General features: G+C 37.0%; 4 protein-coding genes across 9 annotated transcripts; 2 read left to right on the forward strand and 2 right to left on the reverse strand.

Annotated features, from left to right (window-relative positions):
* Positions 1–913: 913 nt before the first annotated feature.
* On the forward strand, positions 914–6,577 carry LOC104242088 (uncharacterized). 2 transcript variants are annotated; one of them, XM_009797078.2, is made up of 3 exons: positions 914–1,108; positions 1,519–1,987; positions 5,875–6,577. In XM_009797078.2, the coding sequence occupies exons 2-3, from the start codon at positions 1,525–1,527 to the stop codon at positions 5,922–5,924; spliced, it is 513 nt and encodes a 170-aa protein (XP_009795380.1). In that variant the 5' UTR covers positions 914–1,108; positions 1,519–1,524; the 3' UTR covers positions 5,925–6,577. The 2 variants fall into 2 exon arrangements, with proteins under 2 accessions (XP_009795380.1, XP_070028362.1); XM_070172261.1 differs by lacking the exon at positions 914–1,108 and having other exon boundaries at positions 1,339–1,987.
* Positions 6,578–10,786: 4,209 nt separating this feature from the next.
* Positions 10,787–18,997, forward strand: LOC104242089 (uncharacterized). Of its 3 annotated transcripts, none has more exons than XM_009797079.2 (4): positions 10,787–11,254; positions 12,673–16,662; positions 16,770–17,627; positions 17,702–18,997. In XM_009797079.2, the coding sequence occupies exons 1-4, from the start codon at positions 11,161–11,163 to the stop codon at positions 18,856–18,858; spliced, it is 6,099 nt and encodes a 2,032-aa protein (XP_009795381.1). In that variant the 5' UTR covers positions 10,787–11,160; the 3' UTR covers positions 18,859–18,997. The 3 variants fall into 3 exon arrangements, with proteins under 3 accessions (XP_009795381.1, XP_009795382.1, XP_070028364.1); XM_009797080.2 differs by having other exon boundaries at positions 17,711–18,997; XM_070172263.1 differs by having other exon boundaries at positions 16,791–17,627.
* A 364-nt stretch (positions 18,998–19,361) lies between these two features.
* On the reverse strand, positions 19,362–27,195 carry LOC104242090 (uncharacterized). The gene is made up of 6 exons (XM_009797081.2): positions 26,996–27,195; positions 26,422–26,617; positions 24,007–24,093; positions 23,021–23,407; positions 21,087–21,228; positions 19,362–20,471 (listed from the first exon to the last, which is right to left on the reverse strand). Exons 1-6 carry the CDS (start codon positions 27,061–27,063, stop codon positions 19,567–19,569), a joined length of 1,785 nt encoding a protein of 594 aa, XP_009795383.1. The 5' UTR covers positions 27,064–27,195; the 3' UTR covers positions 19,362–19,566.
* A 3,108-nt stretch (positions 27,196–30,303) lies between these two features.
* Positions 30,304–35,072, reverse strand: LOC104242091 (pentatricopeptide repeat-containing protein At2g27800, mitochondrial-like). Of its 3 annotated transcripts, XM_009797085.2 has the most exons (4): positions 34,908–35,071; positions 33,531–34,703; positions 32,084–32,215; positions 30,304–30,635 (listed from the first exon to the last, which is right to left on the reverse strand). In XM_009797085.2, the coding sequence occupies exons 2-3, from the start codon at positions 34,556–34,558 to the stop codon at positions 32,095–32,097; spliced, it is 1,149 nt and encodes a 382-aa protein (XP_009795387.1). In that variant the 5' UTR covers positions 34,559–34,703; positions 34,908–35,071; the 3' UTR covers positions 30,304–30,635; positions 32,084–32,094. The 3 variants fall into 3 exon arrangements, 2 of the variants coding, with proteins under 2 accessions (XP_009795387.1, XP_009795384.1); XR_011406928.1 differs by having other exon boundaries at positions 32,084–32,181; positions 33,531–35,072; XM_009797082.2 differs by having other exon boundaries at positions 33,531–35,072.
* Between the last annotated feature and the right edge of the window lie 34,289 nt (positions 35,073–69,361).

Here is a 69,361-nt window from a genome sequence, read left to right on the forward strand (position 1 = left end):
AGTGATTGATATTCAATTAACATTGTCATTATCAAAAGGGTAATCACACTTTAATTATATCTATTTAAGCAACAAAAACTTTAAAACTCCACTATTTATTTCCATAATTAATGTTGATATCAATTATTAGTGAATTTGCACATGTTAGTACTGTGTAAATATCTTCTCCTACCAATAAAGGCTGTGGCAGAGTGATAAGTGCTATTTCATCTTTAACCGGAGGTCTCAGGTTCGAGTATTGAGTATGGAATCGCCTTTTTCAAGGAGTGCTTTATCCATCTACCTCCCCCAATATGGGTTTTTCAGTACGAATCCATATTTAATCGTGCACCAATGCAGATACCGAAAAACCAAAAGAAGTTAAGCTAGCTTTTGAACATAAATTTAATTGAAACTTGAAAAAATAATTTTTGAAATTGTGAAAAATAATTTTTCAAGTTTGAATTTCTGTGTGGAAAAAAAATTGCGCCCAAAAACTACCCTAAATTAGTTTTCGGACCTTAAAAATATTTGAAATTCCCCAAAATATGACCATATTTCATAAATAAATAATGTTCTTAATTGTTTTTTACCGGCTAAATATCTTCTCCCGGTAAAAACAGGTGGCCGAAATTACTTGGACTATACAAACACGAAATTGACTGGCCATAGCAGCAGCCACGTTATCTATTTTCCCTGGGTCCCACTGTCACTCTGGCACTATTATCTGACCTGGCAACTACATTTTTGTTATAATATTATTTTCCTAAACTATTAATCTCCAATCATATCCACACAACACACCCAAGATTCCAGTAAATTCCATATCTACCCTTTTGCCTTATTTAGAAGCCAATAATAAATCAAATCCACTATCTTCACGTAAACCTCAAAAGAGAGGATAAATCTCTGCTTAAACTCTTGTTATTTAGCTGTTTTTATAGTTATTTTTAATATCTATGTTTCTGGTTCGGTGGTTGAATTATTGAAGGGAAAATACATAATCTCCTGTCCCTAATTTTTGATGATTTTGAGATTAAGGAGCAAAAAGAAGAATTGGGGTTCTAAATTCTTGGTGTAAATTCTGGGTTTGCGCAAGTTCTGATATTATTTTTTTTGAGTTTACAAGGTATATACATTGGCTTAAGCCTTAACCTTTTATGGGGTTTTCTTGTTATCTGTGCTGAATCTTTTTTATCAATATTCCAAGTTTGATGGAGAAGGAAAGTTTTTAAGGTTCTTTTTGGAAATACCCAATATTGGCAATATTGTAGGCCAGATTCAATGGAACAAGATCCCTCTTTCTGTGGGGTTCTATGGCTTTATTTTAATTCAAAATTCAAGGTTTCTGTACTCTTGTATATTAAATAAAAGTTACCAATAACAATATTTTCCATCCTTTTTCTTGATATTTGCTTAAGGATCATGCATGTCCTAATGTTTGTTTGATATTGTTTTGATTTTGTTCATCTTCTTACCCTATCTCTCTTGCAACGGAAACAAATCAATCATTTAATTTTGATAAATTCCCGGATATAGGAAAATATGGCCTTGACATTTACCCCATTGTCATGGTTGCTTTGGAGTGGAAAGCATCAAGAACCTAAAATCTCAAATGGTTCATCTTTAAATTCATCACCTGATTCAGGATTGTGGGAATTGGATACTTTGAAGTTCCCTCTCGACCGAAGGAGGAACATGGCTTCCTCATCTAGAAAGGTTAAGCGGAAATGGCAGAGTCGTGAGGAGCGAAAGATTGATCGGGAATATGATATTGTTATTGTTCCATCGGATGGTGGATGTGTTTCAGGTTTCGAGTCTGATGATTCAGACTGGTCGGTTGGATGGTTGGAACCTCATGGCCCTGGATTCCATAGTGACGATGATTCAGATGATAGTTTTGCTGTGCTTGTTCCTTGCTATGGCTGTGGTTGTGCTAATGTGGAAGAAAATGGACAAGACAAGTTTCTGCAAGCCGTGGGAAACTTGAATGATATATATGCTACTGGTAAGAGTCTCTTTCTGTTATGTTCTTGTGGTTTGAATATGATTTCTGATATTGTTGTTTGTATATCTTGGAAGATGCGGAAAATTGGCCAATGAATTTCAAAGATTATTCAACACCTTTCTATTAAAGACCTCGTAAAAGGCTTCTCATGGGTTAATCGTTTATTGCTGGTAAATTAGGCATTAAGGTATACTAAGAGAAACATACGTATTGATATTCATATAAATTTGCTGCTTTTGCAAATTGAAAGGTTCAATCAAATATCTCCGTTATGCGCACTATAACTAAGTGGATTATGAGGATGTGTACCTTTAATCTTCTCTATATGAATGCAATTACTGGTTCCTCATGTTAAATATTTGTCCCTTTTTGCCTCCACATAGTTAACAAGAGATTAGGGTTGAGGTATTGTTGCTCCCAAACACACACGCAAGTATACGTGGTCGACAAGTAATATAATGATAAGTTGAGTGTCGAACCCACAAAGACTTGTGTAAACTACTCACTAAATCACTAAAATTGTTATTCGATCAAGCTAAAATCAAAGTCCAATAATATGATTATATTATACTACAATTCTAAATAATAACTAAATTATCAAGTAACGAGTTGATTGTTGTGTATTCAGTAGAGACAAATATTCCAGGGTTGTGATCGATTCACCATTTGTATTGTGTTCTAATTAACTCTCCCTTTCATATAATTCACTCATGGTTGCTAATTAATCGATAAATGCTCTCATAGCCTTCTCCCGAAGTACTACTCACCTATTCTCAATAGATTAACACTTATATTCCTATGAAATCAATCTTTTAAGAACGCATTAAGATCACGATATTTAATTAAGCACGGTGACTAGGTATATTCCTATTCTAACCACAAATCCGCTCCCCTAAGGGTTAAGATCATGCTCTCTTCAATTCTTCTCTAATCTAAACACGGCTTTCCCAAGCATAACATAGATAGTAAATAGAACCTAACTGTTGGCCAGACAATTAAGCAATTCAACACAGAATTGAAGAAACAACCATATATGGGTGAATTATAATCAAGGTCAAGCTAATATCAAACAACAATATTCATGGCTAAATCACAACCCCAGAACAATGGGTGTTTAGCCACTCATGATGTAATCAAACAATTGCATAAGTATTGAATCAATTGGAAATACTAGAAAAAGATGAAGAAAACTGAGAATTCTTCGCTTTCTCACGATCCCGTGTGTATCTCTACTCCAAAGTGGCGTCTCTCCTCTAAAAAATAGGTTTAGTCTTGCTTTTATATCAGTTGGGTAGGTCTAGGGCCGAAATAAACTTGTCCCGGGCAAAATAGGACACATTTCACGTCACCAGCGCCCAGCCCGGCACCAGGCGCCCTCCACGGCGCCCCATTATTTGTGCATACTGTTTTTGGCGCCACAGGTGGCGCCCAACTGGCCCTTTTTCTCGGTTTCGTTCATGTTGGCTCAAATCTCGCGCGTTTCGCCCTGTTCCGTTTAGAAATTGGAAAAACGTAAAACATGAAAGTTGTAGCCCTTTGAGTTAGGTTTCCAACCATATATTGTGGAGCCAAAATGGAGTTCTGAGCAAAAGGTTATGTGTATTTTACTAGACAGTGCGCAATATGCCCTCTCGAGTCTTCGTTTATTCTTAACTATCAAAGTTGACCCCTGACATGATCCCGACTTAATTCCTTGGGCTTTTACTCAGATTTCAAAGCTCCAAATCACTTGAATTCATTTCATAACATCTATATAGCTCGAAATCACTCCTACAAGGCATAAAACACATCGTTAGTGCAAAACATTAGCGATTAAAGCGCAAACTCAACTAAAGTGCAGTAAATTAGAGTGTAATAATCGACTAAAATACGTAATTATAGCCTATCATCAGGTATAGTAGTACTAGTAGTAGCTGTTGCAGTCAACAAGAGAGTATGAAAGCCCAAGTGAGTAGCAGATAGTCAAGAGGAATTCCAATTCATGAAACTTTGCCACTAGGTTGTTCCCTTGAAGACCTCACGATTTAAGTGTTGGGATCGAAATAACATGGTGCATGCAGAAGCTAACAAAGTAAACCTTAGAGACGATAAATCAATCTTTCAGAGAGTTTTGTCTAGCTGGAGAATTTAATCCTTTTAGGAGTATTTTTCCCTTTCTTCAAGAAAGAGAGTCCTAATAAATTAGAAATTCAGGGGTTGGGCTGGTGGCAATTGACTTGAGCCTTCGGGTTTGCTCCCTTTCAAGGTCTCAAGTTCGAAACCCACTGGGTACAAATAATTTCTGAGGGCCATCGGACTGGGTAAAACCTGAATTAACCATGGTGCACTTGCGGGAAACTCCTTGCCGAGGGCCTGTGCACCCCCGGGATTAGTCGGGGTTCGAAGAGACTCGGACACCCGGTGCAAATCAAAAAAAATAAATTAGAAATTCAGGATAAAATCCTAACACAAAGGAGTTAACAAATTCCAAAACCTGTATTCATACAGCATGAATGATGACACAATTGCTTCTCGAGACTTAGAGAGGAATGTGATGATGCTTTTAAGCAACTAATTTGATCAACGCCTTTTTTTCTTATGTGCTTACAAATCTGAGTATTCAGTTTAGCTGGAAAGGCTTTCAAAGTTGAAATAGTTTCACTCTTACTAGTTTTGTATAGAACATTTTTTCCAACTAGAAATTACTCTTAAAGGGAGACTTATCAGCTTAAAAGTTGTAATCTTGCCTCAAGCGCATAATCCTTTGGATTTAAGTCTTGCTGCTTTGCTTCCTTCTTAATGTGCTGAAAAATAGTACTCTCAATTCTCCTTCAAATCCACTGCCTTAATTGCCAAAAGCTTCCCTGCAGTAATTAAGTTGGTGACTTAATGAGGTTACTTTCATTGCGATTGTTTATTGAATGGTCATCTTGTTGCCTATAGGTTTCTGTAATCCAGAGAAACTAGGTTGTAGTTCTTTGGCCCTCTTCTTTTCTCTTTCAGAAAGGTGGCAGTGTTAACTAGTAATAGAAAAGACAAGAGTGCCATGGCCAACCAACATTAGAAATGGAACATTTTCCCTTGTTATATTCAAGGAGCATCTCCAACGCAATAAATTACTTGCCCCTTGAACTCTTCTCGCACTGTATACTCTATGTTCTATATAACTAGGATCTTGGTCTTGTCCTAAATCACTTCATCAGTTAAGAGGAATTTAGCACCTTGTCTTTTATTATTGATAGTTTGTGCATAGATTTGCATGATTCTGTTATTCCTTGTTGCGAAGGAATCTGTGATTCTTACTTTGCTAGACCTTTTATTATTGAGTAATGGGAGAATGGCAACTGGGCCCTGCAGTGGTAGAACCTCGTGAACCGGGCATACTATTGAAGAACCTTCTGTGAACTTTTCTTCTCTTATGAAATTTCTACTCAGCTTGAAAAGAAAAGAAGCCTCAAGCCGATAAGTCATCATGTTCGATAATTTCGAAAGAAGAGCTGAGGGCTGATCTACGACCACCCTCTCACTCACGGCACACATGCTATATGTGTGATGCCGATTTTAAATTTGCTGTTATTTGAAAGTCCTCATCTTTCTACAACATTGTTCTTTAGCTATTACACTCCACCCTCCCCAGACCCCACTTTGTGGGATATCACTAGGTTTGTTGTTGTTGTTGTTTGTTCTTTAGCTATTACACGTATTCTAATTTGAAAATTTCTCCTTAAACTTTTTAGTTTCTTTCTGATTGAGCATAAAAGTTAGCAGTAATGCATTGAATTAGATAAAGAAACAAAAAAACATCTGTAAAGAGTAAACTATTGGTAGCTTTCCCTTCCATCACACAGTTCTTTTAGCTTTGTACTTTGTATGATTTAGGCTTCTTGATTTTGGAATTTTACATGCAGAGAATAAGAAGTATATGGAGCATTGGGTCTCATCTCCGAGGAATCGCTGAAATCTAGAAATGCCAGTGGTGCTCTGCTGCTCCTGCGATTCTTTGTTGCAGTAGATCAAACTTCAGCTGTTTTGTTACTCATTACAATCTCAAGTATGGACTTCATAGAAATCTAAGATCGAAAACAAAGTAAGATCGTAAAAAGAAAAAAAAATATCTGGGAGAAATTGATTTGTAAAAAGAGTTCCGCTTGAAGGACATTAATGTTTAAGGAGAAGATACAGCAGAGGACAGAGGAATAATGCTGTTTCCTATCCACTTGAGATCTCAAAAAAAAAAACAAAAAAGTAAAAGGAACTATGGTTTCTTGTGTGACTGTTCTCCAGAATTGGCTTTGAAGATGTGACTTCTTCTTGCTTCTTGTACATTGGTGTAAATTTGCAGTGGAAGGAGAAGGAAGGAAACAGATGAGGGAAGACAAAGAATTCTTGAAAACAAGATTAGCAAAAGGGATGGTTGTGTTATGCCTTTTTTATATCATTTTTTTGATGTAAATATCTGTGAATATGTAAATATGTTTCATCCAGTTGTAAATATGTCCATCCAGTTGTAGATATGTGGATTGGCTGATAACCTTCATAAGTACTGTAAATAATTGGAAACTTATGATGTCATTAGTTGCAATAATATGGCACTGCTGTTTAATAGTGATATTTTCCCTCCCTCTCTATATCCCCATGTTGTTATCCTATACTTCCTAATCTTAATGGGCTATGTTGTTACTGAAAGGGAGTCTTGGCGTGCTGGTAAAGTTACTGCCATGTGACCAGGAGGTCATGGGTTTGAGCCGTGGAAATAGTCTCTTACAAAAATGCAGGGTAAGGCTATGTACAATAGACTCTTGTGATTCGGCTCTTCTCCGGACCCTGGAGCATTGCGGGAGCTTAGTGCACTGGGCTGGCCTTTATGTTTTTACCGTAAACCTTATACATTGAAGTTGTTGGGTGGAAAGAAATGAAAGGAAATGACAGGAAACTTTATTGACATGGAGAAACAAATATAATGCTTCATTTTATTTATGCTAGTATTAGTACCCGTACGATGTGCGGATAATATTATGATCCTGCTAAATTCTATAAATTAAAAAGAACAAATTATATGAATAACTATTGACATAAACTTAAATATTATAACCTCATGTATAGCCGGTGATACAAACAAATAAAAATATGAATATTTGGAAATAATTTAATTTTAAATTTTTTATTTTACCCATTTTACATATAATGAGAAGTTTTTACATCCATGCAAGCATCATGGCCCCACAAAACTATTAGGACCATAAATTTCAAAAGTTTTCTTTTTCGTTCTTAAATTTCGTGTCAAGTCAAATTATCTTATCTATATTGAAACTGAGTGAAGTCATACTATATAGAATAATAACAAATAATAATACATTTAGTAATATCTTAATTTAAATTATAAAAATATATTTTATTATTATCTCAACATAGTAAATTCTCACATCAACATCAACTTCTACCAACCTAAAATTACACAGTAATAAATTAATATATATGTACATGATAATTTATTAACAACCAATATATTCTAACTTTTGGGAGTTGCCAACTTATAAAATAGTTGGATCGTAATTTGCTCAATAATTTTGCTAGTTACCTCAATTTTAACCACACAATTAAAATCACATTGTTTTTAACAATTTAAGTGATACCTTTTGGGATATAGTTAAGATTAATATATTATAATTAAATAAATGTTAACCTACATTAAATATTTTTCTTTTACGATGCACGTGTACTAAAAGAAGATGAGTTCTTACATGTAATTCTTCATTAAATGAATCTTACCTTATGATTTTGTGATACACTTTATTTTGTGTAAGTAGCAATCCCAAATAGTGCAATTATATTCATCTATGTGTTTTCCCTATCCAAATCTATTTCATTCTAATTGACACACACACACAATTTGAGAGAACATAAATATCAACAACGCGCTAAAAAGTCATTGTCCATACCTGAGCCATTACAGAAGAATCTATCCTCCTTCTTATATATTTTAGCATAGCAACTGCTAGCACTAATAGAAAAATAAAAAAAAAACAAAAAAATGTATGTATTGCTTCCAAATAATTGAGATATAAAATAAATTATAAAATATTGGATAATTAATTTTACCGTAAGGCAACACAATCGACATTTGTTTAGCCAATGTCTGAGTCGATTCATAATTAAACATTATCCCTAAGGTAGTTAAGAAAGTTAAGTTTTGATCCAACAACTCGGTAATTATGATTATGGGTTCGAACCTAAATTTTTAGTCTTATTTCTAGTAACAAACATTTTTTTGTTTTTTCTATTGTTTTTGTTGTGAACTCAAATTTCAAAAACTCTTTCTCATTATTTAAAACAATTCGCCTCACTCGTTGAGCCTCCCGTTTGAATTGGAACATTTATGTGTTGATTAGCTTTCCTAATTAATTAATCAATCAATTCAAATTTAACTTTCTTTCCATTCAGATTCAAAAGAATCTTATTTACTCTTTCTATTTAAATTTAAATAAATATTCTGTCTTTCAATTTAAATTAAATACTATAACAAATATTCTCATAATTTGCCAAATGACTTTATATTAGCTTGCCACTTGGCTTAACCATAATGCATACTTGCTATATTGCCATGTGATTTTTTATTAGCTTGTCGTGTTATTTAATGCCCTTACTCATTGCTCTACTTTTAGTATAATACAATGAATATAGTTTTGTATTACCCTAAAATTTAATTTAACTTTGTTCTTTTGTTCCGTAGCTCCAATTGTTTTGTTTAAATATATCAATAATATTATTTTTCCTATTTAACTATTTTATTAAACAAATTTAAAGTGTAGACCCCTTCACATTACTTCTATTGTCCTCTATATACATTATTTTCTATCATATAATATTCTAATTATTTTTCACATTTCGTGTTGTATCTATAATATAAACATTATCGTATTATTTTTCTAATTCTTTTGAAAATATGCCAAAGTTTAAACGAAGAAATTCCTTTATTATTTTCCATAAATCTACACTTTTAATAATTATTATTTAGTATTATGTGCAATAAGCAATTAATTTTTTTCCTTTTGTTTTCGTATAGAGTTTTGACTTTAATTTTTTTTATAACTTAACTACATAATAATTTTAATTACATCTTTATATTGTTAATTTGTTGCTTGTCATTATTTCATTATAAATGTTTTAAATTTTAGGTTTATAAATTATGTTTTCAATTGCGTGATATTATCCATATAATATATTTTTTCTCGTAATAATTCAAAAAGTTTTCTTATATCAAATTTAAATGTCTAATCCTTCTATATATCTACAATTATATTATTTGTTTACAAAAAAAATTCTCTATTTTTTGTTCTTTGTCTATTGTTACTATGTTACCCGTACTTAATATTGGTTACATTATTACTTAACTTTTTATTAGCTTGTCACCTACTTTATATCCTTATCTGCTACTTCTATTATAATATACTATAATGAATATGGTTTTTCTTTCTCTTAAAATAATCTTTTTATTTATTTTTAATCTTTCGCTATATAATATTTGAATTTATCAATAATATTTTTGATTATTAATTATTTATTTGCTTTATTTTATCATTTTAATTAATTCAAAGTATAAATTCTCCCACGCTATCTTTATCCCCCTCTTTCTAAATTATTTCCCCTTGTAAGTATGATATTTTATTTAATTTTATCTTTTAGTATTTTATTCAATAATAGACAAAAATAAAAGTGCATATGATCAAACTATATAGTACTTCACCAAAATATTATGGTATTTTTATTATTAAACTTCTAGTAATTATTATTTTTGTTGAAGCTTTAGCCTTTAAAAAAATTATTTTTATTGTATACTTGTTTAAAATTCAGAAAACTTAGTCTAAACAGATACTTTGGATTATCCATTATGAAATAAATAAATTATTAAATATATCTACATTCTGAACTTTAGGTTAAAACCTTAAAATATATTCTTCAACTCATTAAAAAGTATTGAATTTTTAAAATAAATTAAAATTGCACATTAGATTACTGTAGGATATATTCTTCTCACTTGATATTAGAAAAGGAATCCAAATACTATTGATATCAAAATTCTTTACTTTCCAAATAAAAAATTTCTGTTCGAAAATATTAGTACAATGATTGAACTTTATTTTTAAAAAAGAATTCTTATTTCAATTTAATTTCAATAAATGGAATTCCATATATAGTTCTTAAGTGATATTTTCTTATTTGACAATCTCCCACAAACTCTTTAAGATTGCTAAGTGGCTTTATAGTAGCTTGCCACTTGGCTTAACCACAATGCAAACTTTCTTGCTTTAATATATATATATATATATAGATATAGATGCCACTATTACTATTTGGAGGGTCAAATAATTTTTCTTGTATCACAACTTTTTGATATATTTCTTACATAGTTTTAATTATAAAAGAGTTGCAATTATAGTACTTTATTTAGTTTCTTAGTATGTACCAAGATGTTATTCTAAAAATATTAAAAAATTTAATGTCCGAATTAAGATCGAAAATTAGAAGGTTTGATCTTAGAATTCTGATCCCTTCATTCTTTTTGCAAAAAGAAAAAGAGAAAGATCAAACAGATGTGGCAATGGTACAATGACAGCATACCCAATATCTCCCGCATAGTGGGATCTGGAGAGGGTAGAGTATATGCAGACCGTACCCCTACTTTATGGAGATAGAGAGACTGTTTCGTTTCCAATAGACCCTCGACAAATGTCGCAATGGTAACAAATAAGATTTAAAAAAAGAGAGGAGAAAGTCAAACCATTGCATCCCTCACCAAAAAAATAAAGAAAGAAAAGAAGAGGGAAGGACATGCAAGCCATAATGTTATGTTAAACTATATATCAGCTGGCAGATCCAGGAATTGGCAATTGTTGAGTTAGTTAATGGGGTTCCTACACTTGTGCTGCTTATTGTTTCTAAAGAGATCTAACACCCCTTCTTTGACCTAGTATGTTATGTTTCCCATCCCTTTTTGCTCTATACATCATGCACATTCTCCTTAAAGCAAAAAAAGCTTTTGCCCCTCTTCGATACAGATTCCTAATAATCATATAGTTTTAAATTTCCCCCTATGGTGGATCTCATATCATCTGCTAGATGATGAAAAACAATGTGTGATGGACAATAAAGAAAAGCAAGTAGTTGTATAGTGAGGGGGGAAAAGAAGGGAAAGAATGTTACACAGAGCAGCAAGAAATGCATATTCATGGTGGTGGGCTAGTCATATTAGAACAAAGCAGTCAAAATGGCTGGATCAAAACCTCCAAGGTCACTTCTTTATATTCTATATCTTCTTATGATGCAATCCATTTCAACTTCTTAATATCTTGCTATTGATACTGCTTGTTGCTTCTGCTTTCTTTTCATCTTTTGTTGAACCGAGGGAAACAACATCTTTACTCCTAAGGTAGGGGAAGGTCTGCGTACACACTACTCTCCCCAGACCCCACTTGTTAGATTATACTGGATTTTTTGTTGTTAGTTGTTATAAATTCATCAACTATGCCATAACAGGTTATTTTTTCAAGAAAATAACAGAATCTTGAACTACTAGTGTTTTGTACTGTTTAGGCAAAAATCTTAATGCAAATGTTTTTAGTTCCAATGAGCCATAAAAGAAAGAATACTAGAATGTCGGACCAAATAATAAAACTACAATAGTTGCTTCCTATTTGGGGTATTAACAAAGGGTTCAAATTATATACACTGATTTTCGCACTATTAGTGTAATTTAATTATATCAGGTTATTTTCCGGGTTATCAGATAATGTTTACTATAAATAGTTACTTGTTAATGTAGGTAACTTAACTTGATGGTGTAAAAGTATTATGTTAGTGCACAAAACTTAAACTCATTAACAAAGATAGAGTTGGACATCCTGGCATTTTCTCACTTGGGACCTTAGTCGCAAGGCCTTGATTTTACCTCAACTAAGGCATCATTAGCTAATACAAATAAATCTAGCTTACTACTATTTGTCTTGAAGACATTGAAAGTAGAAAAGAGAATGATGCCAAAGGATTTTCTTAGATCACTATAACAGTATAACTCAGAAGGGGAGCATTGGAACAATAGTAAGGTTGTCTCCGTGTGATCTATAGGTCACGGGTTCAAACTGTGGAATCAGCCACTGATGCATCAGGGTAGGCTACTTACATCACATCCCAAGGGTGCAGCTAGGGGTGTTCATGGTTTGGTTTGGATCGGTTTTTCCCTAAAAAGAAACCAAACCGTGTAAGTCGGTTTTTCAAATACTGCAACCAAACCAAACTATTCAAGTCGGTTTTTTATCGATTCGGTGTATGTCGGTTTTTCGGTTTTTTCGGTAATTTATCAGTTTTTTTGAGAAATACACTACCAAACACATATTCCGGCGACTACATTTTGAACATAACACTATCAAACCAATTGCTATTTGAGAAATCTATCATTTACTAAGATATGTTGATGATAATTGAACCAAATAGTGATGAATAATTTTAGGACTCAATTAAAAATAAATTATTTTAAACACGGGATGATTTGTGCACCGGGCTGCCCTTTACTATATCAGTATAACTCAGAGTCTACATCTATTTCTTTAAATACTAAAGGGTTCTCAGACAAGTATGATGCTTGTGCTTAAACAGAAGGGAAAGAAATGAAGTGAAAGGAAAGAGCTGATTATTTTGCTTGTTATTTGCAGATATGGAGGAGAAGGTTGAGTACGTACTCAAAATCATAGACGAGGATGGAGAATCCTTTGCAAGTCGGGCAGAGATGTATTACAGAAGAAGGCCTGAGCTTTTGAACTTGGTAGAAGATTTTTTCCGGAGTTACAGAGCTTTGGCAGAGAGATTTGATCATTTATCCAAAGATCTTCAGAATGCTAATCGAACCATTGCTACTGTTTACCCCGAGAGAGTTCAACTATCGATGGAGGATGAAGATGGAGAACATTTTCTTGCTGCAATAGAACCTCCTAGTGAATCTAATGAGCCTCCCAAAAGCTTACCAGCCGCACCAAAGTTAAGTGTCCCAAAAGTTCCTTCCTTTGCCAAACGAAACGCCAAACCTTCAAAATTAATGTCAAAGAAGGGACTGATCAAATTCAATGTTGACGATGCAACTACTGCTGCTCGTCCAAGTTCAGGTCTGAAAAAGTTCGATGCGCTCCAGGAAATCGATAGGCTTCAGAAGGAGATTTTGGGACTTCAGACTGAGAAAGAGTTCATTAAGAGCTCATATGAAAACGGGTTAGCAAGGTATTGGGAAATTGAAGAGCATGTCACCGAGATGCAAACAAAAGTTAGCAGCTTGCAAGATGAGTTTGGCATTGGCACGATGATTGAGGATGACGAAGCTCGGACATTGATGACTGCCACAGCTCTGAACTCTTGCCAAGAGACCTTGGCTCGGTTGCAGGAAAAACAGAAGCAATCAGTGGAAGATGTCATTGCTGAGCATCAAAAAATTTTAGAGGTCCTCGGAAAATTTGAGACTCTAAAGGGAAAATTTGTCAGTCATCTGCCACATCCAGAAGTCCTCTCTGAAGTAAATAAGTCTTTTAATCCAGATTCGGAATTGAAGAAGTTGAACCGACAAGTCGAAACTTCTGAAACAGAGAAGCATAATCCAGAGAAAGTGCATTCGAAAGTTAAGGAGTTGCAAGCTAATTCTGCCACTTCTTCCATGTCTGATTTGGCAGAGAAGGTTGATGAACTTGTTGATAAAGTCATATATTTGGAAAGCGCACTCTCTTCCCAGAATGCTTATGTAAATAGATTAAGAGCAGAGACAAATGAACTTTATTCACATCTGACCAAAGCGGAAGAGGAGAAGGGGAGTTTGGTCGAAGATTCAGAGAGCATGAGCAAGAGGATAAGACAACTGGAGGAAGAACTTCTCAGAGTTCAAAATCTCAAACACCACCAACCTCATCTTACTGAAGCAAGTTGCAGTTTTGATGATCTCTCTGAGAAATTGCTCAATAAGAAGCAAGATGAAGATGTCAAAGATACTTTGCAATCCAATAAAGTAATCGGCGTTTCGGCTGTCGATAAGGCAAAGCAGTTTCAAGCTCACGAAGCAGTCATTCCTGGAGCAAATGTTCTGGGGAGCTCCATAGGTACAAGCACTAAGGATTGTCTAAAGAAAGAAGTCTTGCAAGAACAGGAGGGTTGTCTTGACATTGACCAGCAAAACCTTGTTGAAAGCCACTTGAGCAACGATGCTCGAGATGGACAGACGGGTGTGGCTTTAGAAGCTAACCAGGGTGTTTCAGGTGTCTATAAGGCAAAGCAGTTTCAGGTTCATGAAACGATCATTGCAGAAAGAAATGTGCTAAGTATCTCCAAAGGTGTTAGTACTAACGATGGTCTGAAGAAAGAAGGCTTGCAACAACCGGAAGGTTGTCTTGAAGATGTCCAGCAAAACTATGCGGAAAGCCACTCGAGCAACGATCCTCGAGATGGAAAGTGGGTTGGCACTTTAGAAGCTAACCACGGAGTTTCAGGTGTCGATAAGGCAAAGCAGTTTCAGGTTCATGAAGCAGTCATTCCGGGAGCAAATGTTGTAGGTATCTCCAAAGGTGTTAGTACTAATGACGGTCTAAAAAAAGAAGGCTTGCAAGAACAGGAGCGTTGTCTTGAAATTGACCACCAAAACTATGCGGAAAGCCACTCGAGCAACGATACTCAAGATGGAAAGAGGGTTGGCACTTTAGAAGCTAACCACAGAGCTTCAGGTGTTGATAAGGCAAAGCAGTTACAAGTTCATGAAGCAGTCATTCTTGGAGCAAATGTTCAAGGTATCTCCAAATGCGCAAGTAGTAAAGAGGGTATGAAGAAAGAAGTCTTGCAAGAACAGGAGTGTTGTCTTGAAATTGACCGGCAAAACTGTACTGAAAGCCACTCACGCAATGATACTCAAGAGGGACAGACGGCTGGCACTTCAGAAGCTAACCAGGGCATTTCAGGTGTCGATAAGGCAAAGCAGTTTCAGGTTCATGAAGCCATCACTCCTGGAGCAACTGTTCAAGGTATCTCCAAAGGTGTAAATAGTAAGGGAGGTCTGAAGAAAGAAGTCTTGCAACAACCGGCAGGTTGTCTTGATGACCACCAAAACCACGTTGGAAGCCACTTGAGCAACGATCCTCGAGATGGACGGACGTGTGGCACTTTAGAAGCTAACCAGGGATCAGGGTTGACAGACAAAGAGACCACTACTACCCCTCGTCTGGTGGCATCACAAGGTGTACGTGTGAGGGAGAAATTGAAGACAGACATATGTGCAGATCAAGATCATTCTGGAAAAGCTGAATATACTATGTACGCCGACTCCAAAGTCGGTAATGCCTATAATAGTTTTCAGTCTGAAGAAGCTGCTGCCAATCAACAAAACTATTATAAAGGAACTGAGTATGTCAAATCTCATGGTTATGACGTAATGATTTCAAAACAAATGAGAGCTGGAGAGGAAGCAAAGAAACAAGATAACCTCATCCCATTTGAAGGTAAAGAAGAAAAGTTTCCAAAAGCCAATCATCATGACCAAGACAATTTTACCAAAAATGGCCCTTTAGAGGAAGCAGCAGATGTTGGGATAGAAAAAGGTTTTGACAGAAGTCAACACGGGCATGTCGAGCAAAGGTGGACAAATGATATTGCTAACAGAAGTGACGATTTTCCCGGTTCTGCTCCTGTTAATCAGAAGGATTCCAAAGAAAGTGAATGCATCACATCTCCTGGTTGTGATGCAATGATCTCAAAGCAAATCAGAATGGGAGAGGAAGCAAAGAAACAGGATATTTGGCATAACCTCATCAAAGGTAAAGCAGAAAAGCTGTCCATATCCGACCTTCAGTATGATCATGACGATTTAACAAAAACTGGTACTGCAAAGGATGCAGAAGAAGTTGAGATAGAAAAAGGATTTGACAAAAGTCAAGACGTGCATGTTACAGACCATGGCTCAGCCACCAGGAAAAATGTCGGGAAGGTCGAGCAAACAGGCACAAAGAATCTTGCAGACAGAAGGGACGTTTTTCCCAGTTCTATCAAAGATAAAGAAGAAAAGCTTTATAAAACCAACCATCAGGATCACCTGAATGATATTTTCCAAGACGCACCATCAACGGATTCTCCAGATGTCAATATGGAGAGAGGATTTGTTGGCAGTGAAAGCTTTCATATTTCAAATGATGACTTGGCCACAAAACGACATGTGAATAAGGAAAAGCAAGCTAGGGCAAAAGATGCTGCAGACAAGCGTGATCATTTGAACATTTCTGTTGAAGGTAAAGAAGAAAAGCTTTACAAAACCAACCACCAAAATTATACAACGGATTGTTCCCAAAATTCTCTATTGAGGGATTCTCCAGAGGTTAAGATGGAAATGAGGTTTGGTGAAAGCGATCAACATGTTTCAGATGATGAATCCGCAATCAGAAGAGATACGAGAATGGAAGAGCAAGCTGACGCCACAGCTATTGCAGAGAAGAGTGATCGTTTGCACATTCCCCCGGAAGGTAAAGAAGAAAATATTCAGAAATCCAACCACCCGAATTACCAGTATGATCTCCCTATAAGGAATGCTGCCGACATCAAGATGGAGAAGGAATTTCGTGAAAGGGAACACATAAATATTTCAGATGATTTCTCAGCTATCAGAGAAGAGAAAACAGACGACCTAGCAGGTAAAGCAAAGATATTGCAGATATTACTGGTGATTTTCTAAGTTCTGTCAAAGTTAAAAAAGGTTTTTTTTTTTTTTTTTTTTACATTTCTAACTTTAACAATACAGTGAGGGACGATCCACATGCAGAGATGGAGGAATCCGACAAAAGTCAGTCTTTGCGTTCATCCAATGATTCAGCTATCTCAAAAGATGTTAGAGTTGAACAGCAAGCAAGCAGAATAAACATTGCAGACAAGAGTGCTTCTTCTACAAGCGAAGAGGGGAAAATCTCTTCCGATCAAGGAAGTTATTTCAATGATCTATTGCAGGCTAGTCCATCTGGAGCTACTCAAGATGACATTTCAGGAAGGGGATTCAAGGAAGATGTTCATACAACGAATCCTCCTCGTCATGATTCAATTTTCTTTAAAGACACGGAGATACAACTTCAGAAGCTGGAATATGATCCTTCCAATTCAGAGAATTACCTTGATAACATCCAGGTGAAAGGTCAAGGAAGCACTCTTCGGAAGTCCACTCCAGAAAAATCAGACCAAGATGAAGGTACAGGAGCATCCATTAGTGGCTCAGGGACCTCAATCGCTATGAACGACAAAGGTAGAGAGAAGGTAGGTGATGATCATGATGTCAATGTAGCGGTTGGATCTGCCACAGAAAGCTTCTCCAAATTGAATGAAAGCAAGCAATCAGATAATTCTTTAAGAAAAATGGAATTCCGGAACAATATCAAGTCAGAGGAGCAAAATAATGATTTCATTCAAGTAAAAACAGATGGCGACTTTCCACAATCCAATTGGCATAACCAACTTGAAAAACATTCAGCAAAGGTCCAAGTGAGAGAGATTCCAAGCACTGGCCCTGATAACGAGCTAGAAGAATGGGAAAGTATTTTAGATAATCTTCCATCCGTCTTAAAAGATAGTAAGAGAGAAGACCTACACAAGGATGAATTCCCAGATCAAGGTACCTGTGCTTTTAAGCTGTGAAAAAATATATACTCTCTCTCTTTGTCAACTAAATTAATTAACCTATGGCAGCTGTTGCAGGGAATCAAGAGTTCAGAACAGTTCACAATGGGCTCTACATGGAACAAGATGAATCGGGATTAGAGGATGACCAACCAAACTGGAGAGAACTGTTCCTAAACAGCCTGGATGACAGAGAGAAGATACTACTTGAGGAGTACACATCAGTTCTTAGAAATTTCAAGGGTGTGAAGAAGAAACTCAATGATGCGGAGAAGAAAAGGAGAGCGAGCCACTTCCAATATGTTGTGCAGATGAAAGTTCTAAAGAATGCTAATGCCTTGAAGGATGCACAGATTCTGTCCTTACAGCACAGATTGAACTTGCTTCAGTCAAACGATGCTGAAACAGAATTTTTGGGTAAAGCACTCTCACATTCCACTGACATGAGACCGGAAGAAACTGCACCAGAAGAGACAAGAATCTTAGATATTGGGGAGGATGACGGAGATATCAAAGTTACTGATGTTGATGAAACACACTCCTTCACCACTGTTGAGGAGAAAGTACGGATGGATATTGATGATTTGCTGGAGGAAAACATAGAGTTGTGGCTCAGATTTAGCACCTCATTCCATCAACTACATAAGTTCCAAACTTCAGTTCAGGATCTACAAGCTGAAATAAAGAAAGTGAAGGAAGAATGCAATCAAGATACAGTTCAACCACAGTCGCTACTCTCAGGCATCCGACCAATCTATAGACATCTAAGAGAGATACAAACTGAGTTGACATTGTGGTTGGACCATAATGCAATGCTGAAAGATGACTTACAGCACAGGTTATCATCTCTATCTAATATTCTCGATGTGATAACAAGATTGTCAAAGTCAGGGTCTAAAGAGAATGATACAGTGCTGAATGCCTATCAAGCAGCAAAATTTCAAGGTGAGATTTTAAACATGAAGCAGGAGAACAATAAGCTAGCAGGTGAACTCGAAGTAGCCATTGAATGTATACGGAAACTCCAAGATGAGATCCGGAGCACATTGTCAAACCTGGACGAAGAACTTGGGCTGAAAAACCAACAAGCAAGGCCTCGATCTAGAATTCCCCTGAGGTCCTTCTTGTTTGGAGTGAAGTTGAAGAATAAGAGGCCATCCATATTTTCCTGTGTAAATCCAGCATTGCAGAAACAGTACAGCGATTTAACAGCAGTACCAAAATAGATGACTTTTTAGCAGCAGTAGCCAAATAGATGTCTCTTGTTTCCCCTTCTTTTCTCTCCCCTTTAACTCTCTTGTAGTCAATTTTTAATATTTGAAAATTTATTGAAGGGAAAGAGGTGACCTGCCTTTATTGAGTAGAAAGAGTGCCAGATTTCCTCTTGCTTTAAAGAATTGTGCCATGTTCTTATTTTCAACTATTTTGTTCTTCTCAAATTCACCAATTTCTGCAAACTACACAGCTCTTTCTCTAAGACCTGGTTTCACATATTGAATAAGCCTACTTCAATTTCGTTTGCTGAATACATAGATTTAAGCAAGGTTCCATCGTTATAATCTGCATTGAATTGCCGCAATATGTTGATGCAGTTTTTCTGATCAAATCTTGTTCATTGAATTTTTAACACAACATTTCGAAAGCACCAAAAATATAGTCTCTAACCCAGTATCTCAGCAACATATGACATATGCCAATATTATTTGCCAATAATAACAACACCTGGAGATAATCAACCCTCAACAAGGGAACATATAAAAGAATTTTGAATTGCCACCTAATTATAGACAAGACCGTACGAGAATACATTTACATAGATGAAAGCTGAAGCACAAAATAGCAGGTGCGAATTAGACATTACATACAGAGCAGGTCCGGCCAGTCACTCCAATTTACTCTCCCCCATCCTCAGTGCCTCACCTAAATCCCCTACCTCAACTCCCTTTGAAGACTTTATTACATGTCTCGGTTGCAGGACCTTGAACACCACTACTTTCAAGTGCCAAAACTATTTTAGTGTTCTCATTCTTATTGCTATTCTCACCCTGGTTCCTGATGCTATTATCGCTGGCAGTCTCTAGACTTGGGATTAGCTTTTCTTGAGCCCGAACTCTTGAAGCTTTACTCTCTCCTCCATGCTCTTTCACTATGCGACCAAAAATTGAAGTTTGACCTTCAATTTTCTCTGTCAACAAGTTGCTTGAACCAAAAGTTTGACCTTTTCGGACCTGCTGTTGTGCATCCATTGAAGCAGCTCGATCAACTTCAACTTTCTCTATCCGTGCATTAGACAGAATATCAGTTGGATTTTCTTGGATAGCGACTGCTTTAGTTTTCGCTTCAAGTACCCTTGCTGAAGAAGATGTAGGGGCAGCGGGAACCCCAGATGACACATTTGTTCTAGATGGGACAGCCCCTGGGTTAGGTCGAACTGCAGATTGTGAGGCATTTGACGGACTACAACCTGGGGGACGGGAAACCAGGCCATTTCGAATGAAGTGCACATTACTGGGCAAACCATTAGTGCTACCTGGCACAGATGATTTGACTGCTGGAGTTCCTCCGGGCATGATTTGGACGACTTTTTTAGACTCTGCAGCCTTCTGCAGTGAGGCAGCAGCACCTGAAGGGGTAGGAATTCGGGAGCCTGCAGCCATAGCAGCAGTTTTGACCATTGAATCTGGGTTAATAGCAGGTTTTGGCAATGGATTTTTTGGGAGTACTCGAGGTTTTGAAGGTACTAAATCTTGCTGATGCTCGGATTTTGGACCACCAGATGCATTATTGGCAGCAGCAAAATGCGAAGAATTACCTGGTGCACTGCCTGAATTTGGCCCCACTGAAACAATACCGCAATTTAGGTTAAAATTAGAGCTTGCATAAATGGATGAAACAATTGAGGAGGTGAGTAATTAACTTTGGATATTCAATGTACCATTAATATACAATACACAAAGGCGGAGTCAAGAAAGGGAAGAACCATGTTCTAGGAACCACCTAAAAATATCTCGGCATAATGCTGGAAAACAGAATTGCTACTAAAAATTTTGAATTCCCGATTCTCTACTTAGCATAGAACTGTTGTTTTCTAAAGGTATTTAGCATGCAGAAATTACCAATTGGAGTTTGGATTGTCAAAGTCTTCTTGAAAAGGAAGTAAATGAAGTCAGTACAGCGGACACCTTTAAGATCATATTTCATTACATCTGCAAAGACTTAACCCTTGGTTTTCCATAGCGCAACCTAACCAGCATATTGAAGGAATTCAGATTTTAGCTAACCTAATTGTTGAATTTTAATCAATGTATAAACCACATGCAGATAAGCTCAAAGACATCAGACATTCGACTTATCATATGACACGCTTAAAAGCCCCCATCTAGGCAGTATTGATGACAGTAGTGTGGGAGCAGACATATGGACATTATTGATGACATGCAGTTAAAACAATTACCATTAGTGCTGATTGGACAAGCTGCTCTCAAGTTATCCCCGAGAGCCAGGGACACTGCATGACGAGCTGCAAGCTGAGCCTCCGACAGCTGTGAGCCATTCCCCGCCATGTTCCCATGTCGCTTTCTAATAATTGCCCATCTCTGCACAATGAAATATTCATTATCTTAAAGTAGATTTACATTGAAGATCATTGTAGAAGATTTTATAACAGGCAGAAATTATTTTACAAGTTCTGTTACTTTGTTAACATCTAGTTCTTGCTAGCTCCACAATAAATACTTTGGCATCTCAGTCACTTTCCATCATTTTAACCAACAGAACCTCGGAAAACCAAGACATCCAAATCATACAAGATGACGGTAGACTTCCAAGGCATATTTGTGAGTACCCCCCTTTTTTTTTTTTTTTTTTTGGGGGGGGGGGGGGGTCTTGGAACATGATATCACTAGCAGTGTTCAGTTTAATTAAAATGACGAGCTATGACATGGAGAAACAGTATTTAGACATTACTTCACCATATGTACTTAGCTCGATTAACACTTACATTCCCGACTAAATCTCCTTCACGCACTTCAGAAATTCATTACAACCGAAGAGGAATAGAATGGAGGAGGAGATATCCTCAAATTAATATAACAGTGCTACATCACTAGACCAAAGTTTTGGATTAGTGTTCTAAAACTGTAAAAGAAGTTTATTAAAAATATTGGAAATGGCTTACAGTCTCAATCCACATAGATGAGAGCAGAATTATTCCATCGTACAGCAAAATAGAATATAGAAAACTGAATTTATTCTAGTAAATTTGGCATACCTCCTCCTTTATATAGGTAATACTACAAATGAAATTGGAAAGCACCTGGTGAAAGCAACTATGATATAAATAGGTACATTTTATCATTGTTAAGAGCGTACATCGCATCATATTTTGCCACTTTTGCAATGAAACTTAATGTTTTAACATCCATGAAGTTAGCAAGTGTGAGTGGGGAACAATATATCCTAAAATGTGAAAATTCGGATATTGCAAGCATGATTCAGTTGCTTCCACTGTTCAAAATAGGAAAAAGCATACACAATGAAGACATACTTACCTTCCTTACAAAATTTACCATTTGACAAGGTGGGGCCCTTTTACTTAATTTTCGTTTAAATCTAGTTCTTAATTTTGATAAAGTAAATGATTTATTAATGATGGGTGAAACCCTGTATACAACCCGTGTGTACCAAAGATAGAGAACCTACACCACAATATGATTCTCTACGAAAAAACCCAGTCAGCTATACACATAGGAACCTCATGGGTACATCAAAAAGAAACTAGAAACAGGAGACTACATTGCAATTAAATCAAATTCTCCTATTTACTTTTCCATAGTCTTCCAGAAAACAACTGATTGTTTTCAATTTATTGACCTTCCTTGCACATTTTGATGATAGGTTCAGACTTGAGCAATCTGTAATATTGGCTTGAGTGCTCATGAATTTTGCTTTTCAAAAAGGACACATTAATGAATAACAAGTGTTCAAGCGCAGATTAATTACTTAGCTGCACTAGACAATATCTTTTCTTGTCATTTACGCAAATTTAGAAGGCGTAATTATTTGGATGAGATCCATATAGTAAACTGCAATTGCAAGTAACCCAAAGATTAATGCACTTTTACGTTTTAACTCCAAGCGAGGATTTATCAGTATAATAAGACACTGAATTTGTCCTCTAAAAGAAATTTCTTTTGACCGTTAATTTATCCTCTATCAAAATTACTTTCATTAAAAAAAAAGCAAATGAGAAAGGAAAAGTTCCCGATCTGCAGAACAGCACATACTTGTACTAACTCCTGTTAAGGACAAGGTCAAAAGAATTTGTTAAACCAGAGTGTAAATATGACCAGAGAACATATAAATTGCCAAGTATATACAAGATTAAACCTGAGAGAGTTGTGACGCTGTTCTGTCTCCCTTAAAGTCCCCTTTCAATATATTTGCCCAATTTCCTTCACCACACTTTTGTACTGCAGCAATGAGTTCCATATCCTCTGCTGCAGACCAAGGCTTTCGTCTTCGCCGAGGAGGAAAGTTAGAATTAGCTGGTCCATTGGTGTCCACAACCTCAGCAGCCGTGACAGATGGAAGTGGTTGTTTTTCCACAGAAACCGGGACCGTAATTTTCATCCCATAAGCTGAAATACCATGGAGTGAATTTTCTGTAGCGGTTCCAGATGTTTGCCCGTTGGGTATGCTTATAGTCAATGGAGCTTCAATAGTATTTCCATTTGACATATGTGAATCACATGGAACCCCAGAAGCAATTAATACCTATCCAAGCCCAAAGCAACAAAAATTGACTGTATGAGAAAAGAGAGAAGCATGTGTGTCACCCTGAAAATCAGCAACTAATTCTAGTAATAGATAGGAGTATGCACTTAAGAGTAGAAGATGGCATCCTAGCATAGTCAAATAAAAGCCAGTGCAATGTTTCTTTTTTTTCAAATATAAAAAGCAAGTCCAAATACATAAATAACCAAAGCTCGCCACATACTAATTCCATTTCTAAACCATGCAAAATGAGTTTGTCAAAAAGTATTTATCGCCTAAGAGGTGCACTTCCAAGACGTGGGGAATTATATCTCAGGTTCTTAACCCATTTATGTACTCCATAATATATGTAATGGACCAAATTTAAGATCCTTCACAGGTAAATGTAAAGCCATCAGCACAGTCATTGACTTAAAATATTTCAGCAGTTTTGGGAAATCTGTGCTGCAGAAATAAAATGACTAATTTACTAGTACAAGTTAAATTGCAGCTGGCCGGCCGTTAGGTTGGCAAACCAAACTTTAAAATGAAGCCACTTTGAAAACATTTTTAGGAAAAATGAAGGAAATCACCATTTTGGGCAGGTCTTGTCCACTTACCTTCACATATGCTGTAGCCTCTGCTGAAGCCTCACTGCTTACGGGAGGAAAAGCTTCCAATTCATATTCTAGATCACTATCATCATCCTGCCATCAAAGAAATAAGAATCAAACCATAAAATAAAAAAATCACAGTGCAAGTTCGAAAAATAAGGAGGATCATTCATCTCACTGAGCAACAGATAATGGATATGGGCCACCATACATTAGTTACCAATACGTACTACTTGAGAATATATGTTATTCAATGCCTTCAACACAGATCACAATAAACACTAGATTCAATGCGAAGTTATTTTCTGCTGCCACTTATTGAGTAGACAATAGTGAAACAGTAAGAAGGGATCCTCTCAGGAGCAGATAAATGAAGCTGCTCACAGGTTTATAATCCCAAGCTTAGGCAATATATGCACAAAGTTGACCCCAATTTAGCCAGGAAACATAATGATTTGCGGCATTCCATTCCCAATTTGGAGAAGGGAAACAGACCACGGGAGGACGTCTTCCATGCTACACTAACAGATATACAAGAAGCAAAAGCATTTGATAATATACAGAAATGTAAAGCCCAGTGTTAGAGAATCCTCGCTTAAAGCGAGAAGCGATGCGATGCGAATCAGTACCCGCTTCCCCCATGTGAAGCGACTCAGGTATTAAAAACGACCACTTCCCGCTAAAAAGCGAGAAGCGACCAAGCGAAGCATAGCGATGGAAGCGGGCGCTTCTTTGTTTTAAACAGAAACTAGGCTATTTAATTAAAAACGAAGGGTTTTCAGTTTAAGTCTTCAACAGAGGCGACTAAAAGGGGACTAGGGTTTTTCTTCTTCTTCAACTTCAAGTTCAAGTCTTCAACAGAGATTCAGCAGCACCAGGTATGTGATGATTTTCCTCCTTCTTCTTCTTTCACTGTTTCAACGTCCAAATAGTAGCGAATTTTTTTTTTTAACTTCGGTTCTTTCTCAAAATTGATGCCAATCCTTCGGTTCTTCTTTCTTTGCCCAGTTTTTAACAGAACCATATTTTGCCTTTTTTACCTTCGGTTCTTTCTCAGAATTGATGCCAATACTGCCCTTCCTAGTTGATGAAGAAGAAGAAGTTGAAGAAGATGACGAGCAATATAATAATGATAGTAGAATACAAGAATTTGATAATCTTGTAGAAGAATAGGATGCTCATTTTGTGCTTTAATTGATGCTACTCTTTAGTTTTTACATTGAAGTATTGAATATTTGCTTACAGTTTGTGTTGTCTATGCAGTATTTATTTTAATTTTTTTTAAAATTCCGCTTCACTTCAAAAAAGCGAGCACTTCGCTTCTCGCTTCAAGCGAAATGGGGGTTGTCGCTTTTACTTGCCTCACGCTCTTCACAACACTGGTAAAGCCAACACTGCAGAAAAAGGACAAATACTAAGCTGGACGAAAGTGCTCTTCTCAACTCCTCTCACCAGCTTCTCTCAAAATTGAACAACCTACAAACTCAAACAACACCTTCACATCATAAACATTTTTTTTGGGGTGGGGGGTGGGGTGGGGTGGGGGCTGCTTCATTAGATAAATTCACAGTCCGATGTAACATATATGTATTTTTCTGAACTTGTGATATTTTATTAGGAAATCAGCAAATAATCATAATAACGAGGTCTAGGGGTTCAAGTCACCAAGGGGGGAAACCCATTTTTGGCCCCCGGTGAGGGGGGACTAGGAAGGTGGGGCTTTGGCGTTGTCGAAGTCGAACATACAGGGAATTGGAGGTAGCATTCTACCGATGTCAAGTTGTGGACTGGTTTCTTCAGCCATTTTTCTATGTATTGGTGTTCTATATGACCAACATGAGATTTGACTTGTTAGATATTTCGGAGGTTCAGTGAGCACCATGCCGAATCTCTCTACATTTTCTTCTCTTCCATTTACCAAATCAACAACCACTACTACTACAATACATCAATCCCAAGCTAATTGCAATTGCCATATGAATCTTAACTATCCAATTTGCTCTATATAGGTCTGTTTAGGGGTTTGCTGAATCAAACAACTACTACTACTATGCCTCAGTCCCAAAGAAGTTTAGGTCGCCTATATTCATCCTCATTGACTATGTCACTCAAGTTAAACTCATCTCATGCCAATACTATGCAAATTCAAATTAGAAGTTCTGTATATTATCTAAACATATAAATCTCTCAAAGGCTAAACTACTAGAAGGCCTACATCGTTTTCTGATTTAAAAAACAAAAAACAAAAAAATTGCAAAAAAATCAAATAAATGCCCTATAGTTCCTCAAAAGCGTATCAGTAACTCCAAATTCAAATAATCATCATAGAACAAGTTCTTCCCATAAGCATCACAAATGCACACACACACACACATAGTTGTCGGAGAAGTAAATGAACTAATTTCTGGGAGTAGGACTGACCAGAGGTTGAGCAGAATCATCATCAAATTTGTCAAGCAAACCATGGTGATAAGCCAAATGGCGCCACAGCATCTGGTACTCTCTGGCATTTGTAATCCCAGTTGTGGTCTTCTTCACCAATTCATTCCAGTCAATTTTCACATCTTGAACTTGTGACACTTCTTGCAACAGCGTCAACACAGTCATTGTTGTATACCTTTCAAACCCACATTTATAAAACAACCAAAATTAATATGCATAACATATTCACTAAACAATACAAACACACATGAAACAGATGAGGGGAGGAGCTAGAAGCCTGAAATGCAAGTCCAGCCGAACCCAGTAGCTTTTGCTCAAACAGTATAAATATGAAATTTCGAATCAAGTTAGTAGCACTTAAAGTCATCGTTCTAAATTCTAGAAATCATAAAGTTGAAATCATGGCTCCGCCTTTGATTACATAGATACATACATATGTGTGTCTGTGTAGTGTAGTAAAGGCAATAGCATAACTTAAAAAAATATATCCAAGAACAATACAAATACACACACATATTTTCAAGAACCAACTTGAAAACATAAAAGAACCAACCTTTGTAAGAGAGAGGATACATCATCTTCACCAATAAAGACCCTTTTCTGTAGCTTCCTTTTCTCCATCGTTTTCTTTGAATTTTTGGCTTCTTTTTTCAGAACCCCACTTCAATTTCCTCCAAAATTTTTGAAGGGTTTTAGGAGAAAGAGAAAAAAGAAAAACCCCAACTGCGTTTTTTTGAGTAAAGGGAGGAGGAGAAAGACCGACCGTTGAAGAGCGTGGACACCACGAACACTCCGCAATGGTGGCACCAATTCACGCAGAGAGAGAGAGACCAAGTCAAAGTGAATATTTGAGTTTTTCTTTTCCAAGCATCCGAATCTACATTTATTTTGGGCTAACAATATCTCAAACGAAAAAAAAGAAGAAATGTTTTTACAAATTTTTGTTAATAATGAAAATGCCTAGTTTAATTAACAAAATATTTAAGACTTTGATTTGATGAACTCTAATTTCCATGCAAAGTACATTCATCACTACGCGAATTGTTTTAATATTCTACAAAGTTTCGTCTTTTAATTTTTTGTTTGTGAAATTCCTAATAAAAAAAAGCCTAACTTTAGCGTCTCCGATTAGTATCTTTTCTTGAACTTGAAGACGAGGGGCTCTACAAGACATCCCCGAGACTCTAGTCTTATGTCTTCCTCATAGACATCGAATGCTTCTTCTTATAATGAAATCGGATTTATGACATCGTGGATTTGCAAATATCAAATTGAACAAATGATCGGTCAAAATCATATTGTTCATTGCAAATTGAATTTGTTCGCACAAATTTTTATAAAATATCATTGTTTTTTAATCATTTTATCAACATCATTCTGAATATGTTTATACATCTTTTTTGTGTGTGAAATTACGTAGTTTTCAAGAAATAATTCGTCTTTTCAAAGAAAAGTTAAAAAGAGAGAGAATGTTTTCACATTAAAAATATTCACAAAATTACTTTAATCAACAAAAAGTTTAACTTGATGAAATCCAGATTTCAAGCTTGATACTGCCTAACTGCTAAATACCTCTACCTTCGTTTATGATTAAATTTGTTTGTACAAAATGCCACTGTTTTCTCATCTTTTGTCAACATCATTTCAAGTAATGTCCATTTTTTTTGTTATTTTGTGAGAAAGTAGTCTTTTGAAAGAAAAGTTAACGAACATTTTGACTCAAAATCCATCAATTCCCAACTTCATGTCAAAAGACTCCATTCAATGGTCTCTTGATTGTTGGGGAGAAATTCAAAAATAGCCAAATTTATAACTAGTCGTTCAAAAATAGCTCAGTTTCAAAAGTAATCGAAATTTAGCCACTTTTTATGTAAAGATAAATCTGAGCGAAAACACTGTTCAAAACCCGAAAAATACGCCAGTATATTATGCTGGAGTTCCAGCATAAGTATACTTGAACTCCAGCATAATATGATGGAGTTCCAGCATAAGTACACTAAAACTCCAGCATAATATACTAGAGTTCCAGCAAGTATACCGGTCCAACATAATATACTAGATTTTGGAGCACCGGTGCTCCAGTCTCCAGTATATTATACTGGAGCTAACAAAGTATACCGGTCCAGCATAATATGCTGGAGTTCATACACAGGTGCACCGAACTCCAGTATGTTTTGCTGGACTGGTCACTATTGCAGCAAAATAGTGGTTATTTTTCATTGACTTGGAAAATGTTGGCTATTTTTGAATGACCAGTCCAAAAATTGACTATACCGTGCTATTTCTACTGATTATTGTTAATCTAGTTGAGTCATTCATCATTCTTTATTGGGCTCTAATCTTATAATCAAACCAGGGGCGGCCCTTCTATAAAGCAATTAAAACAACTGCTTTAGTTCTCATATTTGTGGGGGCCCTATTTTTTGTTACGTCTAATAGTATGTAAATAAGCTTATAAAAGTGTTATGCAAAAGTGAAAAAGTTTGATTTCTTTCTAACAAATATAGAGAAAAAGAATTTGCAACTGTTATGATTTCTACCAAGGAAATTGTACTTGAAATGGATATCGAACCCGAATTTCATAAGAAACGCGTGATATATAGGGACAATTTGATGCGAATGTTGATAATGAAATCTCAAAATCTTTCGAAGAGTCTTTTAGAGTTGATTACTTCTATACATAATAGACAAGACTATTTTTTCACTTCAAAACAGATTTGAACAATTCGAAGCATATGGAAATATTTTTGGTTTTCTATTTGGCAGTAAAAACTAAGATCACTAGATGTTGGAAATTTGAAAAAATATTGCCTTAATCTTGAATTCCTTAAAGCATAATAATCAATTCGATATTTTGATGGTTTAGATTTATTTTCTGAATTAAAGTATTAAGAAAAATAATACAATTAGAAGATAACGGTTTAATTGATACACTTAAAAAGATTTAATTCTTTTCCAAACGTCTAAATTGTTTATGGAATAATGTTTAAAACTCAAGTTACCGTCGCTTCAGCGGGAAAAAGTTTTTAAAATTAAAATTGATAAAATCCTACCTAAGAACAACAATGTCACAAGAAAGGTTAAGTGGATTAGCTATAATGTCAATTGAGAAATACTTATTAGGAGTTATTGATTATAAGAAAATTAAATAACTTTGCATCTAAGGAAAACTAAAAAAATAGACTTCAAATAAATAATTAAAAAAATTAAAAAGTTAAGGCCCCTCGTAAAGTTTGGTTTTAGGGCATAAAATTCGTCGTGCCGCCCCTGAATCAAACTCATAACTCGTCTTAGTTATTGAGTTCGCAATTAAGGTCTAAGCAAAAGTTCCTATGTTTGTCCGAACACGTAACCGACACTCTCCCTTCGCCCCCTGCTTACACGTCATGCATTATATCGTTAAATTGCTCTACAATTATGCAATCATGTCCAAATTTAGCTAAGGTACAATGTGAATGTTGATATGATGGAGGAGATGCTTTCTTGCGTTTAGATTGATGTGAACACTTCTATGTTTGAGAATTTTTTTTATTGAAAAACGTGTCAAAAAGTATATGTGAAAAATGGAAGGAAGGTCAATTTTCTAAATTTGGATGAACATGCCTTTAATGTGAAGATCATGTAACTTAACATTCATATTAGTACAATAAATAAAGGGAAATAAAATTCAAAAGTTTAAGTTTAATGAGCTATCCTACCATCGAAAGTTGATAGGGCAGAAATTTGAATGATGCATCGCCGGCACGGCCGTGCAATCCGTCGAGTTATCAAAAGTTTAATTGATGAATATATAATAACCAATCCAAGATAAGAAAGCATTGAACCGGACTAAATAGAAATTTGATTGAAAAATTGGAAGAAGAATAAAAACAATAAATTCATACATCATCACAAGTTACACTTTTTCTTTTCTTTTCAATAAGAAAAACGTTTAGCAACATTAGTTCTCAATTAGATATATGGCTTAAATAGAAGGAAGTGACTATACAAATGATGTATATATCAAATCCAGTTCTCAAGAAATAGATTTTAAAGAGGGAATATTTTGTCTCTTGCTCCTCATTCCGTTTAGATACAGTATACATCTCTCATGAGGGAATTCTGCTTATTTCTGCAGCAATCTCTTATTTCCATGAAAAACCAGATATTTTTTTGCTACCCCAACATAAATTAGGGTTCATGCTGCATGAAACCTACAAAAGTACAAAAACAGCATATGAGATATTTAGAGATTGCAACTTAAGAATACTACCTCTATCTTTTTTTAATTTATATCCCGAGGAATAGGTTGGAAATTTCTTCCCATCTGCCTATGCATTGGTAGGCAGAGTTACACAATATATGTGTTGATAGGAGGTAAAAAGTATCCCGTGGAATAGTCGTGGTTGCACAAGCTGGTCCAAACACCAACCGACTTTTAAAAAAACGAATAAGAAAGAGGAATAGGTAGGGGAGGCAGTATCACTAAGCATTTAACATACGAAATAAACAAATATCAAACCAAACATCAACAAATATACCGAATAACTCTGCTACCAAAGCTTAACTCGTCCCTTTATGATATAACATTCTCACTGCATTTTGGAAACTTTTACCAGCAAATTATTCTAGCAAGTATGCACCACATGTAAAAATCCGGGTTCATTTTAACGAGAAGGTCAAAGAATAAAATGAGTTTTGCCATTTGGAAAGGTTCATATACAGACATTAAAGGTCACCAGCCCCTAAAAAGACAGAAATATTACGGGAAGATCCTTGTCCTGCATTAATCATACTTGATCTGGTTCAAGTGCTGTCACTTAAATATACTTCCCTTCCCTGCTATAGTGCGATTGTGTCCTCCATGTGTCGTCTCCAACCAATCCATTCTAAATTTGTATTTTAACAGCTAAAAAAGAAACTAATAAGCACCAAAGCGTTTCATATTCTGGCTTTTAAACATATATTTCCTTTTTAACTTGAGGAAATCAACTCCAGATTATCCAGTTCAGCATTCACCAAATCACGAGTTAGTGTTTCTCTCATCAGATATTGTTTAGCCATTGAACTTTGTCCAGAGAGCTAGTGACAGAGTAAAGGTGTGGTCAAGTTGGGGAACATAGACATAAACGACTATAACATTTACCAACTTAGAGTTCAAGTCTTAGCATGACATTTCAAGCTTCAGCATTTCCCAAGAATACCAGTTACATCAAAGTCTACACTCAGGAAGGAGTCCTTCAAGTGCATGTTTTGCCTCCTCCATAAGAAGACATCATTTAACTTTAACACTAACAACAAAGTGAGACACAAGACTGGCCGGGCCGAGCAGATCACAGCATTTTTGTTACAGCAGTGGTGTCTGGCCAGCTTGCATGCACTTCGATTATTACACCAGGTACCTGCTACCTCCTACCAACACAAGTACCTGGAAGAACTCACCTAGTGTTTTTTTTGTCTCTGCTAGGATTTGAACATTGGTTTCCAAGATTTGCATTCATTTAATTGACCACTAAGCTAGACCCTTGAGTGTAGCTTACAACATTTTCTAGAAAAGGAAAACGAAATTTCAAAACAGTTCATCATCCCCAGGTAAGTTATCAAGTGATGGAAAGAAAAGCTGGAAGAAACCGTAATTGCAAAGCAATAATAGATAAGTTACCTGCCAATGTTTCAAGTCAAGCACTCATTAGGTTCAGCTCTTGTCAATTGAAACTGCTTTCTCAGAGCCATCATGTCAATGTGATTTTCTTTCCTTAGCTGCAGCATCCAAAATTTCTCAACATCACGTTTGCTGTGTTTGGTTAGGAAAAATACAGTATGTTACACAGGCCTACAACTCTAAGAACACAAGAAGTCTAAAACCCACACAAAAATTTTACATGAATTGAAATTCTAGCATGTTCTCGAGGTTCTTTTATCCCTTTCCAATCAGTGACATCCCCAAAAAAATTTTAACTTGATAAATACTAGAACAGTTTCCCTTAGACCCATTGAGGTGTTTGATAATTGCAGAGCTAGTTCTTCAAGTTTACAAAACTTCCCTTGATTGAAGTTTGCAGTTTTTAGTAGTGTTTGTTTCTCATGCAACAGTATCCAATCTAAGAGCAAGACACTACCAATTTTGCAAACTTTGCATTTCATGCAGTAATGATTTTCTGTTTTCACAAGAATAAACCAAAATCACAGCAGAGAGAGTGAGTGAGAGTGCAGAACGATCACCCAAAAACGGTTCTAATGGGCACATTCAAATGGCATGCAGTTATCAACCAAGGGAACTAAACCATTCCATATATTTACTAAACCAAACTTGGCGCCTCCATAATTTTTGAAACTTGAGAATGTATGAACAAAATAGTCAATAACCTTTGTATTTGAGACGACCACCATTTTAATTGTTAGCGCATTAAGACATCTCTTATCAGTTCAATGAAACTTGCCAGAGCAGATGTCTCAAGACGACAACTAGTTTAAAAAGGATAATTAAGTGAGTCTTATAATTAACCATCAGATGGATAAATAATTGACATACAAGATGCGAGATGAAGACAAAGTTTACATGAACTAATGCTGATCAACTAGACATCGATTTAACCAAACCTTATTCAATTAAGAGTCCCTGAACAATGTGCAAGTCTGACATGCTATTACTTCACATGGAGAACAAGTGAGTCTTTACTTTCATAATATCTATTATTTGTCTTGTTCATCGCACTCGCTTAAACTTAGAGAAAACAGAGGTTGTTTTAGAGGTATTTGTGTGCTCAAGCTAAAATCTGAGTATACTAAACTAGTTGAACATAATGTATTAGACAAGTTCATCCGAGATTTATCTTCTTGTGAACTTACAGCCATCTGACTACTGAGGTACCACGTTAAGAAGGCCAACATTTTATTGCAGCTACGGAGCTTTCGGATGCATTAAAAGGCAGCATTTTTGCACCAATTAAAAGGAGAAATCCATCATTTCTGAATTTTCATAGGAGAAATAGTACCATCTATAATTATATTGCAAAAGCATCAGACAAGGAAGGTAAAGCCCTTGTGGACCACCACAAAAAGCAACAAAAAAATCTGAAAGAAAATAATCAAGGAATGTCGAACAATACCTGTACCGATTTCTGACATTTAAATGAACATCATCCTCAAGTTCACACAGAAGCTTGCTATGAGTAAGACCATCGACGATGTCCTTATCTTGCAACTCCTTCAACAAGCCGATGGCATCTTTCACACTTTTTTGCCGGCAGACTTCATCAATTACTGTTTGGAAGGTGATGTGGTCAATTGTTCTTCGGTTTTCGTTCATCTCCCACAAGAATTTCACTGCCTCATCAACCTCTCCGCCAAGAGCCAAGGAGTTCACTAGCGAGTTGTACGATTTACTACTAGGTATGAATGCTTTGCACTTCATCTTATCATAAATTTCCTTAGCATTCTTCGTTCGTCCTTGCGCACATAACCCATGAATCAGATAATCATATGAAAATGAGTTGGGCTGGCATTGGTAAACCACGCCCATTTGGTGAAACACCCTAAGGGCATCATTCACATGAAGTGAAAGCACGTATCCTTTTATCATGGTATTCAAGGAAAAGATATCCGGTTCAATCCCATTATCAACCATTTGCTTGAAGAGGGACCTTATAGTGTCCATATACATGTGATTTATATACGAATTATTCCTCCTACTAAGAAGAGCCGCGAAAAGGGTATTATAAGTTTTAATCGACGGCCTACAATCCAATTTCCTACTATTTAACATATGCTTATATATCATCACTGCTCGAGTCAACTTCCTAGCTTCCGTGAAATAATAAATCATTGAATTGAAAAGCGCCTCGGACCCAATAGATGGAACGGCAAGCACTTGATTAACAATATGATCCATTTCTTCATACATTTTCGCTTCACCAAGCCGTTGTATGGCAACATGACACGTCGAAACATCATGCCTAAACCTGTGTTGTTTCGATGCCCAATTGAACAACTCCAAACACACTAAAGGATCATTTTGTGAAGTCATGACATCCCTCAGTTCTTCAGGGGTAAATCTAGGTGGAAGCTGAGTTACAGCCCTTTGAAATCGGGATTCGTCAAGAAGAGGCTTTGCTGCAGCTCTTGCTCTTCTGTTCATCCTCTTCCTCAAAGATCTTGAGGGAGGTCCTCTTAGCCATGTTGGTGAACTTGAACAATAGAAATTGACAAATTGGGTCTGAGCTAAAAGAGGTCTAGGATTTGATGGGTAGTAAATTTGAGGCCAACAACACAATTTTCTTGAACTGTAGCGAAAAGGGTTCACATATGAATGATAATACAAAGTGTTGAAACAAGTAATTTTATTAAAGGTGGGATCTTTAATACAGAAAAGACTTAATTTTGAGCAGGAATGGGTAAAATTGTGCCTAAAAATAAACAGCATATTGAAAATTATACTACCAAAGAACAGGACGAAAAACAGGAAAATAGATCAAGAAAATGCTTACTATGTGGAATTCCGCTTCTCTCAAATTATTGGTGATTATTTTGAATGACCCAACGCAATCTGGGTTTCAAGTTTTGTAGTTCAAATACGTTTTACGATTGTGTCGTTTGAAACAAGCAGTGAGCGGCCAAGTATGTTCGCTCAGCCAAATACGTTTTATTTGTTAAAGGAGTTTTAGGGAAAGGGTTATATTTCAATTAGTCCAAAACTTATTTGAGTCAAAATGAGTGAAGAAAAAGTTTATAACTTATTTAATTCGTCTAACTCAAAATTACGTTTTTGCTTTTGTGTAATTGAGATAATAAAGTTATAATCTTTTCCTTCCAGTATTTTTGGCATCCTTTATTTTTATTTTTATTCTAAAATAATTGAATTAATATTCTTATTTTTTTCGTTGACGTAACTTATTGTACTCCTCCTAGATACAAATGAGTTACTTGGGACTATGCATATTTAGCTAGCAAAGTCTTCTAATACTTTTTTAACCATTATTTTCAGTCAAAAACCGACAAACAAATTAAAATAAAGAACCTCTTTTTTAATCAAGTAATAAATTTCAAAGAGAATAGACTTTTGAAGAAAATCAAATTGAAGCAAGAACCTGAATTGAAAGGTACCATCTTAAAGTCTTTAACCGATCATTCTTTTTGTACCATCTTGGTGCGCTTTTTATAAACTTTTATCTTATCAAAAAAAAATCTATATCTATATAGTATCTATTTATTTATCTATATTTATATCTATATTATATTAAAAAGAGAATAGTATGCATTGTGGTTAAGCCAAGTGTCAAACTAAAATAATGTCACTTGACAATTTTAGGACAACATTAATAATTAAAAATTATATATAGAAACATAATTAACGGAAGTAGTTTAATGAATCTTATATATAATCTAAATAGATCTTAGACAAATCTTACTTATATATCTATATTTAAATTTATATGTATATTCGTATCTATATCTATATCTATATTTATATCTATATATCTACTTATAGATTTTCTTCTATATTAGCTAGAAATATGGAGGTGAAAAATTAATTAAAAACTATACTAGAAAAAAATAAAAATGTATAAGACATAAATTGAGATAACTTATGACTATTTATACTTTGAAGTAAGTTAAAATATAAAATAAAACTTAAATTTACTTAAGATATTAAAGATTTATTAAATTTAAAAATTAAATAAATTCAAGCAGCAAAATAAACCTTGTCACACCTCCTTTTTACCCCGCGCCACCGCAAAGGGGGCGCGGAAGGGAGTTTTTCCAATTAAGGGACAATCGAAACGACATTTATTTATTTATTTCAGAGTCGCCACTTGGGAGATTTATGGTGTCCCAAGTCACCGGTTGAATCCCGAATCGAGGAAAAGAATGACTCTGTTTAACAGTCTGCGCACCAGAAATCCGGATAAGGAATTTTGTTAACCCGGGAGAAGGTGTTAGGCATTCCCGAGTTCCGTGGTTCTAGCACGGTCGCTCAACTGTCATATTCGGCTTGATTATCTGATTTTATACAATTATGAACCTTCGTGCAAATTTTAACTGTTTACCGCTTTGTTATTATTTATTCAAAGAATTGCAACGTCGTGAGAATGTATCTCGAACCACGTCACATCAATGTACCCGTGGTTATCGACATATTTCGACTCTGTTGAGATTTGGATTTGGGTCACATAAATGTGCACCCGAGTTTTAAGAAAATTAAATTATTAAAGGCGCGCCTAAAGCGACTAGCGTATCATTTACTTTGGGTAAGGCTGTGAGAGTTTGCTAAACGGTCCATTCCGAAGTCTAAGCAATTTTTAAAGTAAATATTTATCGAGAGCCCCGCAATTTTTATATTTTTACTCGGCGAGGCTCATCTCATTCTTTTTAAAAGAACGGTCCTAAAGCGACTACATTTCTATTTAGGTTGTTCTCTAAAATAAAAGAAAATGATCCTAGTTAATTACATGCTAAAAAAACGTGACATATTAATTGCTAGATTAAGACAAATGTTATTGAAAGAGAAGATTACTGAAATTGAAATTATAAATAAAATGCAACATCGACAAATAACATATTCAAAAAAACTAATTAACCTATAGCTAGATTAAACTCGCATGGTTAGACGAATTGATTCATTGGGACTAAATGCTTTTCAACTATTTGAAACTAAACCCACCTTAATTACTGATGCTTACAAAAGTTTGTTGAAGCTAACTCGTTAACTTGGATAACCTATTGGATTAAGGTTCTTATCCTTTCTACATTGAATCGCACTTCAAATATGTCAAGCCTACGGATTCTATAAAATTAATGGCCCTTTTATTTCTGCCTAAAACTGGCAGAACTAAACCTATTCAAACAATTATCCCTTCAAACCAAACAAATCCCCTTTTTAAACAAACGAGCTGCCTGAACCAAACATTAATACCTAATTCACACAATTAGTCCAAATTTATGCCTTAACTAGGTTTATCAGCAGGTTCACGATTAACTTGTTATTTCAGACTGATGCCAGCTCCAATTAGGATTACCTAGACTTGTTTAATTCTAATAACTCAATATACTTAATTCGAAATGAAATAGAATTCTAACTAACATACACTGGAAAGCTATTAATAGTTTACAAATTACAGTTTATAATCAAAAGAAAATAGTTCTAGCCAAATATGAATTCCATCGTCCATGTTCTTAATTTGAATTACAAAGATAGATTATACATCTGCCTATCATTTGACTATTAAACATGCAAATACAAATTAAATACTTGACTACTTGAGTATTTCTTTTCACTATAACAGCCGCATCACAATGATTCGAAAGTGTACCTGATAGTAGAAACAGAAGAAGAAAGTGAAGATCAGTAGACCAGTAGCTAACAACAACGACAATCAGCACCAAGCAGTACAACAACAATCAGTAAACCCAGCTCAAACGAAACTGAAAACCCAGCAGTACCAAAATGAAACACAGACAGATGCAAGGAAACAATAGTTTCTGATTTTCAAATACTTAGGAACAACAGCCTGACAACTCTTAGTGCAAAAGTTCAAACTCAACACTCTAACTCTTAATCTAAAAGTTCTGATTTTTTTCTGAATTTGTTTCCTCTCCTTTTCCAGTATTTCCAGATTTTTTTCTCTTTCAGTCTGCCTCCCCTGTCCAGACCTTCCCCTCTCTTTATACAAGTATCCTTTTTTTCCCTAGGTGCTGCCCGACCCCTCTCTTCTTTGAAAATATCAGAATTTTTCCACTCACCGCCACTAAGACTGCCTTTTCCACTTAAATAGCCCCCCATTACCTTTTGTTCCCCATTAATGTATTAGTTAATACCCCCATTAATAAAGCACTAATACTAAAATATAAACTTAACTGTTTCAATCCCAAATTGCCCCTGAAAACCCTTAATATTACTGCCCTCCTAACACAAACACTACTGCATCACAACTTTTTAAATCTGAAATCTGTTTTCAACTTTAACAAAGATTTGAAAATTAGACCTGACTTTCAACTGTACCCAAACTTATTTCTGATTACTGAAGGATTAAGGTTAGAAATTAATTGGAACAAATGAACTTGGAATTAAATCAATCTAGACTTAACACAACATAGAACTTAACACAATCCTTAAAACTGAAACTGAAATACTTAATCAATATGCACATGAATGCAAACATCAGGAATGCAAGTTCATTGTCATCCTAATAACAATACCCTGAAATCAAATGGCCACGGATCAAATATACACAACAACGTTTGACAAACTTTCTGTTTTAACAAACAAGAATGAATTAATTGACGAGAACTAATTTAACTGACTACCTAAAACAAACGATAACAGTCAATCAAAAATAAATAAACAGGCTGTTTCAATCAGCATTAACAGGAACATGGATTTATAATAAAATAACTAATCGACGAACTTAATTGAATCGATTACGCACATTGTAACTCATAGCGATTATAACAAATAGAAACAATGCTAGAATTTGATCAATAAACGGGTCTAGTGGAGATGAGACAGAATTAAGTAAAACAAAAATAGGAAAATTATATAGATTATTACAACAGGTAAGATGTACATAGAATACAAAAGAAATGCAGGAAAAATACCTCTAAATCTTCACCCCAAAATACGTCCTAATCTTGAACTGGATTTGACCTTTTTTGAGGTCGAACAGACTTTAATCGAAGCATTCTCAATTGAGAAATACCTCGATTAAAGTCCATTAGACCCCAACCCTTCCTTTAATTTTAGACAGATTCCATGATTAGGGTTCTTGAGGGTCTGATTTGGGGTTTGAACCTTTCTGGTCAGATTCAAACCAAACCAAGTTTGGTTTGGTTACGAGTGAGGTCAGGAGAGTGACTGGTGTGATTTTGGGGTACATTAGGGTAGTTTTAGGTTTTGCTCGAATCTTCGAATGAAGATTCGAGCAGTTCCAGGAAGATTCGACCTAAACTACTACCGGATCCATAACGAGGATGGTCAGGAGAAACCATGGTGTTGATTTGGAAGCCATTGGAGAAAGTTGGGTTTTCAGACCAAACTTTGATCGAAGATTCGAGGTGTTGGGGCCTGATTCGAGGGAAACTAACATCAGATCTGGAAAGAGGATGTCGTGGGGAAGCTATGGTGTTAAGATGGGGTCATTTGGACCACCGGAACCGCCGTGAGGCGATTTCCGGTTTGCGGTGCACGGTGGTTGACGGTGGGGATATGTTTGGTCTCTGAAAGTCAGAGACGAAGGTGGGAAAGGGGGGGTATGGCTTTGGGGGGTGGGGTAAGGATTTAGGCTTATATAGTGGGGTGAGGATTTGACATAGGCCGTTGGATCAATGGAAATTAATGGCCAGGATCAGTTCATTTAAAGGGGACGATGTCGTTTCGAGGTAGTGCTGGGGCAGTCCGGGTATTGGGGTGATGGGTCGGGCCAAGGAATGGGTAAAGGTTGAATGATCTGGACCGTTTGATCAAGTGAGATCAACGACCCAAATTGAGAATGACGAAACGACGTCGTTTGGATTAGTTGCGGGTGGACTAGATTTGGGGCGGGTATGGGCTGGTTTAAGGTATAATTCGTTTGGGCCTTGAAGCTTTTGGCCCAAATCCGGATATTCTGATTTTGAACTCGTTTCCTTTTTCTTCTTTAATTCCTAATTTTAACACAATTCCTAATTAAATTGTAAAATCAAAATACAACTAACCAAATATTAATTAACACTTGACAATAAATATCACACAAGTTAAACATTTAATAAAAAATAAAATCACACAAATGCATATTTAAATGACAAAATTACAACAATTACATATTTTTTTGTGATTTTCCCTCTTTTAAAACCAAATTATGGTTTAATTAATTCCTAAATATATTTTTTTTTTATTTTTTTATATAAACCAATGATTAATTAATTATGAAAAATGCAACATTAATTCCTAAATGCACATGTACCTATATTACTATTTTTCTGTATTTTTTAATTAGAATAAAATAAACATGCACAGATAAAATGCCACAAAAATTCCAAATCGTATACACAGAAAAATTATTTATGATTTCTTTTGGAGTAGTTCTTGTGAGGCAAAAATCACGTGCTCACAGCTGCCCCTCTTTGTCCGAAAATATGAAGAGTTTTCGTACAAAGATAAAGTGAGCGGATACGAGCGATTTTTGCCCGTTGGAATTCTCCGTGTGAAGTTACACCCTTTTTTTTTGAAAAAGATTTAACCGAATCTTTGCTTCAAAGGTTTCCTACATATTCCTGGCTAGAAGGGAATCAGGTTAATGTAGTTCGGGAAGTTTTGGTAGCTGGGACTACCATGGAACTGCAATTTTGCCGTTACTGTTGCTGCATGCTGTTGCTACTGCTTTTTGATCTCCTTATTACACCGTGCCAAAAGAAAACAAGAAATTAGACTAAACCAGGAATTACAAAATCTTTATCTATCTTCCACTTGCTCTAGTTGCCTTGCTTTCTTGTCGGCTTGTGTTTCCTCTGGTGCTTTTCTTTCAAAAACTGTTGGGGATGACACTGACCTTTTGCCTTTTTGAGCATAAGTTTTATTATTCTGTTCTGTTTGCTGGGGACACTGCTTCCTATATTAAAGCTTGTTATGCTGGGGATCTTTGTTGTACTCCTCCTGGTTACTGACTTCTGTTTGATCTTGAAATGTACTCCTCTGTTCTGCAGGCGGGCTCCTGACTTCAACATCTTCCTCAAAATTTTAACACCTTCATCTCCAGGCGGGCTCCTGACTTCTTCAACTTCCCAAAATAATCCAACCTCCATTCTCCAGGCAGGCTCCTGACTTCAATAACTTCTTAAATTCTAACACCTCCATTCTCCAGGCGGGCTCCTGACTTCTTCAATTTTCTCAAAATTTTATCACCTTTATTCTCCAGGCGGGCTCCTGACTTCTTCAACTTCCTCAAAATTTTAACACCTCCATTCTCTAGGCGGGCTCCTGACTTCTTCTACTTAAATATAACGACCTCCGTTCTACAGGCGGGCTCCTGACTTCACAACTTCCTCAAAATTTTAACACCTCCATTCTCCAGGCGGGCTCCTGACTTCTTCAACTTTCTCAAAATTTTAACACCTCCATTCTCCAGGAGGGCTCCTGACTTCTTTGACTTAAATATAACGACCTCCATTCTACAGGCGGGCTCCTGACTTCAACAACTTCCTCAAAATTTTAACACCTCCATTCTTCAGGCGGACTCCTGACTTCTTCAACTTTCTCAAAATTTTAACACCTCCATTCTCTAGGCGGGCTCCTGACTTCAACAACTTTATCAAAATAATTCAGCCTCCATTTTCCAGGCGGGCTCCTGACTTCAACAACAACTCCGAAAAATAACACCTCCATTCTCCAGGCGGGCTCCTGACTCCAACTTAAAGTATAACAACCTCCGTTCTACAGGCGGGCTCCTGACTTCAACAACTGCTCAAAATAATTCAGCCTCCATTCTCCAGGCGGGCTCCTGACTTCAATAACTTCTTAAATTCTAACACCTCCATTCTCCAAGCGGGCTCCTGACTTCAACAACTTTCTCAAAATAATTCAGCCTCCATTCTCCAGGCGGGCTCCTGACTTCTTCAACTTCTTCCTTCAAAATTGGTGTTTTATTCCTCTAAAAATTGCTGGGGATAACACCGATATTTTATTTCATCAATGTGTCATTTTCCTTCTTCAAATTCTATTTCCTTTAAAGCTGGTGCTTTCACTTCCCTGAAACCTGCCGGGAATAACACTGCTGGGGAATTATCTTTCTCCTTTTAACAATGGTGGGGATGATACTAATTATCTTGCTTCTTCCAAGATTGCTTTTCTCTTAAAACTTGTATCTCCCTTCTCGTATACTGCTGGGGATTTTTCTTCCTTCAACACTTGTGTTATCTTCTCTCTTTCCCAAATGACTATCTGATTTTAAGAAAATTTTCATAATGAGAGAAAATTTTCTCCCCCAGTTTGATAATCTTCTTTGTGACCCTGTCTTCCTGCGGTCAATAATATTTCCTTTCCCTGTTTCAAATCAAAGAAAAATTTGTTAGTTTAAAACGGGGCGAGTGGTCGTGCCACTTATGTTGGGGATGATTTTTCCCTTTTCTTTTCTCTGCTTTGCTATAAAACTTGTTGGGGAGAATATTGATTGTTGGGGCTGGTATTCCTGCTGGGGATGGTTTTCGTTTCTCTTCCTTCCCCGCTCCGTGTTGTCCGACCATTGTGGAGCTTGGTAGAGAATCTGTCGGAGTTGTTCCTGTATCTCGCAAATCTGCTAGGGATCCTCTTGGAATTTGATCCATAACTTCCCTTGGAAATTTGGGCCTCTTAGGATCTAGACCCATTCATCATTTGGTCTTGCGACAAACTTCTTTTCGCTTTGTCGCCTTATCTTTGGCTTGTCCTTTTCGCATTTTGCCTTGCACCATTTTGGCAACTGGTAGTAAGCTCTGAAAATCCTTTTCAAAAATAAACTGTTGGGGAAATAAAATCTTTTAAACCAAGAAATGAAAGAGTGATAATTTTAAAGATAGAAAAAGAAGTCTTTCTAAACAAACGCTGGGGAAAAAGAAAAGAAAAGAACTTATCTGAATGATATAACCAATCCCAACGATCATGTCGTGCATTCCAGATTGATCAACCCAGTCTATTTGTATCAATCAATCTTTCGGATGGCCTCATCTCGCTGGGGATAAATAAATATTTAACTTTTGCCAAAGGTGGACCTTTTCCGCCAATCTCGCCTTGTCGCCTCATAGTGACCTTCGAGGGGTTTTCACTAATAAGACTCTCTCATTTCTCTCAACTCCCGTCGCCTCATGGTGCCTGTGAAGGTTTTCACCGATAAGACTCTCTCATTTTATTTTATTTTTCAGCTGGGGATTGGAGCGTTGTCGATATGACGCTCTTTGTTGGGGATTCTTTTGGTTATCAATTCATTTCCAGTTTATGATCCTCTTCTCTGCTGGGGATCAGAGTGTTGTTCCCGACTTCCACGTGCATGAACTTGGCACTTCTCGGATACTGATTGGGAGGTCTTTTTTGGACATCAATATGGTTTTTTGTGTATGGCTAAAAGGAAAAGGGGTATCAAAAGTTTAAAATAATTTGGAGGGGTGAAACAGTACAACCCTTGGAATCAAACTTTCTTTTCACAACTTCTGCCCCAGTTCTTCTTACTTGGGGATTTTTATTTTTTGGTTACACTATGACCGAGCCGTGAGGCGCCTACGTATCCTTCTTTGAGGAATCAGGTCAAACGTAGTTCCCACTTCCTTTGTTTTTCTTATGATTTTGCTTTTATCTTTATTATTGTTTTTCTCTCTTTTTATCTTTATTTTTAATTACTGACTCCAAAAGAGGGATATGAAAGAATAAATAAGGCTCAAAAGGGTAAGCAAAGGTTAAAGTGTTTTGATAGAAGAAAGAATTGCCTCTGTCATTTCATTCTCCGATAAATGCCAACCACAAACAAATGACAATTACAATCAAAATAGATCATACATAATATCTCTTAACTGCGTCGGAATTGATAGCCATGTCGACGCATTTCCCTTTGATATCTGTTAAACATAAAGCACCATTGGACAACACTCTGGTTACAATGAATGGTCCTTGCCAATTTGGGGCGAACTTGCCCTTTGCTTCTGCTTGGTGTGGTAGGATTCGTTTCAATACTTGTTGCCCCACTTCAAATTTTCTGGGGCGTACCCTCTTGTTGTAGGCTCTTGCCATTCTCCTTTGATATAACTGGCCATGACACACAACTGCCAATCTCTTTTCATCAATCAAGTTCAACTGCTCCAAACGGGTTTTGACCCACTCATCATCATTAATCTCAGCCTCGGCGACAATCCGAAGGGATGGAATTTCAACTTCCGTCGGTATTACTGCTTCAATTCCATATACCAACAAATAAGGGGTTGCACCTACTGAAGTCCGGACGGTAGTGCGATAACCCAACAATGCAAATGGTAATTTTTCATGCCATTGCCTGGATCCTTCTACCATCTTCCTCAGTATCTTCTTGATGTTCTTGTTGGCTACTTCAACAGCTCCATTTGCCTTGGGACGATATGGTGTGGAATTACGGTGTGTAATCTTAAACTGTTCACATACTTCTCTCATCAAATTGCTGTTAAGATTAGCACCATTGTCCATGATGAATACTTTTGGGACCCCAAATCTACAGATGATTTGGGAGTGAACAAAATCCACCACTGCCTTCTTGGTTACTGACTTGAAAGTTTTGGCTTCAACCCACTTAGTAAAATAATCGATGGCCACCAGAATGAACCTGTGACCGTTTGAAGCTGCCGGCTCAATAGGCCCAATGACATCCATGCCCCATGCCACAAATGGCCATGGTGCTGACATTGTGTGCAATTCCGTTGGCGAAGAATGAATCAAATCTCCGTGTATTTGACATTGATGGCATTTCCGCACGAAATTGATACAATCATGCTCCATAGTGAGCCAATAATACCCTGCTCGAAGAATCTTCTTTGCCAATATATACCCGCTCATATATGGCCCACAAACTCCAGCATGTACCTCTGTCATAACTGTCGTGGCTTGACTGGCGTCTATACATCTCAGCAATCCCAAATCTGGGGTTCTTTTGTACAACACTCCTCCACTAAGGAAGAAACCATTTGACAATCGCCGAATGGCTCTTTTTTGATCTCCGGTGGCCTGCTCCGGGTATATCCCCATCCTGAGGTACTCTTTAACGTCATAAAACCATGGCTCGCCATCCACCTCTTCCTCTATCATGTTGCAATAGGCATGTTGATCGCGAACCTGGATGTGCAACGGGTCAACATGAATTTTGTCTGGGTGGTGCAACATTGATGCTAAAGTGGCCAATGCATCGGCAACCTCATTGTGAACTCTTGGGATGTGTCTAAACTCCACTGATCGAAATCGCTTGCTCAGATCGTGCAAACATTGTCGATATGGTATGAGCTTCAAATCCCGTGTTTCCCATTCACCCTGAATTTGATGTACCAGGAGGTCCGAGTCCCCTAAGACCAAGACGTCCTGGACAACCATGTCTGCAGCTAATCGCAAACCCAAAATGCATGCCTCATACTCATCCATGTTGTTGGTACAATAGAAACGCAGTTGAGCTGTAACAGGATAATGATGTCATGTTTCAGAAATAAGCACTGCTCCTATTCCAACTCCCTTCGCATTTGTGGCTCCATCAAAGAAAAGCTTCCAACATGGTTCCTCAGGTAATTCCAACTCATCTATATTCATTACTTCCTCGTCAGGAAAATACGTCCTCAACGGCTCGTATTCTTCATCAACAGGATTCTCAGCCAAGTGATCTGCCAATGCTTGGGCCTTCATGGCTGTCCTCGTCACATAGACGATGTCAAACTCCATGAGTAATATTTTCCATTTTGCTAACCTTCCTGTGGGCATAGGCTTCTGGAAAATATACTTTAACAGATTCAAACGGGAAATGAGATAAGTAGTATATGAGGATAAATAATGCTTCAATTTCTGGGCCACCCAAGTTAGGGCGCAACATGTCTTCTCGAGTTGAGTGTACTTAACCTCATATACTGTAAACTTCTTGCTGAGATAATAGATGGCTTGCTCTTTTCTTCCTATAATGTCGTGTTGCCCCAACACGCAGCCAAATGAATTCTCTAAGACCGTTAGATAAAGAATTAATGGTCTCCCCGGCTCAGGGGGAACCAATACCGGTGGATTTGATAAATATTCTTTGATCTGGTCGAATGCCTCCTGGCATTCCGCCATCCATCCTACTGCAGCATCCTTCTTCAACAGTCGAAAAATGGGTTCACAGGTTGCTGTGAGTTGAGCAATAAATCTGCTGATGTAATTCAACCTTCCCAACAGACTCATTACTTCTGTCTTGTTCTTCGGCGGTGGCAAATCTTGGATAGATTTGATCTTCGACGGATCTAGTTCAATACCTCGCCTACTGACGATGAATCCCAAAAGCTTCCCAGATGGAACACCAAATGCACATTTGGCCGGGTTGAGCTTAATATCATACCTTCGAAGTCTTTGAAAGAACTTACTTAGTTCTGCTACGTGGTCTTCCTGATGCTTGGACTTTATGATCACATCGTCTACGTACACCTCAATTTCTTTGTGGATCATGTCATGAAACACAGTGGTCATTGCTCTCATGTACGTCGCCCCAGCATTCTTCAAACCAAATGGCATTACCCGGTAGCAATAAGTTCCCCATGGCGTAATGAAGGTTGTCTTTTTCGCATCTTCCTCATCCATCAGAATATGATGATACCCAGCATAACAATTCACAAAAGATCTGATCTCACGTCAGGCACAATTGTCAATCAAGATATGGATGTTGGGTAAAGGAAAGTTGTCTTTAGGGCTTGCCCTGTTCAAATTGCGGTAATCGACACATACCCTGATCTTTCCATCTTTCTTTGGTACCGACACCACATTAGCCAACCAATCAGGATATCGAGTGACACGAATAACCTTTGCTTGTAGCTGCTTGGTTACTTCTTCTTTAATCTTTACACTCATATCCGTTTTGAACTTCCTCAATTTTTGCTTGACGGGAGGGCATGCCGGGTCAGTGGGCAATTTATGAACCACTAAATCTGTGCTTAACCCCGGCATGTCATCATATGACCATGCAAAAATATCTTTGAACTCAATAAGTGTTTTGATAAATTCCTCCCTGATATTTGGTGCAATGTGGATGCTTATTTTAGTTTCTCTGATATCGCCGGCATCCCCTAGATTGATGGCTTTTGTGTCATTTAAATTGGGTTTGCATTTTTCTTCAAACTGGCTTAACTCCTTGTTTATCTCCTCGAATGCTTCATCCTCATCGTATTACGATTCATTATCATAATTGACCTCTTGTATGATTAGCTCGGAATCAGATTGATCTTTTAGACTAGGTTAAAGATCTGTTGTGCCCATATCATTAGAACCAGTATGAAAAGAACTGTTCAGAAAAATAAACGAAAGAAACAAAATTAAAAATAATAACTTATAAAATAAAAAAATAAAGAAGAAACTTTTCATTTTATTGAATTATGGGATAACAAGGTTTCACACTTTATTGAACACAATAAGAAGGAATCTGGATTACAACCCTGGAATAATCCAGAAAACAGACAAGGAAAATCAGAGCCAACTACCAGGACTCCCTCCAAGTAGGAAGAAGAGTAGCTATCCAATTGTTGACCTTGACCTTAGGACCCACAAACTGTATGTCTGCCTTACTAGAACCCTCTCCAGCTTCTATCATGTTGACGTCGGCAAACACTCTTCCAAAACTTTCATTCAAATCTCCGTCTGGCCCCATCAGAGGTCCAAGAACTTTCGGGACCGGCGACTTTCTGCACCCTGCTTTGACAAATGATCTGGACAGGCATGGGACTGGCTTATGAAGGACCCAGACTCTTTTCTTCAATTTGCGGGCCCGTTTCACATCCACTGCGGTAGGCTTGAATCCCAACCCAAAAGTTCCCAGGTTCTTGGGCAAAGAAACTGGCTGGATCATTCCCTGCAGATCAACCCCCAGACCTTTTCCTGGTACAAACCCATTATTCAACATTTATGATGCTATCATGAAGGTTGCAGCTGTGATTCTGGGAAGTGGAAGGCCCCCGCCCTCAGGAATTTTGTCTACTGATACTGCGTCGAAAACCTGATAAACCCATGGGCCCTTATCATCGTCGGTTTCTATGAAAGGCACAATAGCATTGCTGACGGCGTGTGTGCCGTCATCCCCGTGTACCACAATCTCTTGTCTATCCCATTCAAATTTGACCACTTGATGTAGTATAGAAGGTACTGCTTTAGCTGCATGGATCCAGGGTCGTCCCAACAAAAGATTGTACGACACTGCCACATCTATTACTTGAAATTCCATGGTGAACTCGACCGGACCAATGGTTAATTCCAGTACGATATCACCCACTGTGTCAGTGCCGCCCCTATCAAAACCTCGGACGCACACACTATTCTTGTGTATCCTATCATCCGCAACCTTTAGTTTGTTCAGAGTGGCCAAAGGGCAAATATTGGCACTTGACCCATTATCAATTAGTGCTCGAGTGACCACCGATTCTTCGCATTTTACCGTCAGATAGAGTGCTCTGTTGTGTTCAGTACCCTCTACCGGTAACTCATCGTCAGAGAATGTCACTCGGTTTACTTTAAAGATATTGTGCGCTACTTTCTCCAAATGGTTCACTGAGAGCTTGTCCGGGACATAGGCCTCGTTCAGAATCTTCATTAAGGCCTGACAATGATCGTTTGAATGGATTAACAAGGATAGCAACGAAATCTGGGCTGGGGTCTTACTCAATTGCTCTATAATTGAGTAATCCTGCGCCTTCATCTTCTTCAAAAATTCCTCTGCTTCTTCCTCTGTTACTGGTGTCTTTATTGTTTCAGGATTGACCCTTCTCAACTCTGCGGGAGCAAAACACCTTCCCGATCGAGTTAACCCTTGTGCCTCGCATACGTCTTCCATAACCTCCTTCCCCTTATACGTCACTGTCACTTGACTGTAACTCCACGGCACAGCTTTCTCACTTGTTATCGGCAACTGTATGACTGGCTTGATAACAACTGGTTCCACGTGGACCCCTTTTACTACCAACATTAGTTTGTTTGCTACTCCCTGCAACACTGCTCTGACTGACTCTGGCTTCTTCGCAGTAATAGACGATCCTTTCCCTTCTATTACAAAGGGCTTGTCATATACCTTTCCCGACTGTACCACTGCCTTTCCACTGGTCGACTCTTCATTAGCACTGGCGCGAATCATCATTACCGTTTGTGAGGGTGTTTTTTGTTTCCCTCCTTCGTGCACTAATTCGATCATATGGGCTTCATGGTGCACCGGTAACAGATTTTCATTGATGTTAGGTGTCTCTGGTGCTTGAACCTCGATCCTATTTGTGTCAATAAGATCTTGTATGGCAGTCTTCAACTTCCAACATTTTTCAGTATCGTGCCCGGGAGCACCTGAACAATATTCGCAGCTTACTGAATGGTCCAGATTTCTGGGAAGCGGATTCGCAATTTGGTTTCAACAGGACTTAGTAGGCCTATCTGCTTCAACTTGTGAAATAGAGTAGTATAGGTTTCTCCCAACGGAGTGAATGTTCTTGGCTTCTGCATTCTTTCGTTCCTGAAAGCCTGATTTCCGCGGAAGTTTGGCCCTAAAGGATTCCTGTAGGCCCTCGGTGGTGGATATGTGTTTTGTGGAGGTGGATATGTGTTTTATGGAGGTAGATATGTATGTTGGGGAGCCGGTACACGCCATTGCGGACGAGCCGGAGGCTGGGTATAAGTTTGGGCGTGATGGACGGAAAAATGTTGTTCTTGTGGTGGGTAGCAGGGTTGCGGAGGGTTGTATGGATTGTGTGGGTAGTTTAGATGATGGGGTATGGGTTGGTAATGAGGGGAAGGACCTTTAGATCTGGACCAATTGCCTGCCTCTATTGTCGTGACCTCCTCTCTCCTTTTCTTTCCGAGCGCACCTCCCGTGCCTCTCTGAATAGCCTGAGTTGTTGCCTTAATTGCCGAGAAACTCAGGATATTATTGGACTTAAGTCCCTCTTCTATCATACCTCCCATCTTCACCACTTCATTGAAGGATTTGCCAACTGACGTCACCAAGTGACCGAAGTAAGTCGGCTCTAGAGTTTGTAGAAAGTAATCTACCATTTCTCCCTCTCTCATTGGAGGATCAACTCTGGCTGCCTGTTCTCTCCATCAGAATCCAAATTCCCTGAAGCTCTCTCTGGGTTTCTTCTCAAGCTTTAGCAATGTGAGACGGTCTGGGACTATCTCAAGATTGTATTGGAAGTGTCCTGCGAAAGCCTGTGCCAAGTCATCCCAGGTGTACCACCTGCTCGGATCTTGTCTTGTATACCACTCCAGTGCCGACCCGCTTAAACTCTGGCCAAAGTAAGCTATCCGTAGCTCATCTTTTCCCCCTGCTCCCCTCATTTTGCTACAAAAACCCCGTAGATGTGCCATAGGATCGCCATGCCCTTCGTACAAATCGAACTTGGGCATCTTGAACCCTGCTGGTAATTGAACGTCAGGGAAAGGGCATAGATCCTTGTAGTCCACGCTGACCTAGTTGCCTAACCCATGTATGTTCCTAAAGGACTGCTCCAGGCTTTTAAATTTCCACATCACCTCGTCCTGCTCTGGGCTCTTAGCCGGCTTTTCAATCTCCGTTGGGACCTCAAAGTGGGGATTATAGGTATGTGGCTCGGGTGCTTTGAATGTGAGTTCAGGGGGGTAATATTGTGTGTCGTGAGCTTGAAACAGCGGCTCACTGGATGATCTGTGCAATGGGTCTAGGGGAGGTGCCACAAAGACGGGAACATTTGGTGGAGGAGGGTTTTGACTGGGTGGTGGAGCTTGGAGATCATAGGCCTCTCTTCCCTGATAGTAGTGATGGCTCGGGAAACTTGTTGAAGGACCAGGAGAGGGGTATTCTGACGTGTGTCCTGGTTGGAGAGTAGGAGTAACAGGTAGTTCCTGCCCCTTTTGGGCTCTAGCTAAGGCTATCTGCATTTCATTCATTTTTAGCCTCATCTTTTCCATTTTTTCCATGGCTTCCTTCAGCATCTGATTTGCCGTCTTCTCCGACTCAACACTGTTGTCTGAACCAGTCATGCTTTCTGGTATAGGCCCTTTTGATCTTGTTTGATAATGGTACGGTGCCAGTACGCTTTAACAAACTAACTGATATTGATTGGAAAAACAAAAAACTTGTCAGTGTTAGAGTCTTAACAGATATTGTATTTGCACGTTGGGGGGATGCAATGTTCTTAGGCAGTTAATCATTTCTAACATGCTTTTGCTCCGACCGCATGCATCATCCCGGCTTATTTTATTTGTGCCTTTTTCGAGTGTTTCAGGGACCTTTCTTTTCTTCTTCTCTCTTTTTTTTCTCTTTTTTTTTTAATTACGGTCGAATCCTATAGAGATTGCCTACGTATCGTGACCCCGCACGAATCAGACCAAGCGTAGTTCGTTCCATAAGTAAAATAAAGATCCAATTTTACTTTTTATTACCCAAATATGCTATTACAAGCCATCATTTGAAAGAAAAACAAACAAAAATACAAACTCCATACTTTTTAAGAATGTTTGAAGAGAACATAAGGGTAGACAACAGACTCTGAAAAACAAACAAGTGCAGGATTTAACTAGGGATACATTAAATCCTTGAATTTTGGTGCCCGCGAGGCATCATTCGGTCTTTCCGCGGGCTTTGGTGTTAGGCCTCTTTGCAAGCTTTTTAATTCCTCCATGATCTGGTGGACATAACCCATGACTGAGGCAAAAAGGATATCACGGGGCATTTCTTCACATGTTAGGCATTTCGTGGTGATGTAGCACCCAATCTCATTGATCCTACCCCTGATTCTATCCCTCTCTATGCACATCTGTTCTATTCGTTGATTCTTTAGTCCCAATATTCGAGTATTATCAATGAGCTGATCTTGGAACCACTCTCCATTTGTTCTTCCATTCGGGCTATTGACTCATAGCAGCATTCTCTATCTGTTCTAGCATCCCGGGCTTGTTTAAGGACCCGATCACTGAGAGTGGAATTTATTTCTCTCAATGTTGTAACACTCATTTCGTAATCTCTTTTCACTTGCCATAGGTGCTTTCTCCATGCTGCTGTAACTTTTGCCCACCTGGTCCGTAATCTTGCTATGCTAGCCTTGGATCTTTCCAAGTCTTTCTGGCCTTCAACGACCTGATTCCTTAACCCTGCTATCAACCTTTTATCAGCCCGGCTTCTCAATTGGTTGTCGGCATCCATTTTCATCTTCCAGATCTGAGCTTTGAGGATCTCGCCTTCTCTGGCTAATTTGTTCTTTTCTCCCTTGTTGGCAGCAAACTGCACTTTGCTTTCAAATTTCAGATCCTGAATTTGTTGTTTCAGTTTGCCTATTTCGGCAAGATATTCCCGCTCTTTGGTCAACCAGTCCCAATGCTCTTGTGAGGACTTGACAAATTCTTGAAGGTGAGATCTTTTAGTCGGCCTTCCAGACGACATTTCCCCTTTGTACCAAGCCTGATATCCAGGTGAAACTTCCCCTCTTGCCAGATTCAGCACACAAGTATTTGCCTCTAAGTATTGACATTGGCTCCAAATCTGGCGGACTCTTGCTTCAGGAAACTGACCATCGGAACTGATCTCAATTACCTGGGTACTTAGATCCTCATCTTTGGGCACTATATGACACCTCCCTGGTTGCCTCAATACCCGATAAGGCGCATAAGATTGAATGCTCTTAAGTCCCATCAAGAGAAAATGGGGCCTAGCTGCTGGCATGTATATGACTTCGTCGACCGGTAACCATCCCAGTGTCCACTGTATTTGACTGGCGTTGAGGGTCCGGAAATATGAGGTCCATGCCGAGACTCCTTCAGGTAGGTGGGACTCATTAATTTTGGTGTAGAACTCTATGCAGGTCTTTTCAGAAGATCATGGCTCAAGAACTGGGCTCGGTGACATAGGTGCTCAGTCATCCACATTTGCAACAACAAGTTACAACCTTCGAAAAAGTTTCCTCCGGCTTTGCAGGCCGTGAGAGCTCGGAACATATCAGATACAATCATGGGTGCCAGCGTGCTATCTTTTTGAGTGAGCAAAGTACTGACGACCCCAGCTATCTTTATGTCGATATTCCCGTCTTTTCTTGGGAACACTAAGAGCCCTAAGAAGGTTATCATGAAAGCAACCCGTCTATGTTCATCTCACTTTCGACGGTTACTTTTGCTGCACAACTTGTTTTCTGGCTTGTCGAATCCTCCTATGTGACCATATCTTTGGTATATGAAACTCATAGTGCAAAAACCTTTTGCCAAGTCAGGGTTATGGATTGTTCTGACTCTCTTAAATGAGTCCAAAAACCGGTGCACCGCTATGGCTCTTGGAGCAACCAGGTATTTATGCCTCAATGGAACCTCAGCATTGCCGATGTACCCTGCTATTTCCTCTAAAGTTGGGGTAAGTTCAAAGTTCGAGAAGTGGAAGACATTGTGCGCAGGGTCCCAATGAGGGACCAGTGCCCTTATAATATCTCCTCGAGGCCTGATATCCAACAAAATCGTGAGACCTTTCAGATGTTTCTTGATTTCGTCATGCCCTTCTTTGCCTAAATCATTCCAACATAGCCGCAATTGGAGGGGAATTTTATTCATGATTGAAAAAGGTTCATTTTGAGTCGTGCTCATTCTGTACATTTATTAATAAGATTTAAACAAGCAAAAATTTATTCGACTAAAAAAAAATATGATCATTTTTCCTAAAAAAGAATTTCTGAACACGACCTTTCAGCACTTCAGGGACGAAGATTTTAAGGTTGTGTGATCTAACCAAAATAAAAAATAAGAAATGGCCGTTTATACAAAGGCAGCCTTCCGGAGTTCCTTTTGGGAACATTCGGCTATTTTTGATATAAACAGCATCACCCGACTCTATGATAGAAAAAATGAAAATTTTGACATTTTTATTATTTATTTATTTTTTACAAAAATGGGAGGTTGGACCCGATGAGGGTTGTCTACGTATCTCACGTCCTGTGAGAATCAAACCGGCGTAGTTCGCCCAACATAAACTAAACTTGTAAACAAGACTCTTTTTTTTTTCAAATAAATCAAACTAAAAATAATTTTTTTTCATTTTTCAAAATTTCGGCGGGGTTTTGATACTACTTGGACATTGGTTTTAATTTCTAAAAAGTAGTTATCTCCCTACACTGCTATATTTTTTTTCGCAATTTTTCAAAAATTCTTGATTTCAAAAACTGGTCAGCATGCAGATCTGAAGCAAATAAATGTGCAAAACAAACAGAATGCAGCAGGATGGTCTTTTTCCATTTCAAGTTGCTAGTCCTAGACGGACCCAACCCCTATGTTGAGTCCCTTAAGCCAGATGCAACATAATGCAAATAAACGTTCCTACTAGGGATCCGGCATGAAGTCAAGTTATTCTAGGTTCAATCTGGGTATATGTTCTAGACAGTGTACCCGAGCGGACAACTCGAGTTGAGGAAGGAGCTCCTTTCCGGGAACCAAAAGGCCAGCCGACTTAGAAACTTTTCGAGCCTCTTTTATTTAGGGTAGGACACTAACAGAATATGGAGTCTTAACCAGTAAGCACATCCCCGGAGGTAAGAAGAGAAGGTTTCGGCACAGTTTATATGTACAGTTCAAATAATATCAAAACAGTAAAAAACATCATTTTGCATATTAAGCACAGATCATATGAGAATATCAGATAATAAAACCAAAATACAACAATTTATCAAGCTCGAATTTCTTACCCTGAACCGGTGGTTCTGGGTCTAAGTTCCCAACAGAGTCGCCAGAGCTGTCACACCTCCTTTTTACCCCGCGCCACCGCAAAGGGGGCGCGGAAGGGAGTTTTTCCAATTAAGGGACAATCGAAACGAGATTTATTTATTTATTTCAGAGTCGCCACTTGGGAGATTTATGGTGTCCCAAGTCACCGGTTGAATCCCGAATCGAGGAAAAGAATGACTCTATTTAACAGTCTGCGCACCAGAAATTCGGATAAGGAATTTTGTTAACCCGGGAGAAGGTGTTAGGCATTCCCGAGTTCCGTGGTTCTAGCACGGTCGCTCAACTGTCATTTTCGGCTTGATTATCTGATTTTATACAATTATGAACCTTCGTGCAAATTTTAACTGTTTACCGCTTTGTTATTATTTATTCAAAGAATTGCAACGTCGTGAGAATGTATCTCGAACCACGTCACATCAATGTACCCGTGGTTATCAACATATTTCGACTCTGTTGAGATTTGGATTTGGGTCACATAAATGTGCACCCAAGTTTTAAGAAAATTAAATTATTAATGGTGCGCCTAATTCGACTAGCACATTTACTTTGGGTAAGGCCGTGAGAGTTTGCTAAACGGTCCATTCCGAAGTCTAAGCAATTTTTAAAGTAAATATTTATCGAGGGCCCGCAATTTTTATATTTTTACTCGGCGAGGCTCATCTCATTCTTTTTAAAAGAACGGTCCTAAAGCGACTACATTTCTATTTAGGTTGTTCTCTAAAATAAAAGAAAATGATCCTAGTTAATACATGCTAAAAAAACGTGACATATTAATTGCTAGATTAAGACAAATGTTATTGGAAGAGAAGATTACTGAAATTGAAATTATAAATAAAATGCAACATCAACAAATAACATATTCAAAAAAACTAATTAACCTATAGCTAGATTAAACTCGCATGGTTAGACGAATTGATTCATTGGGACTAAATGTTTTTCAACTATTTGAAACTAAACCCACCTTAATTACTGATGCTTACAAAAGTTTGTTGAAGCTAACTCGTTAACTTGGATAACCTATTGGATTAAGGTTCTTATCCTTTCTACATTGAATCACACTTCAAATATGTCAAGTCTACGGATTCTATAAAATTAATGGCCCTTTTATTTCTGCCTAAAACTGGCAGAACTAAACCTATTCAAATAATTATCCCTTCAAACCAAACAAATCCCCTTTTTAAGCAAACGAGTTGCCTGAACCAAACATTAATACCTAATTCACACAATTGGTCCAAATTTATGCCTTAACTAGGTTTATCAGCAGGTTCACGATTAACTTGTTATTTCAGACTGATGCCGGCTCCAATTAGGATTGCCTAAACTTGTTTAATTCTAATAACTCAATATACTTAATTCGAAATGAAATAGAATTCTAACTAAAATACACTAGAAAGCTATTAATAGTTTACAAATTACAGTTTATAATCAAAAGAAAATAGTTCTAGCCAAATATGAATTTCATCGTCCATGTTCTTAATTTGAATTACAAAGATAGATTATACATTTGCCTATCATTTGACTATTAAACATGCAAATACAAATTAAATACTTGACTACTTAAGTATTTCTTTTCACTACAACAGCCGCATCACAATGATTCGAAAGTGTACCTGATAGTAGAAACAGAAGAAGAAAGTGAAGATCAGTAGACCAGTAGCTAACAACAGCGACAATCAACACCAAGCAGTACAACAACAACCAATAAACCCAGCTCAAACGTAACTGAAAACCCAGCAGTACCAAAATGAAACACAGACAGATGCAAGGAAACAATAGTTTCTGATTTTCAAATACTTAGGAACATCAGCCTGACAACTCTTAGTGCAAAAGTTCAAACTCAACACTCTAACTCTTAATCTAAAAGTTCTGATTTTTTCCTGAATTTGTTTCCTCTCCTTTTCCAGTATTTCCAGATTTTTCTCTCTTTCAGTCTGCCTCCCCTGTCCAGACCTTCCCCTCTCTTTATACAAGTATCCTCTTTTTCCCTAGGTGCTGCCCGACCCCTCTATTCTTTGAAAATATCAGAATTTTTCCACTCACCGCCACTAAGACTGCCTTTTCCACTTAAACAACCCCCCATTACCTTTTGTTCCCCATTAATGTATTAGTTAATACCCCCATTAACAAAGCACTAATACTAAAATATAAACTTAACTGTTTCAATCCCAAATTGCCCCTGAAAACCCTTAATATTACTGCCCTCCTAACACAAACACTACTGCATCACAACTTTTTAAATCTGAAATCTGTTTTCAACTTTAACAAAGATTTGAAAATTAGACCTGACTTTCAACTGTACCCAAACTTATTTCTGATTACTGAAGGATTAAGGTTAGAAATTAATTGGAACAAATGAACTTGGAATTAAATCAATCTAGACTTAACACAACATAGAACTTAATACAATCCTTAAAACTGAAACTGAAATACTTAATCAATATGCACATGAATGCAAACATCAGGAATGCAAGTTCATTGTCATCCTAATGACAATACCCTGAAATCAAATGGCCATGGATCAAATATACACAATAACCTTTGACAAACTTTCTATTTTAACAAACAAGAATGAATTAATTGACGAGAACTAATTTAACTGACTACCTAAAACAAACGATAACAGTCAATCAAAAATAAATAAACAGGCTGTTTCAATCATCATTAACAGGAACATGGATTTATAATAAAATAACTAATTGACGAACTTAATTGAATCAATTACACACATTGTAACTCATAGCGATTATAACAAACAGAAACAATGCTAGAATTTGATCAAATAAACGGGTCTAGTGGAGATGAGACAGAATTAAGTAAAAGAAAAATAGGAAAATTATATAGATTATTACAATAGGTAAGATGTACATAGAATACAAAAGAAATGCAGGAAAAATACCTCTAAATCTTCACCCCAAAATACGTCCTAATCTTGAACTGGATTTGACCTTTCTTGAGGTCGAACGGACTTTAATCGAAGCATTCTCAATTGAGAAATACCTCGATTAAAGTCTATTAGACCCCAAACCTTCCTTTAATTTTATACAGATTCCATGATTAGAGTTCTTGAGGGTCTGATTTGGGGTTTGAACCTTTCTGGTCAGATTCGAACCAAACCAAGTTTGGTTTGGTTACGAGTAAGGTCAGGAGAGTGACTGGTGTGATTTTGGGGTACATTAGGGTAGTTTTAGGTTTTGCTCGAATCTTCGAATGAAGATTCGAGCAGTTCCAGGAAGATTCGACCTAAACTACTACCGGATCCATAATGAGGATGGTCAGGAGAAACCATGGTGTTGATTTGGAAGCCATCGGAGAAAGTTGGGTTTTCAGACCAAACTTTGATCGAAGATTCGAGGTGTTGGGGCCTGATTCGAGGGAAACTAACATCAAATATGGAAAGAGGATGTCGTGGGGAAGCTATGGTGTTAAGATGGGGTCATTTGGACCACCGGAACCGCCGTGAGACGATTTCCAGTTGGCGGTGCTCGGTGGTTGACGGTGGGGATATGTTTGGTCTCTGAAAGTCAGAGACGAAGGTGGGAAGGGGGGGTATGGCTTTGGGGGGTGGGGTAAGGATTTAGGCTTATATAGTGGGGTGAGGATTTGACATAGGCCGTTGGATCAATGGAAATTAATGGCCAGGATCAGTTCATTTAAAGGGGACGATGTCGTTTCGAGGTAGTGCTGGGGCGGTCCGGGTATTGGGGTGATGGGTCGGGCCAAGGAATGGGTAAAGGTTGAATGATCTGGACCGTTTGATCAAGTGAGATCAACAACCCAAATTGAGAATGACGAAACGACGTCGTTTGGATTAGTTGCGGGTGGACTGGATTTGGGGCGGGTATGGGCTGGTTTAAGGTATAATTCGTTTGGGCCTTGAAGTTTTTGGCCCAAATCCGGATATTCTGATTTTGAACTCTTTTCCTTTTTCTTCTTTAATTCCTAATTTTAACACAATTCCTAATTAAATTGTAAAATCAAAATACAACTAACCAAATATTAATTAACACTTGACAATAAATATCACACAAGTTAAACATTTAATAAAAAATAAAATCACACAAATGCATATTTAAATGACAAAATTACAACAATTACATATTCTTTTGTGATTTTCCCTCTTTTACAACCAAATTATGGTTTAATTAATTCCTAAATATATTTTTATTTTTTTATATAAACCAATGATTAATTAATTATGAAAAATGCAACATTAATTCCTAAATGCACATGTACCTATATTACTATTTTTCTGTATTTTTTAATTAGAATAAAATAAACATGCACAGATAAAATGCCACGAAAATTCAAAATTGTATACACAGAAAAATTATTTATGATTTCTTTTGGAGTAGTTCTTGTGAGGCAAAAATAACGTGCTCACAAACCTTACATAAAGTATACAAATTATTTATAAGGTAAGAGAAAAATTAAATAATAAGCGAAAGATATTTTAATAACAAGAATAATAAATTCATATTAATATTGATAAATCGTGCAGACGAATATCTTATACGTAAATATTACTACAATATTTAGATATAATTTGTTCAAACAATTAAAAAAAATACTTTTCTATGATTAATATTTGAATTGAGTTCAGTTAATTTAAGTTTGAAAGCATAACATAATTTTTTTAAAATATGGTCCAATTAAGAAAATAGAATGATAAAAAATATTTGAATTTGAGATGAGAAAGTTTTTTTATTTTTATCTATATTATATTAGAATGAGTGTGGTAAAAATAGATATTAAATTCAAACATTCTAATAAAAATTCACATGACAATGTAATAATATTAGGTATTGAATAATATAAAATCAAATATAAAGAATAAATTGAGAAAAAAAATAAAAATTCATATTTTTTATCATAGGAAAAAAGTAAAACTTATTTAAATTTGAGATGAGAAAGTTTTTTATATTATTATAAGAAAAGTCTTAATATAAGTTCACATAACTCAAGTCTAATAGTAAAATAAAAAACTAAAAATATTGAAAAATAAAAATAAATTAGAGATAATGTAAGGAAATTTATAAATCATAAGTTTAAAAAATAAAATAAAGTAAATATACAATACTTAAAAATATTATTAAATTTTCAATAATTTAAAATTTTCGAGCAATATTTTTAAAATAAAATAAATATTTATTTAATAATTAAAAAATGATATATTTATCTTATATTATTAAAGAAAAGTAGTTGATAATGATATTAAATAAAGTTACAAGTTAATGAAAAGCCACATAAAACGTAATAAGACTATATATTAGATTAAAAAATAGCAAAATTATGTTAAATTATTAAAAATTTACTATTAAAAAAAATACTATTTGAATTTGAGTTTTGAAAGTTCTTAAAACTATGATGTGAATGCTCAAATTATGGATAATACCACGAAATTAAAGTCTTAATTATGAAAAATAAAACAATAATAAAAAATATTTTTTTAAAAAACACAAAATAAATTTCTAATATAGGTAATTTTACAAAAGTTAAATTTGTATTAAAACAAAAAATGAATGAAAATTTATGTAAAGAAATAAAATGACAGTGAAAATATTACTACAACATTTATTATAATATGTTCAAACAATTACGAAGATATTTTTCTATGATTAATATCTGAATCGAGTACAGTTAGTTTGAGTTTGAATGCATAGCATAATTTTTTGAAAATGCTGTCCAGTTTAGAAAATAGAATGATAAGAAATATTTGAATTTGAGATGAGATTTGTTTTGTTTTTTAAAATATTATGTAAAGAACTAAAATGACAGTAAAAATATTACTACAATATTTAGAAATAATGTGTTCAAACAATTAAGAATTTTTTTCTATGATTAGATAAAATTTTAAAAATATAAAATAAATTTCTAATATTGGTAATCTTACTAATAAAAATTAAAAATTAAATTGTATCTTATAGCTAAAAAGGAAAGAAAATTAAAATTTAACTGCATCTAATACAAAATTAATTATAAGAGAACTCAATACATTTGGAACATGATAATCAAATGACTTATGTATTAATATTTTAGACTAATTAAAAGTTAAAATTTAAAACAAAATATCACATTATTTTGGTTTTAGGTAAAAAATTAATATAAAAACTAATTAGCATCTATCGTAGGGAAGCGAATGCATATAAAAAAAATAGAGGTAGTGTGAGGATACTTATACTTTAAATTAATTTCAAAATAGATAAAATAAAATAATTAAATTATAAAATATTACTGATAAATTTAAATAATTAAAATATTATGAATAAGAGGATAAAAGCATAAAAATATACCAAATTTCAAGAAAAAAATATTCATTTTTATTAAATACTATTAAAAGGATAATAAGCAAGACATTAATTTAATTACTAGCTAATAAAAAATTATACGATAGTATAATAATATTAAATATTAAATAATACAATAACTATAAGAAAAGAACAAAAAAAAGAATTTACATAAAAATGATGTGATTAATAAGACATATTTGACTTCCAGATAAAAATAAAGTGATAGTAAGAATTTTCTTAAAATAATATGATCTAATGTGCTCGAACAAGACAGATCACAATATGACATGTTTAGTATTCTTTAATATCGACAGCGGAACGAAATACAAATACTAAAATTAAGGGGTTAGGTTGCTACAAATATATATTAAAAAGATTGATTTTCTACTATGAGATTTGAACAATAATTTCAAATCCTGCTTCATAATAAAATTCTCATGTTATATAATTTTTATCTAAGAGATTTATATTTTAAGGTTATTAAACAACCTACATCGCAATTTGAAATGATTCGTCCGCGCATAGCGCGGGTACTAATACTAGTTATATTAAAAGGAGAGTAGTGAAGCATGACATTAAGCCAAGTGACGTATTGATAAAATGCCACTTGGCACTTTTAGGATAAAAATTTGAGAAAAATTTAATGAGAATCTATATAAGGATTTTGAATTGATAATCTAAATCTTTTCATTGAAATTTCGAAATGGTAACTTTGGACCATAAAAAGAAGGAGCTTATTTTATGGAATCTGTTTGCTTGTACATTGGATAAAATTTTATGGAATCTGTCTGTATGTACATTTATTAATTGAATTTTCATCCAATTAAACTTAAGTGCTTAAAAAATCAGATTAATAACATTGCTTTAGTTTGGTCAATATCAATTAATATAGCCTCTTATATTTACAGTAAGTACATTCTGAAAGCTTTTCAAAATTAAGGATTCCTACAATTTATTCACTAATCACATGATCCATTTTCTTATATTTTATAATTTTTATATTTTAGAAATATTACATAGAGAAATAAAATGATAGTGAAAATAACATTACAATAATTAGATATAATATTTTCAAACAAATAAAAAAAATAATTTTTTATGATTAATATCTGAGTTCACTGCATTTAGTTTAAGTTTGAAAACATAAGATAATTATTTGAAAATGCGTTCCAATATAATACGGTAAAGGGCCAAATATAACCCTGTAGTATGAGAAAAAGTTTAAATATACCCTTCGTTATACTTTGGGTCGAAATATACCCCTACCGTAATAGTATTGGTTCAAATATATCCTTCTTCTGTTAAGTTTGTCCAAACTGGATAACCAATCCTATATGATACTTATATTTAATGAGGTAGATGCCACATGGCATGCCATCTCAGCGCCCCTTATCCATATATAAAAGACTAAAATTTGAAATACAATATTTTCATGGTAGCCGTAATTGTGGCAATAGTGGTGGAGGGGAAGAAAACTTTAGTGGTGGAAAAGAAAATAGAAGAGGGATAAAATGGATTAGGGGCGCTGAGATGGAAAATCATGTGGCATCCACCTCATTAAATGTAAGTGTCACATAGGATTGGATGTCCACTGTAACGACCCGGTTAGTCGTTACAAGTATTTTAACCTCGATCCCCTAAATTATATTCTTTTCTATGCTATATGGTGGTTATATAACTTGTGTGGATGTTTGGTTTAGATCTCCGAGTGCTCAGGTAAGTTTTGGATGAGTTTGGATTGTGTCGCGCTCTTATTTCATCTTTTGGCATCGTTTCTTTTGGCATAAAGGGTACCACATATAGACATCTACTTTTGACCCTCCCCGAAACCTGATACCTTTTTAGTGCTAGAATATTTCTTTTAGTTCTAATATTGTTATTTAGAGTTATTTTTATTTTAATTTAGATGTACACAGTATAAGCAATTAGCACGTAGTATCTTGCTTTTCTCTTAAAGGTAGCCTTTTACTATTTTAATATGTACATATTATTTACTTTTTCCTGTAACAAAAATTAGTGACTTCACGTCATTTTCCAACAAAAGAAAAATGACAATCATAGAGTAGAGAGATAGTGGACGGAGGAAGAGAACACAAACCTTTTAGACATCTCTCTCTTCTTTTAATTTCACGCCTCATCTTCAAAACCACAGTCAATTGTCCTAACTCAAATTTTGTCACCTTAATATCTAAACCCAACACTCAATCTATAGAAAAACCACCGAAACAACACCACGTGATAAGCTTGAGCCTTTATTTGTATATCAAAATTTCCTCTAGTTCGAGGTTCTATTTGGTCAAGGTTTCGATCCCATCTCTGCTGTAATGATCTATTTCTGGTCAAGTTGTTCTTGGTCTTCTCATTAATATGATATTAAAGTGTGCTGCAAAATATTCGATCCACTAAGAGTTGGATAATCGAGGAAAAGATTTATTAGGGAATTGAATTAACGCAAGTCGAGGTAAGTGACTTGTCTAACCTTGTGTGGGGGAAATTCCCCTTAGGATTTGTATTGTTATGATAATTGTTATGTGTTGAAAGCTGTGTACGCGAGGTGACGAGTGTGTACACGGGCTAAATGTGAAAATTTTTGGCTTTAAATTGTGTAGATCTCTGCTACATATTAGTTAAATTATTCTATCATGCTATAATCATCATCATCATTCTAATTTCAGATGTCCTACTTTCCTTACCTTTTCCTGCTAATTGCTTTACTTGTTTAGTTAAAGTTTGGTTCCCTTTTCTTTTGTGCTCACTAATTGAAGGTTGAATTCTTCAATTGAGTTATTAAATTATGGAATATCGATTATTGAAATTGGTATTACAGTATAAAAATCGTAATTCATATTGAAATAAAAGTGTTAAATTATTAAACATTTTTCTGTTGAGTAGTTCACTCCCGAAAATTTTGTTGAGATTTTTTTTTGTATATATTGTGATTTACCTGTGAGTTCCTTATTGTGGAAAATATTGTTATTATTGAATTATCTGGCAAGCCGAAATATTTGGGCACTTAGGTGCGAATTGTGATATTAATACGTATGCGGTGGTATAAGGCTTGGGTGTTGAAACGCATGCGGTGAGATAAGGTGGGTTTGATACGCGTGGCTAGTAGGGGAACTACTAGAAGCCATGCGGTGTGATAAGGTGAGCTAAAACGCAGGATTCTATTTCGGGAAAAATAATTATTTTTTTAAAAAGAAAAAAAAAACTAAATGTGGAGGCTCCCGCGGTGATATAAGGAAAGATTGTGAAATTATTTATGAATTGAGACTACGAGGTGGACCTCGGGAGTGACCCTGTTGATATTTTTCATTTGGTGTACTTATCTTCGTTTGTTTTGTGTCCCTTATTATGTAAATTCATCTTCCACTAACTAAAGATTACAGGTCACTCTGCACCAAATAAAAAAAAAGTGATTCCTTAAAATATAGTTAACAATATTCAAAGGTGACCACAAGGACATTACACTATATTATGTCTGCTTTGCTTTAACAAACAATTTTAAATTATTGAGCTATGAAGTGATAAAAAGGGGAAAAGACAAGGAATAATGAAAAGAACATACACGTACAACTTATTTCAACATTTCAAGAAAAAGTGGTCTGCTTAGTGGACATACGTTTAACTAAGCATATAATTAATTTTTCCACCACTCCACTAGCATAAGACAATTAAAGAATATAATACTCTTTCCTAACAAATACACACAAGCACGTATATAGAACAAACCAGTATGTGATAGTAGCAAAGACTGTAGACTGGACAAAAATAATTCATAGGAAGAGGCACCAATTTTGGTATGGGCATAAGCACATCGCTACTACCAAAACATCATTAGATCTTATTATTATTATTATTATTATTATTATTCGTCATGTCCCTTATTATTTATTTCCAGTAGGGCCCTGACTTAACCTCGTCACTACTCAACCGAGGTTAGGCTTGACACTTACTGGGCACCGTTGTGGTGTGCTCATACTACATTTCTGCACATTTATTTTTGTGCAGATCCAGGTACTTCTTATCAGACCAGGTACCAGTGAGCTAGCTGTACGTGGAGACTTCAAGGTATATCTGCCAGCGTCCGCAGACCTCAGAGTCCCCCTCTATCTTTACTATCCTGTTTCTTTATCTGTATTAGACTCCGATGTTTAGAGCTGTGTTAGAACTCTTTCTAAGAGTTTGTGACTTGTATTTTACATCGGGTTTTGGGAATTTTATTATGTACTGAATGGTGGATATTTTGAGAGTCTTAATTGTTATTTTGATTATTCCGTGTGTTAATAGTCTTACCTAGTCATAGAGACTAGGTGCATTCACGATACCCTATGGAGGGAAAGTTGGGGTCGTGACAAGTTGGTATCAGAGCTCTAGGTTCATAGGTGTTATGAGTCACAAGCAAGTTTGTAGAGTCTCGCGGATCGGTACGGAGACGTCTGTACTTATCTTCGGGAGGCTATGGAACTATTAGGAAATTATCACTTATTTGATTCCTTATCGTGCGTATTTGTTGACTTCAAATTATTAAACCTTTTCCTTTCTATTCTCTCACAGATGGTGAGGACACGTACGACTGGATCTGATGATCAGACACCCACACCCCCTGCTATAGCTGCAAGAGGCCGGGGCCGGGGCAGAGGCCGAGGGAGACCACGTAGTGCATCCAGATCACCTGCACAAGCTGCTACAGAGGAGCCACCAATAGTTCCAGTTGGAGAGTAGGCACCTGAGACGCCTGTTATTGCCCCTACATTTCAGGAGACTCTTGCTCAATTTCTGAGCATGTTTAACACTCTGGCTCAGGCAGGATTGATTCCACTTGCTCCTGCCACATCACAGGCCGGGGGAGGATCACAGACTCCTGCAGCCCGTACTCCAGAGCCACGGGTCCAGGTTGATCATGTGTCAGGGGTCATACCAATGCAACCCGAGACTAGAGGAGTAGTTTCTGAGGGGGAGCAACTCAGGCTCGAGAGGTACAAGAGATACCACCCTCCTACTTTCAGTGGCTTGGCGACAGAAGATGCCCAGGGATTTCTTGAGGAGTGCCACCGTATCCTCCGTACCATGGGTATTGCGGAGACTAGTGGGGTTTCTTTCACTGTATTTCAGCTTAGGGGAGCAGCTTATCAGTGGTGGCGGGCATATGAGTTAGGTAGTCCTACCGAAGTAGCTTCACTCACTTGGACTCAGTTCTCAGATGTGTTCTTGCGGGAGTATGTTCCCCAGAGTCTCAGAGATGCATGGCGCGCGGAGTTTGAGCAGTTGCGGTAGGGTTCTATGACTGTCTCGGATTATGCAGTCCGGTTCACTGATTTATCCAGGCATGCACCATCCTTGGTTGTTACCGTCAGAGAGAGGGTTCGTTGATTTATCGAGGAGCTCAACCCTAATATCAGATATAATATGGCCCGAGAACTGGAGATGGACATCGCATACCAGCAAGTAGTGGCAATCGCCAGGAGATTGGAGGGTATGAGGGTTCGGGAAAGAGAAGAGAGGGAGGCTAAGAGGCCTCGGGATTCTGGCACATATAACAGTTCTCGTGCTCCAACTACAACCCGTCATGGTAGAGGCTATGTGAGCCGTCCTATTTATTCTGCACTTCCAGCTGCCAGTGACATTCCGCCTACTCCCAGACCTCAGGCTCCTTATTATGCACCGCCATTATCTAGTGTACCTCCTGCACATGGTTATTTCAGCAGCCAGTCTAGTCGATCAGGCCCGATCCAGTCTCAGCAGTCGTGTTCTCCGAGGGCTTGTTTTGAGTGTGGTGACACTCATCATATTGTGAGGGATTTCCCCAGACTAAGGAGAGGTAAACCTCCACAGATTTCTCCCACCTGTCCACAAGGCCCTCAGGTTTCTCAAGCTATGGTTGCTGCACCAGTTGCCACTCTACCTGTACAGCTAGCTCGAGGTGGAGGTCGGGCGGGTAGAGGTCGCCCTAGAGGGGGAGGCCAGGCCAGACATTATGCTCTTCCAGCTAGGACTGAGGCAATTGCATCCGACTCAGTCTTCACAAGTATTATTTCGGTTTGTCATAGAGAGGCTTCAACCTTGTTTGATTCAGGCTCCACCTATTATTATGTGTCTTCTTATTTTTCTCCATATTTGGGAGTGTTCCATGATTCTCTGAGTTCTCCTGTGCATGTATCTACACCCGTAGGAGATTCTATTGTTGTTGATCATGTGTATCGGTCGTATTTAATTATTATTAATGGTTTTGAGACCAGATCCGATCTATTATTGCTCAATATGATAGATTTTGATATTATTTTGGGCATGGACTGGTTGTCTCCCCATCATGCTATTCTCGATTGTCACGCTAAAACTGTGACGCTGACTATACCTGGTATACCACATATATTATGGAGAGGTATTTTAAATTTTGTTCCTAGCAAGGTTATTTCCTTTTTAAAGGCTCGGCGTATGGTTGAAAAAGGGTGTAATGCTTATCTAGCCCTTGTGAGAGATGTCAATGCTGATAGTCCTACCGTAGAGTCAATTCCAGTAGTCAGGGATTTTCCAGATGTATTTCCAGCTGATCTTCCGTGTATGCCACCCGATAGGGATATTGATTTTGGCATTGATTTATTACCAGACACTTAGCCTATTTCGATTCCACCATATCGGATGGCCCCATCAGAATTGAAAGAATTAAAGGAGCAGCTACAGGAGTTGCTTGATAAGGGTTTTATTCGTCCCAGTATATCACCTTGGGGTGCCCCAGTTTTGTTTGTAAAGAAGAAAGATGGCTCCATACGTATGTGTATTGATTATCGACAGTTGAACAAGGTTACAGTGAAGAACAGGTACCCATTGTCTCGTATTGATGACCTATTTGATAAGTTGCAGGGTGCCAAGGTATTCTCAAAAATTGATTTGCGGTAGGTCTGGGTATCACCAATTGAACATCCGGGATTCAGATATTTTGAAGACAACATTCAGGACCCGTTATGGTCACTATGAATTTCTTGTGATGTCTTTTGGGCTAACCAATGCCCCAACAACATTTATGAACTTGATGAACAGTGTATTTAGGCCCTATCTTGATTCATTTGTCATAGTATTTATTGATGATATCCTAGTATACTCACGTGGCCAGGAGGAACATGCACGACACTTGGGTATTGTATTGCAAAGACTGAGGGAGAAGAAACTTTATGCAAAATTCTCGAAGTGTGAGTTCTGGCTTAGTTTAGTAGCATTCTTGGGGCACATAGTGTCTAGTGAGGGGATTCAGGTAGATCCGAAGAAGATAGAGGCAGTTCAGAGTTGGCCCAGACCATCCTCAGCTACGGAGATCCGGAGTTTTCTCGGCTTGGCAGGGTATTATCGCTGATTTGTACAGGGTTTCTCTTCTATTGCTACACCTATGACCAGATTGACCCAAAAGGGTGCTCCATTCAGGTGGTCTGAGGAGTGTGAGGAAAGCTTCCAGAAGCTCAAGACAGCTTTAACTACTGCTCCGGTACTGGTGTTGTCTACAAGTACAGGGTCTTATACTATGTATTGTAATGCATCGGGTATTGGTCTCGGCGTAGTGTTGATGCAAGACGGTAGGGTGATTGCCTACGCATCTAGACAGCTGAAGGTACATGAGAAGAATTATTCGGTGCACGACCTTGAATTGGCAGGTATTGTTCATGCCTTGAAAATTTGGCGGCATTATTTGTACGGTGTCTATTGTGAGGTTTATACCGACCATCGGAGTTTACAACATTTGTTCAAGCAGAAGGACTTTAATTTGCGACAGCGAAGGTGGTTAGAATTACTTAAGGATTATGATATTACCATATTGTATCATCCGGGGAAGGCCAATGTGGTGGCCGATGCTTTGAGTCGGAAGGCGGAAAGTTTGGGCAGTCTAGCATATTTACCGGTAGTAGAGAGGCCATTAGCATTGGAGGTTTAGGCCTTAGCTAACTAGTTCATTAGATTGGATATCTCGGAGCCCAATCGGGTTCTGGCATGTATGGTTTCTCAGTCATCCTTATATGACCGCATCAAGGAACGCCAGTATGACGATCCTCATTTATTTGTCCTAAAGGATATGGTTCAACACAGTGATGCCAATGATGTAACTCTTGGGGAAGATAGGGTACTGAGGATGCATGGTCGGTTGTGTGTTCCTAATGTAGAAAGTTTGAGTGAGTTGATTCTCCAAGAAGCTCACAGTTCACGGTATTCCATTCATCCGGGTGCCGCAAAGATGTATTAGGATTTGAAGCAGCAATATTGGTGGAGGAGAATGAAGAAGGAC

Source organism: Nicotiana sylvestris, chromosome 4 (assembly GCF_000393655.2).
Source record: "Nicotiana sylvestris chromosome 4, ASM39365v2, whole genome shotgun sequence".
NCBI lineage: Eukaryota > Viridiplantae > Streptophyta > Magnoliopsida > Solanales > Solanaceae > Nicotiana > Nicotiana sylvestris.

Excerpts from the sequence above, each read along its gene's own strand:
- LOC104242088 (XM_009797078.2), top strand. The coding sequence starts at position 1,525 with ATGGCCTTGACATTTACCCCATTGTCATGGTTGCTTTGGAGTGGAAAG. Across the intron at positions 1,988-5,874 it reads GAATGATATATATGCTACTG|AGAATAAGAAGTATATGGAG; the intron begins GTAAGAGTCTCT and ends TTTTACATGCAG.
- LOC104242089 (XM_009797079.2), top strand. The coding sequence starts at position 11,161 with ATGTTACACAGAGCAGCAAGAAATGCATATTCATGGTGGTGGGCTAGT. Across the intron at positions 11,255-12,672 it reads GCTGGATCAAAACCTCCAAG|ATATGGAGGAGAAGGTTGAG; the intron begins GTCACTTCTTTA and ends TGTTATTTGCAG. Across the intron at positions 17,628-17,701 it reads GGATGAATTCCCAGATCAAG|CTGTTGCAGGGAATCAAGAG; the intron begins GTACCTGTGCTT and ends AACCTATGGCAG.
- LOC104242090 (XM_009797081.2), bottom strand. The coding sequence starts at position 27,063 with ATGGAGAAAAGGAAGCTACAGAAAAGGGTCTTTATTGGTGAAGATGAT. Across the intron at positions 26,618-26,995 it reads GTATCCTCTCTCTTACAAAG|GTATACAACAATGACTGTGT; the intron begins GTTGGTTCTTTT and ends TGGGTTTGAAAG. Across the intron at positions 24,094-26,421 it reads ATGATTCTGCTCAACCTCTG|GATGATGATAGTGATCTAGA; the intron begins GTCAGTCCTACT and ends CTTTGATGGCAG.
- LOC104242091 (XM_009797082.2), bottom strand. The coding sequence starts at position 34,843 with ATGCTGTTTATTTTTAGGCACAATTTTACCCATTCCTGCTCAAAATTA. Across the intron at positions 32,216-33,530 it reads AATGTCAGAAATCGGTACAG|CAAACGTGATGTTGAGAAAT; the intron begins GTATTGTTCGAC and ends AACCAAACACAG.